The sequence below is a fragment of the Haliotis cracherodii genome, unplaced genomic scaffold (genome assembly GCF_022045235.1).
Source record: "Haliotis cracherodii isolate W230 unplaced genomic scaffold, xgHalCrac1.p SCAF_12, whole genome shotgun sequence".
Lineage (NCBI taxonomy): Eukaryota > Metazoa > Mollusca > Gastropoda > Lepetellida > Haliotidae > Haliotis > Haliotis cracherodii.
The window spans coordinates 18,956,298-19,017,245 of NW_027266267.1; the positions used below are offsets into that span (position 1 = coordinate 18,956,298).

General features: G+C 40.8%; 4 protein-coding genes across 5 annotated transcripts; 2 read left to right on the plus strand and 2 right to left on the minus strand.

Annotated features, from left to right (window-relative positions):
• The first annotated feature begins 4,103 nt into the window (after positions 1 to 4,103).
• Positions 4,104 to 7,799, plus strand: LOC139457144 (uncharacterized). Its single transcript, XM_071238571.1, has 3 exons — positions 4,104 to 4,515; positions 5,208 to 5,350; positions 7,662 to 7,799. The coding sequence occupies exons 1-3, from the start codon at positions 4,104 to 4,106 to the stop codon at positions 7,797 to 7,799; spliced, it is 693 nt and encodes a 230-aa protein (XP_071094672.1).
• Positions 7,800 to 29,842: 22,043 nt separating this feature from the next.
• On the plus strand, positions 29,843 to 37,417 carry LOC139457615 (uncharacterized). Its single transcript, XM_071238970.1, has 6 exons — positions 29,843 to 30,011; positions 32,022 to 32,170; positions 33,959 to 34,015; positions 34,431 to 34,481; positions 35,501 to 35,560; positions 36,434 to 37,417. The coding sequence occupies exons 2-6, from the start codon at positions 32,056 to 32,058 to the stop codon at positions 36,493 to 36,495; spliced, it is 345 nt and encodes a 114-aa protein (XP_071095071.1). The 5' UTR covers positions 29,843 to 30,011; positions 32,022 to 32,055; the 3' UTR covers positions 36,496 to 37,417.
• A 3,387-nt stretch (positions 37,418 to 40,804) lies between these two features.
• On the minus strand, positions 40,805 to 48,366 carry LOC139457616 (uncharacterized). 2 transcript variants are annotated; one of them, XM_071238971.1, is made up of 5 exons: positions 48,233 to 48,366; positions 44,944 to 45,006; positions 43,739 to 43,789; positions 43,150 to 43,197; positions 40,805 to 42,521 (listed from the first exon to the last, which is right to left on the minus strand). In XM_071238971.1, exons 1-5 carry the CDS (start codon positions 48,345 to 48,347, stop codon positions 42,460 to 42,462), a joined length of 339 nt encoding a protein of 112 aa, XP_071095072.1. In that variant the 5' UTR covers positions 48,348 to 48,366; the 3' UTR covers positions 40,805 to 42,459. The 2 variants fall into 2 exon arrangements, with proteins under 2 accessions (XP_071095072.1, XP_071095073.1); XM_071238972.1 differs by lacking the exon at positions 43,739 to 43,789.
• A 2,451-nt stretch (positions 48,367 to 50,817) lies between these two features.
• Positions 50,818 to 53,978, minus strand: LOC139457618 (uncharacterized). Its single transcript, XM_071238973.1, has 6 exons — positions 53,682 to 53,978; positions 53,309 to 53,411; positions 52,673 to 53,079; positions 51,949 to 52,154; positions 51,356 to 51,515; positions 50,818 to 51,105 (listed from the first exon to the last, which is right to left on the minus strand). Exons 1-6 carry the CDS (start codon positions 53,872 to 53,874, stop codon positions 50,927 to 50,929), a joined length of 1,248 nt encoding a protein of 415 aa, XP_071095074.1. The 5' UTR covers positions 53,875 to 53,978; the 3' UTR covers positions 50,818 to 50,926.
• Between the last annotated feature and the right edge of the window lie 6,970 nt (positions 53,979 to 60,948).

The following is a 60,948-nucleotide window of genomic DNA, read 5'->3' on the forward strand; positions in this document are numbered from 1 at the left end:
CAAACCTACCAGTCCTTCTTTTGGACCCTTAATGCCGAGCGGCAGGCAGGGTAACAACAAGTATTTTGTCTCCAGCTATTAAAAATGTCTCCATTTCTCCAGAAATGTTAATATCATGCTATGATGAAGCATTGCATGATATTGACTCCGCTGTAAATATACTTACTTCAGCAATTTGTATGTCAGCGGACAGTATAAAAACATGTACAACACAAAAAGTATCCCAGCCATGGTATGATGAGGAATGTGCGTTTTATAGGATGGAGAGAGATAGACTTTTGAAGACATTTAGACATATTAAGGCTCATATAGATCTACAGAACTTCATTGCAGCCCGTAATATGTACACTGGATGAAAGGAAATCGTGTATGTAGAAATGATCAAAAACAAATTGTTAGCTTATATTTACGATGCCCGATCCTTTTGGAGGACGTTGAAACACTGTACATCAACAACTCAACATAAATCGCCTATACGTATTGACACTTGGTACGAGCACTTTAAAGATTGTTGGATATTTCTGGTAAGCAACATATGGTTGATGATGATGACGAGGATAATAATGTTCATGAGGCTGTTCATGAACATGATGATATATCTATCTCTATCTTGGACTCTTCTATTTCACAAGAAGAAATATAAAAAGCAATCTCAGAACTTAAGTGTTCAAAATCTGCTGGACTGGGTAATAAAATCCCAGAGATTGTGTAGATTGTTTAATATTATTATTTTAATATTATTTTTGATACTGGTAAGTTTCCAAAGGTCTGGTTTCCAGGTATAATAATCCCTTAGTATAAAAGGGTGATGTATCATCTCCCAAAAATTATAGAGGAATAAACTCCATTAAGTTTATTTAGTAAACTTTACACAGCAGTATTAAATAATAGATTATTATATTTGGCCAGCGCCTATGACAAGATAGTTGAATGGCAAGCTAGTTTTCGCAAGGGGTACAGTACAACAGGGAATATATGCATACTACAAGTTATTTAACAGTACTTAAAAAAACCATTGCAATGTTTATGCACTATTTGTAGATTTTAACAAAGCTTTTGATCTTGTAAATAGATGTAAATTGTTTCAGCAAGGAGTCTCTCCTAAATTTTTGAAGTCTTTAAAATCTATCTATGAACGTGTCAAGGCCAGTGTCAGACAAGGTTGTGTATTAAACCCAATTTTGTTTTCTTATGTTCATCAATAAACTGGCAAGAGATATAGAATTATCATGTTCGCATGAAACACAACTACATCCCGATCTTGTTCAACTTGTTTTTGTTATTATTTGCTGATGATATCATTTTTGTTTCTGATAGTGTGTGTGGACTTCAGCAACGTATTAATACATTCAAATTGTTTTGCGATGAGTATCATTTATATGTAAATTTAGAGATAAAAACAAGGTTATTGTTTTTAAAAGAGATGGTATCTTATCAAGGCATGAGAAATGTTTTTGTTTTTTTATGGAGTCAAGCTCGAATGTGAAAACTCCTCAAAATATTTAGGCTTAACCTTTACCAGGTCTTTATCATGGGGTAAACATGCAAAGGATGCAGCGCTACAAGCAAAGATAGTATCATTTGGAGTACTTACATCTTTGGCAAATCTGAAGCCGTTATCGCTTAATATGTTGTTTAAAATATTTGATACCAGAATCACTCCTGTAATGTTATATGGGTCAGAAATATGGAGTCCTGTAACGAAATTGAGACGGTACATATGATTGCTTGTAAACGATTTTTAGGAGTTCGAAACTCAACCTCAAGTCTTTTTGTGAGAGGTGAATGTGGACGTTATCTGCTGTATATTTATGCGTATAAAAGAGCTTTTAAATACTGATGTAATATTTTTAAAATGCCAGATTCAAGATATGTAAAACAAAGTTGTAACATGCAACTTCAGGCGCTCCAAAATGGTAAAATTAATTGGGTTCAAAAATTAAAAGTATTATTCAGCAGGTTTTGGCCTTGTGTGGGAGCACCAATGTATTACGAATAACCCAATGTTTATAAATGAATCTCTGTGCAGATTAAAATCGTCATATAAACAAGTCTGACATGCAACTCTTTCAGAAAGCTCAAAATCACATAACCATTCGTTGAATCAGCAAGCGTTTGGCATGGAAATATATACATGTATTACTATGTTACCACAAGAGAAATTTAGATATGCTGTGGCGAGATTACTGATGTAGTATCCATCATCTTCGGATCGAATCTGGTAGACACAAAATGGAACCTAGAGTGGAACGAGTTTGCAAAGAATGTAAATACAACTATGTTGAAGATGAGTACCATTTTATTCTAATATGTAAATGTTACCAGATTCTGAGGGCAGAAGGTATACCAAGAAAATATTACGAATTCCCAACAAGGCAAAGGTTCAACATTCTAATGTCATCTGTCCATCGAGCAACTGTACAAAGTCTTTCTTTGTTCATGTTAAAGCCATGTATCTTAGACAATCATTGTTAAATACATAAATGTGATCCTCGAACTTCCACTGTCCATTTACCGTTCGTATCATGGGCATCTGGCCTACAATACACTTGAATAAAGAACCATCACAAGTACCATCTTTTACCGTCTTATGGAATGGCGCGGCCCGGGGAGCGAACCTCTCCGGGTGGAAGTTCTACCACAAGACCACGGAGGCGGTCTCATAACATTGATTAATTTGTGTATTGGTGTCTTTGCAAACAGGGGCGGTCGGGGAGCCTAGTGGTTAAAGCGTTCGCTCGTCACACCGAAGACCCGGGTTCGATTCCCGACATGGGTACAATGTGTGAAGCCAATTTCCGGCGTCCCTTGCCGCGATATTGCTGGAATATTGCTAAAAGCGGCGTAAAACCATACTCACTCACTCACTCATTCACTCTTTGCGAACACCTGGTGTCATCATTATTTTGTAGTGATTCATGAACACATGATATAGTCGGAATCGGAACAGATATTTCTTTTGATTATGGAAATGGTTCTGTGGCTTTTATTTAATAAGTATTTTATAAACCATTCTTGGTATAATAACTAATTGTGATGTACTTATTTCTTTTGTTGCCCCGTTCTTGTGATAATGCAAAAAATGAATACGGAGATTAAGACGACGGCACTGGGACACCCCATCAGCATACAAACAGTCTTATGACGACACCGACACCGCATTGGTGGTATTACCGCCCCTTCCTTGGAATGGCCTTGACCCCTCTATACCGTCATCGCAGATTACAATATGGACGAACTGTACGTCGGTAGAAGGCGTGATTTGTTCCGAAATGATTGCCAAGTCCGTGTTTATCGACGAAGGGGGGAGCGACTGGCACCTAACTTAATCCAAGATGCGCACCCTTATGGTGGCGGCAGCGTCATGGTATGGGGTGGTATTAGAGGTCAGCGGAGAACAAGGCTTGCCATCATCCGTGGGAATCTGACTAGCCAAAGATTCAGAGATGAAGTGTTGCGGGCTGTTGTTTTGTCATTCTTAGTGGACAACCAAGGGGTACCATTTCGCAGCAGGATCGGTTTATTAGGCAAAATAGCGGTGAAAATAATAGAAATGGACCACCAGTCCATCGCTTACTCGTCTCTTACTCGTCTCGTGGTATTGCTTTCTCGTCTCGTGTTATCGCTTTCTAGACTCGTGTTATCGCTTCCTCGTCTCGAGTTATCGTTTTATCGTTTCGTGTCTCGCTTTCGCCCGACCATTTTACCAATCCCCGTCCTTCCGGCAACTCAACAGGAACTCGGCAATGCTCTTACTGAAGAGTAGAACAATTCTTCTTATCTTGGCAACCACAAAGACACTTATTGAAAAGCCTGAGACGATGGAGCCAAGCTGTGACCACATCACGTGGGTCACAAACGCGCTCCTAAGAGTTGTGTTTTGTACAATGAAATAGTTTTCGTGATTTCGTGATTAATCTCATTTTGAGGGGGTGGGGGTGGGTCTGACTGCTTATGGGTGATCCATAGCAAACTTTGCGTAGTTAATAGTTTACTGTGCATGTAATGCACTTTCTTACACGAAACAGAAGCGGTTTGGTAATACCGTATTAACAACATTTAAATAGAAATTTATAACTTCAAATAGAAATAGTTACGGTTATATGTGGGGAGGGGGGGGGGGGGGGGGGGGGTTGGGGACTAACACACCGCCCACGACTTCCTCACCTATCCTTACCACCAGCAAGAGTCCACCAACTACAACTACCACCACCACAACTCCATCAGCTACCACTACCTCCACCACGACTAACACACCGCCCACGACTTCCTCACCTATCCTTACTACTAGCAAGAGTCCACCAACTACAACTACCACCACCACAACTCCATCAGCTACCACTACCTCCACCACGACTAACACACCGCCCACGACTTCCTCACCTATCCTTACCACCAGCAAGAGTCCACCAACTACAACTACCACCACCACAACTCTATCAGCTACCACTACCTCCACCATGACTACCACAACGTCGACTGCTACAACACCTGCCACTGTTGATCAGTCAAATGGTATGTGCTGCTGGACACGTGTTTACAACTGCCATTGTGGGGCAGTCTTTTACTGATTTTTACTTATTGCAAACTTTATATAAAGAACCTCAGGAAACTATCAGCGTATTGCCGTGTTAGATATTTCATATTTTCTGATTCGCATTTCGGAATTCAGTGTTAATAAAATAAACCTTTTCAACAATCTCAAGCATTTTGTATGCATGTGAGAAAGCTTAAATTATGCATGGACTTCAGACATGGTGTGAGAGGCGATATTAAATTATAATATTCTACGGTTAATATTAACTCACCCAATTTATCATCACATATAGCCAACCAATTTTGCCTAATACTTTCAAATAGTATGTGGGGGGCACGGGTGGCCCAGTGGTATAATCCGCCGCGATTCGCTGTGCAGAGTTGCGTCCCTTGGGCACACCAGAAACCTATGAATGAGGATTCGAATCCCGGTTCGCCCCGATTATGTTTCTAGGTTTGTCAGCACCATACCCCTGCTCGTGGGTTTCACCGAAGTGGTAAACGTCTGAGACCTGCATCACTTCGGGCTTTCCTCCCACATTAAGCTGACACGCCGCGATATAACTGGAATACTGTTAAAAGCGGCGTTAAACCCAACTCACTCACTCACTCAAATAGCATGTGTTTATATAAATCATCTACTGATCACCCCCATTGATATATTCTTACAGTTCAACACACATATGTTGGGTGTTACCGCGATGGGCGCAATCGTGTGCTTCCATACGAAATGATGGAGGACAAAAAACATCTGACAACTGAAACTTGCAAGACGCACTGCCACGGGAAAGACTACACCTACTTTGGAACCGAGGTAGACAAAGCGACAATCCGATATGTTATTTGTTCATTGCAGTCAACAGTGGACGAACAATTAATCACATTTTTAACAAAATGACATAGAAACAAACGTCATTGTTAAAATTTCGGCTAAGATAGCAATCATCCATTGCTGATTTTCAAATCTGAATGTAGCTATTTGTCCTGCCCGGGTTCTGTGCAATATTTGGAACACAATTGCCGAGGAAAAGTATCTAGCAATGTAGTGACACTGGCATGTTACAATTTGTGTGACCCGTGAAGAACCAGGGTAGAATAGGTCTTCAGCAACCCATGCTTGCCGTAAAAGGCGACTATGCTTGTCGTAAGAGGCGACTAACGGGATCGGGTGGTCAGGCTCGCTGACTTGGTTGATGCATGTCATCGATCCCAGTTGCGTGGATCGATGCTCATGATATTAATCACTGGATTGTCTGGTCCAGACTCGATTATTTAAAGACCGCCGTCATATAGCTGGAATATTGCTGAGTGCGGCGTTAAACAACAAATGAACCAATAATATGTGTATATTATTATTCAAATCTGAATTGAAAATGGAAAATCACCGAGTATTCTTATCATATATAACTGTCTACAACATGAGAAAAAGAAATGCTGTATAGATTAAACATTGCTCAACATTACTTTCTTACTCACTGGGGGGCACGAGTGGCCCAGTCGTCTAAGGCGCCGCAATTCGCTGTGCAGAGTTGCGTCCTTTGGGCACGACAGAAACCTATGATTGTGGGTTCGAATCCCGGTTCGCCCCGATTAAGTTTCTCGAGCTTTCCTCCCACATTAAGCGTGAATACTGTTTAAAGCGGCGTTAAACACAACTCACTCACTCACCCACTAACTCGAGATTTGGCTGGCAAGACAAGTAGCATGTGCAGCAGGGCAGTTGCACATGGTGCTAAGGGGTGGATGTTTAATATATTCAGTAATAATGATGCACAAACTATCGATGCACATCCTTCATGCATATGATTCTCTCTACCGTCTTATAGCCGGAATATCGCTGAGTGCGGCGTTAAACAACAAACAGGCAAAACACACAAATCATCACTATCCGCGAGGATATTTGGTTAGAACAGGTCCCTATCGCGTGGCGGATGAGGAGACATCGTAGATGTCATACCATTGTAACATCACATCTGACAAAAACATGGGACAAATACATAAGACTAGTACAATATAGCAGTACAGGGGACCAATACATCAGGCCAGTACAATATACTAGTACATGAGACCAATATATCAGACTAGCACATTAAAGCAGTACATGAGATCAAATCATGAGACCAATACATGATACTAGTACAATAGAGTAGTACAGAAGACCAAAACATGGGACCAATACATCAGACTAGCACATTAAAGCAGTACATGAGACCAATACATCAGACTAGCACATTATAGCAGTACATGAGACCAATACATCAGACTAGCACATTATAGCAGTACATGAGACCAATACATCAGACTAGCACATTATAGCATACATGAGACCAATAAATCAGACTAGCACATTAGAGCAGTACATGAGACCAATAAATGAGACGAGCACATTATAGCAGTACATGAGACAAATACACCAGACTAGCACATTATAGCAGTACATGAGACAAATACATCAGACTAGCACATTATAGCATACATGAGACCAATACATCAGACTCGTACAATCTTGCAGTACGTGAGACCAATACATCAGACAAGTACAATCGTGCAGCACGTGAGACCAATACATCAGACTAGTACAATCTTGTAGTTCATGAGACCAATACAAGATACTAGTACATGATAGCAGTATATCTGTCTAGAACTTCAGATCAATATCTAATTCAATGACATAAAAGCGATAAAAAATCCTTTCTATATCTATCAGACCAGCACACCAGGCCAAAACGTGTTCGATAATATTCCATGAGATACTGAGCGTTCGGGTAGCCTAGTGGTTAAAGCTTTCGCTCGTCACGCTGAAGACCCGGTTTCGATTCCCGATATGGATACAATGAGTGAAGCCCATTTCTGGTGTCCCCCGCCGTGATATTGCTGGAATATTGCTAAAAGCGGCGTAAAACCAAACTCACTCACTCACTCCATGAGGTACTCAAACGTCTGTTGCTGGCGACGTGCTCAATTGCAATATGGTGTTTATCAGACTGAGACGAGCGCCGGCATTTCCAGGTTGTTTATTCCCTTCCTCAAAGTGACAGGTTCAGACATTGTCATCGTTGCCGAAGGTGTAGTGCAGATAAGCAAAAACTAAGATATAGTGATGCACGCGCTACTTCTGATTGCAGGCAGGAAAATCGTGCCACTGTGGTAATGTCAAACCTGGGGACATCAAACTTGCCACTGGATGCAACGACCAATGTCCCGGTGACAGAAGCACGATATGTGGAGGACACTGGAGGATTTCCATCTACAAGATTGTCTAGTGTACGCCAGCCGCTTTATCTGGTCACTTGTTCCATGTTTTGCAGAATCCAGACACTCAACACTAAACTTGAGTATTTGCAAATTTGTTCTGGCACTACAAAAGGAGATGGAAGTATACCTCACTGACCTACAACGTACTTTTTGTCGCCGCAAATTTCTGAGACCCCCCTGCTTTCATTTGTATTCTATTCTATTACCACTTCAGATTTCGGAATAAAAATTGGGACCTCGATTTTTTTGTTTCACTGAAACTATATTTTACGTAAGTAATAAGCAGACTGGTTATCATTACATTCATATATATGTCAAAATTATGTTTGTTTTGTGAACGAGGGCACGGGTGGCCCAGTCGTCTAAGGCACCGCGATTCGCTGTGCTGAGTTGCGTCCCTTGGGCACGCCAGAAACCTAAGATTGTGGGTTCGAATCCCGGTTCGCCCCGATTATGTTTCTAGGTTTGTCAGCACCATACCCGTGCTCGTGGGTTTCACCAAAGTGGTAAACGTCTGAGACCTGCATCACTTCGGGCTTTCCTCCCACATTAAGCTGACACACCGTGATATAACTGGAATAATGTTAAAAAGCGGGGTTAAACCCAACTCACTCACTCACTGTTTTGTGAGCATTTGTCTGGTCAAAACTTGATTGATTACACACTGCTGTAACATAGATGGACTATTGCTGTCTGCAACGTAAAAAACCAACAACTCTCCGACAAATCAAATCGCCAATTGCGACAAGCAGTAGAGCGTTAGGTGCTAGTCTTCCCATTGTAGAACGTGCTTGTGAGTATGTCCCCAGAAGAGAGTGAAAGGAGTCATGAAGCACAAGTGTGTCCTTCCCGACGGGACCATGTTTAGATTGTCACCAAAGGCAGTCTGGAAGAACCTTTCTGTTTTCGCACACTTAACCTACGAGGCGACGTAACGAATTGTGTGGTCAGACTTGGTGATTTTGTTGATTGGTCGTCATCAGTACCTCGCCTAGCTGCCCATAATATTGACCATTGGTTTTCTGGTCGGAGAGATCGTTGCCATGATGGCTTGGATATTGCTGAGATTGGGGTTAAAGTACAAGCAAACAGGTTTACACATGTAACAACGAGCCACATAATGATGACAATGATATTTAATGTTAGTGAATTCATTAAGCTCTCATACAACTGCAGCTGTGCAGTGTTAAATATAACAAAACCAACGCTCAAGACGATGTGGCCGTCTCGTGGTTCTCCCTGCTCTTCAAAAAGGCCAGCTAAAGTACTGTTTTGGCTTATGTCGTATTTTGTGGGAACACACCAGAGATATAGAGGCAGAACAAAGGATTCGACTCCTCGACCAACGCATGGTGGCCCGATTATTGAACTCACATGTAAATGAGTAAAGTGACACTCAAATGGATGGTGAGTGGCAAAGTCGTCTAAGGCGCCTCAATTCGCTGTGCTTTTGCGTCCCATAGGCACGCCTGAAACCTAGGATTGTGGGTTCGAATCACGGTTCACCCTGATAATGATTCTGGGTTGTCCGCACCATACCCAGTGATCGTGGGGTTCACCGAAGTGGTAAACGTCTGAGAAGTGCATCACTTCGGTATTTCCTCCCACATTATGCTGTCATGCCGTGATATAACACTGTTACCAACGACGTTTAACCCACCTCGCTCGCTCACTCACTCACTCACTCACTCACTCACTCACTCACTCACTCACTCACCCACCCACCCACCCGCCCACCCACCCACCCACTCACTCACTCACCCACCCACCCATCGACCCACCCACCCACTCACCCACTCACCCACCCACCCACTCACTCACTCACTCACTCACTCACTCACTCACTCACAATGATGAGTACACTGAAACACATTGTGACGGTAACAATGAAACAAAACGGCGGGTTCCATGACACACAGTCTCATCGACCAAGATACGGGGCGGTCGGGTAGCCTAGTGGTTAAAGCGTTCGCTCGTCACGCCGAAGACCCGGGTTCATCTATAGAACTTGTCTTTCTTCAACGTAGTGTTAGTGTACCACTGTGATTTGTGAGTGTAGGGTAAGTTTACAGTTCCATTCAGTTCGAGTTTATAGATTCTAAATCCGTCATTTAAATTTATTTGAGTGAGCGAGTGAGTTGGGTTTAACGCCACTTTTAACAGTATTCCAGTTATATCGCGGCGTGTCAGCTTAATGTGGAAGGAAAGCCTGATGTGATGCAGGTCTCAGACGATTACCACTTCGGTGAAACCCACAAGCACGGGTATGGTGCTGACAAACCTAGAAACATAATCGGGGCGAACCGGGATTCGAACCCACAATCATAGGTTTGTGGCGTGAACCAAGGGACGCAACTCTGCACAGCGAATCGCGGCACCTTAGACGACTGGGCCACCCGTGCCCCAAATTTATGTGTCCCGTAAATCTGATATTTACATGATCTCATGGACGTAGCAAAGCGAGAGAGAAATGTTTTCTGAAAAATGTCAAAAACTGAACATGGATGTTTTTGTAGTACTACAATCTCTGAACATGAGGAGGAGAAGACGCACAAGAGATCCCTTTCAGCCAATGCGTATTAGTTTAATTTTCTTTTAGGATCAGTGGTCAGGCTTTGTGATTTGCCTGCCATGTTGCGTCAGTAGCTGTTCATATTATTAATCACTGATGTGCTGACAATATCGTTCAATAGATTGTCTGATCCAGATTCGATTACCATAGCTGGGATGTTGCCAAGTGCAGCGTTAAGAACAAACAAACTACTATAACGCCAAGATGAGAATTGGAACCATATCCTACTGTGGGGATTGACCTCCTCGGTGGTTTTGTGGTAGAGCGTCCGCCCGGAGGTTCGGGGTTCGATCCCCGGCCGCGTCATACCAAAAGACGTTAAAAGATGGTACTTGTTGTTACCCTGCCTGGCGCTTGGCATAAAAGGGCTTAAACAAGGACTCGTTGGCTTGGAGTCAGTATACAGTGTCTCAGTTTGGTATTCATGTTAAACCGCGGCATGGTATCTCAGTGAGCTAGCACTATAAATCAGTCCAGACTAGCACAAGCGAGCCACACACACACACACACACGTACATGCACGTCTCTATATAAGTGCAATAATCTTGGACGCGACGTTAAACCCCATTTCACCTCACCACCTCACTTGTTTAAAAATCGGATTGGTATACATATTAACAGTTGAGCAGAGAAAGTTTATTTTGAATGTATAGGACCATTCTAGTTTCGTGTAATTAGGAGATAAACATACTGTGTTTTTAAATGTAGAGCAAGGTTACCTGTAGATTAAGCCGTGCTAAATTGAATTTTGAACCGAACGCGCAACATCATAATCCTATATAGGAAAGCGCCAAATTCCAAGCTCCCTATTGTCCCCAAAACTTAAAATACATTCTCTTTGTAGATTTCTATCGTGTTTTCTGCACGAAATGCATTGCCACACATCCTTTGAACATTGCAGTAGCTGCAACTTTGCATTTTGCAAACTATTATTGAAGAAGTAATATTTATATACGCCTACCGACAATGACTGAAAAAAGTACTATTCTGTGAATATTAGCTTCCGCGGTGATGCGGCCGTCAAACCAACTCTTTCAATCAGAAGGGGTGTATTGTGATTTAATAGCCTCTGATTGACCAATCAGAAACGAGTAATTTCCAAATTTCTAATACACGCCGAATCAAGGGCTCTCGCGAAATTAATAGACGGCGTAGCGTCGAATAAAGGAAATAGGGTAGTTTGATATGGATTGTTTTGGGCGTTCTAGGCCGCAACCCTGACTGCTTCGATGATGACATTAAAAGATTTAACGAAGACATATATTTGGCATACAAATGAAATGTTTATGAACTTGTTACGGAAATGTTCTATGGTGCCCAGAATCGTAACAAATTCATGGTAGAAAACGTTGATTTCTACTTGAGAATATCCGCAATGTACGGACAAGTGCGATGACGTCTCTGGAAGGAGTGATGTCTACACATGAAATTGAACCGAGTCTGTGGCGTGCAATCTTTCTAAAAAATAAAGCTATTGATGTCAGAAATTTGTTGTTTGAGGCCAAAAACATACAGGACAACATAACAAGAGCTCATCAGCCAGGACCTATTCATATGGTTTATTTAGTTAAACGGTTTCACGCAAAGTGAGGCGTGACAATGCGCCACTGTGCTTTGATTTGTAAACATATTCCATATGAAAAACTTATTTCGTCAACGTGGATGTACAGTGAGCGAAGAATAGTATTTTTCATGTTTGCAGCAAAAGAAATTATTTGTTGTGACAACGATAGTCTGAAGGTTCTTTGGTGTACGTTGCAACGTTTCAAGCCCTATACAAATGTCACAATATTGATTTTCAACTGTAAATGTTCACAAACACAACAACAACAAAAAATATTTGTTCATTACTCGACTGCTTTTCTGAACAGATCATTTTAAACTGCAACATGAATTAATCACTTCCAGTCAATTACGCTATACTTCCCACAAATGGCATGATCGATAAAGTTTGCCATGCTTGTTACTCTGAATATAAAAGTTGACAGTTGATACGGTGCATGGTTCCAGTAAGTTCAGGACATGGTCGCTATGTGATGTTGGTTCAGGTACATGTATAACACTGTAACGACATGTCACATCTGACATTCAGTCGACTATTTCTCAAATCCATTAATGAAAAATTTACTCTCAATTTAAAAAAAATACATTAAGGTTTTTCTCTTAATGTAAAACAATTCATTCAGTGTAATAACCCGCATACCTCAATGTGAAAAGTATTTCTTTTTAAATCAAGAGTTATTCTAAAATGACGTTGATGAATGTTACGGAAACCCCTTTCAAATATATTAAGCCTATGCACAAAAAAACGCGCGTATGAATACATAGATAGCCTACAGATCGTTTCATACAAAGTGGCTGCCGATCAAACACCCGTATCTATATTTCCTCTAATACACATTGGGTCTCTAATACCAGCCAGGTCTCTAATACACGCCGAGTCAAGGGCTCTCGCGAAATTAATAGACGGCGTAGCGTCAAATAAAGGAAATATGGTAGTTTGATATCGGATGTTTTGGGCGTTCTAGGCCGCAACCCTGACTGTTTCGATGATGACATTAAAATATTTAACAAAGAAATATCTTTTGCATACAAATGAAATGTTTGTAAACCTGTTTAAGAAATGTTCTATGGTGCCCAGAATCGGAACAATTTAAGCGAACCGACAATGAAAGTAAAATATAACATTATAAAAATTGTTTGAAAAAACTTTATTCATGACAACATGTTGTTTACAAACCTTTTTGTGATCGATATTTGTTGCCATCTCCGTCAATCACCATCATAAGGCTTTGCAGAAGAGGACTTGAAAGTCCATCACTCAGAAAACACGAAAAGCCACAAAAACCATGTCCCGACATAATTGAAGTCAAACTTGATTAAATTCATTTCAGAACACGCACAATAAAGAAAATCATACACAACCCACTATTTCTGGGCCACGAATGTCTCATTTCATTCACACGCTTGGAATCCATGAAATATTGAAATTGACAGGTCACACCTTGCAGATAGGCTCAACCTCGTGTCAAAATGTCTCTGCAGGCTTAAAAGCGGCTGTTCAGTCACACTCAATTCCATTGGTAATCATATTGTACCAGCAGGCTCGATCATTCCCAGTAAGTCAACAGGTTAATATTGAACCACATCATAGATCGGGTTGTCATCTTGCTTAATTTAACAAGTTACGGAGAATGTAAACACAAGATTGTCAGCCATTGGCAGCTGTGAGTCGTGAGTAACCGTGATGTAGGTCAAGTTCTGCCACATCCACGTTCGGGGTTAAAAAGGCATTATTGCATTGATGTTATCATTATTTACTAGGGGTAATTGCTAACTAACTAATACCACTTACAGATGTTAAATGTATAATAGAATGTTAATTCATAAAGTTTGTTGTAGAAATGTATTCGTTTAGCATTGTAAGACCTTTTTGTTCAACCTGTCACCCCATGATGGAAATTGCATGTTCGATTTCCGAGAAATGACCTCACTCGCATAATTCCAAGAGAAGACATCGTCAGTCAAAACAGTGGAGAACGGTATGGTATAAATTAAAACATCTGTCTTTGGACTAAGTTTGGAGTGTTTTTGTCAACTACTACTTTGGAAGCAGATAAGCAGCAAATCCTGACTCAAGTGGAACATCGTCAGCTGTGGATCAGGAGCGGGTGCTGCCGTCAAGGTCGAAGGTTAACTCAACCTCAGGGTAATGACGGGGTGGCCAGTGCTGTTATAGCGAGTCAACAGACAAAAGCACATCTTACATTGCAAGGAATATAGCAGATTTAACCAACAAAATGTCAGATATTGGCTTTGTTATCCCCCGCTCAACAAAGTTGGCGGGGGATATAGAAACGGGCTCCGTCCGTCCGTCCGTCGGTACGCCCGTCCGTCACGTTTCGTTTCCGGATCATAACTCAGAAACCGTTCAACATGTTTTCATGAAATTTTGCAGGTCTGTCAAGTACATGCTGAACTGGTGCCTTTTGCTATTTAGAAATTTTAGAAATTTTTATTTTTTACGTTTCCATGGCAACAAGATGGACTTAGGTTCTGTGAGGGTTGGGTTCGTTTCCGGATCATAACTCATAAACAGTTCAATATTTTTTCATGAAACTTTGCAGGTTTGTCAGGTACATGTTGAACTGGTGCCTTTTGCTTTTTAGAAATTTTAGAAATTTTCATATTTTTACGTTTCCATGGTAGCAAGATAGACTTAGGTTCCAAACTCTTCTTTTTTTTAAATTTCCATGACAAGTTCCACCTCGGTTAAAAAAGGTTAGGGTTTGTTTAGATTTGATTATGTCATAAATTCTGCAACAGGGCCGGGGGATATAGCCACGTTAGTGGCAAACTCGTTTCTTTTGTATTTGAACATGACATTGTTGCTTAATATGAAACATAGTCAATAGAAAATTATATAAGTGACATTTTTTCCAGAATATAAACTTTTTCGTTTACCAGCCAGAAAAGCTGAAGGTCCCAGTTCGGGACGTATACGGGTGGAATATTGGTTTTGATAAGATATTCACTGGTAAGATATGTTGTTGATGTTCGATACGGAAAATATACTGTTATTATTCTGTATGATAAAGTATGTTTGGTTTCAGTAGAGATACGTTTTATGTATGTTACAGTGGTATAACATCTATGTAATGACGACGAATACTTGTTTTGGGGTTCATTGGATTTATTCCGTCTGTTCAGATCGGGGATATGGAGATCCCACCTCAATATGGATATGGAGGATAATTCCCTAAAACATTATATAACAAGGTTAAACTGCTAATATACAATTACAGGAATCTATAATATGTATAATTAAACAAACACATTACGTTTACTTTTTACCATGTGCATGAATTTAAGCATATATTATCAGAACAACCATCAGTATATTATTACAGCTACAAATCCCATTAATATGATACAATACACATCAGTGAGTGAGTATGGTTTTAGCAATATTCTGGCAATATCACGGCGGGGGACACCAGAAATGGGCTTCACACATTGTACCCATGTCGGGAATCGAACCCGGATCTTCGGCGTGACGAGCGAATGCTCTAACCACTAGGCTACCCCACTGCCCCAATGGTAAATCTATAAGTAACTAAACGTGATTACATGTTATTATGTGAAGCAAAAATGAATAAACTTCAAATTAAAGAAACTTAATATCTAACACTAATGCTAAATCTAACAGTTACTGTATGCTTATCTGTTGGTTACTCCTACGGGAGTCTTAACACTGTCTAACGCTGTTTAATGCTGTCTTACACTGTTTAACGCTGTTTAACACTGTCTTACGCTGTTTAACGCTGTTTAACACTGTCTTACGCTGTTTAACGCTGTTTAACACTGTCTTACGCTGTTTAACGCTGTTTAACACTGTCTTACACTGTTTAACGCTGTCTTACGCTGTTTAACGCTGTTTAACACTGTCTAACGCTGTTTAATGCTGTCTTACACTGTTTAACGCTGTTTAACACTGTCTTACGCTGTTTAACGCTGTTTAACACTGTCTTACGCTGTTTAACGCTGTTTAACACTGTCTTACACTGTTTAACGCTGTCTTACGCTGTTTAACGCTGTTTAACGCTGTCTTACGCTGTTTAACGCTGTTAAACACTGTCTTACACTGTTTAACGCTGTCTTACGCTGTTTAACGCTGTTTAACGCTGTCTTACGCTGTTTAACGCTGTTTAACACTGTCTTACGCTGTTTAACGCTGTTTAACACTGTCTTACACTGTTTAACGCTGTTTAACACTGTCTTACACTGTTTAACGCTGTCTTACGCTGTTTAACGCTGTCTTACGCTGTTTAACGCTGTTTAACACTGTCTTACGCTGTTTAACGCTGTTTAACACTGTCTTACACTGTTTAACGCTGTCTTACGCTGTTTAACGCTGTCTTACGCTGTTTAACGCTGTTTAACGCTGTCTTACGCTGTTTAACGCTGTTTAACACTGTCTTACACTGTTTAACGCTGTCTTACGCTGTTTAACGCTGTTTAACGCTGTTTAACACTGTCTTACACTGTTTAACGCTGTCTTACGCTGTTTAACGCTGTTTAACATTGTCTTATTACACTGTTTAACGCTGTCGCACGCTGTTTAACGCTGTTTAACACTGTCTTACGCTGTTTAACGCTGTTTAACACTGTTTTACGCTGTTCAACGCTGTTGAACACTGTCTTACGCTGTTTAACGCTGTTTAACACTGTCTTACGCTGTTTAACGTTGTTTAACGCTGTCTTACGCTGTTTAACGCTGTTTAACGCTGTCTTACCGCTGTTTAACGCTGTTTAACGCTGTCTAACCATCTGTCTCACCATCTGTCTAACCATCTCTCTAACCATCTCCCACCCATCTCTCACCAACTAACTGATTGATGCGCTACTGCCTTATATTTGTTTACAACCCTCGTCTTTCACATGCAGTCACAGCTTGGTGTGTTCATGTTCAAGTTGGTGTGTTCATGCGATGCGATCTTTATGCATCGGTTGCGTTTTGGAGAACAGATTCTTTATCTAAAACTAACATGAATGCACCTGAAGCGCGATCTACAGGCTCCGGGTGCGTTTTGGAGCACATTTATAATGAACAAACGTGTCTTCAGAACAAGAATGGTTGATAGTATGAACATGTGTAGCTGTAATAGCATCGTTGTCTATACCGTCATCATGTCGCTACTCACGGTGAGTCATACTCAAATCTGGTAGTGCCAGAATGCCCCGTTGCTGTGAAATCTCAAAATACCTGGCGTGGTCCAGTGAGACATGTACATGTTTGTGGGAACACATCTGTAAGACGTGCGCTGCACGACAATCGCAAATGAGAATACTTCCAAAGGACGAGATAGATGAAATGCCTGTTTTTGCCCAGTGAAAATATCAAAGGAGGAGGTAAGAAAAGCGCCGTACTTGATACTCTAAACTGTCATATTTCATGGTTGCCAAAACATTTGCAACATTGGGACGAAAAATATCTGCATGTTGAAATAGCCGAGAACTAGCTTATTTTCTTTCTGATTCTTGCAATATGTGGATTTTAGACATAATTAAATCCATAGGTATGCCTACAGGAATAAACCGGCTAGAGGCATCACCAGTGATGTAGTGTTTCACATTGCACTTTAACATTGTGATTATGTATGAAGGAGTTACCTCCCTTGGATCAGAAAATAAAGAGCATGGCCGAAGTTTTGCCTCTCTCTTTATGGTGGCCGAGAGGGGACATCGCTTTCTCGCTTTCTCGCTCTATCGCTTTCTCGCTTTCTCGCTTTAACGCTCTATCGCTTTCTCGCGGTTAAGCAATATCCCCTCTTGACCACTATAGGGGCCGCATGTGATATCTGCTGCATTTGGGAGGTAATGTTGAACTTTCCTCACTATTTACTTAAAACATAATTTAACTGTAGAGACGTAGGTGATTTTAAAACAATCCACCGATTTTTGCGTAAAATGTAATTGATTAATCTATGGCCCTGTTCAGTTGTATGTGACCATCTCGCCGAAAGCGCGTGGCAGATCATGGCAATACGCACTAAATAAATCAGGTTAAAATCTTAATATATACTATATATAAAAGTTAAGAAGACTTTGGTTAATTAGTCATGGCTGACTGTTTTGCAAAAATACAATCTTATAATTTTGGATGTTCTATAACTAGTTTTCGGTAGTATATGATGTTACAGTGTGTCATAAGGTTGTCCGTAAATATTCTTTTTGACATTTGATGTATATTTAACTTGAATTGTGTGTCTTGTCTTGTGCAAATCTACAAATATATGTACTTGCATAAAGTCATTTGATAAACACCGCTGTGAGTGAGTGGTAATGGTTTCACGTCGCTTTTAACAATAATCCAGTAATATCATGGGGAACACCAGAAATGGGCTTCACACATTGTACCCATGTGGGGAATCGAACTGGGTCTTCGGGTTGACGATCGAACCCTTTAACCACTAGGCTACCCCACTGCCCCCACAGTTGATATGTGTACTTGTGTAAACTACACATATGGAGAGACATAATTAGTGTGGCCACATAGTTAAGGTTGATAAAATATGAAATGCATTACTATGATTATCTATAACATATATTAAATCAGCTATCATTATGATATGCTATGTATATCTTAAGTATAGTTTTGTCAAAATTATGTGTGTGTGTGTGTGTGTGTGTGTGTGTGTGTGTGTGTGTGTGTGTGTGTGTGTCCGGCTCATTGTCTGTGTAAAAAGGTAGTAGATAACTACATAACTCACATCAGAACGCACAATTGTTAACCATACAGTTTAAATGGATAGAGAATTGCTACATTAATATGTATATTCCTGTCTGTGCCTATACTATAATTGGATATCTAGTCTCTCCTGGCGGGAAAGTTAAACTATATTTTACAAGCACTTTAGCATTAAATTTAATTCCCGAAGACAGTTTGATCGAAAGTCATTATAAGAAACGAGTTGTTTTTAACAAATATTTACGACACATTTCATTTCTGTTGTCCAAGGAATGGGGTTACGGGTTAATGACGCTCTCGAAAGTCGTATATGTGACTTAAGGTAGAGACATATATCTAAATCATCTGTATTTTGTAAGGGAACCATAACTGTGTTTGCATAATGTGCATGCAACTTAATGAACATAATTGTGATCCCGAAATCGTACGAGCACATATTCGTCTTCAATTCCAAATCTAATGACCGAAAAAAGTAATTCTGTGGACGTTGTAAACAATACAAACTGGCCAATAAAACTGACAATTATTTGTCAATATATGATCTCCTTTTTATCAGTTTTAAGATTGATGGAGGAATGAGGGGAGGATACTATGAACAAAATGAAAATATGAACAGTGACTATCTGTATTCTGTGAATCTTGCTTATCTATTACACTACAAGAAAATATACAAGCTAAACGAGAAATAATCGTATTTTGTAACATATTTATCTACTACAAGATGTTTAAAAAATCTATCATAAGAGGCAAAATAGCGGTGAGAATTACAGGAATGGATCACTAAATGTCAGCAAAAACCGTTTTAATGTACGGCATTATGGGAAATATCGCTTTCTTGCTCTATCGCTTTCTCGCTCTATCGCTTTATCGCTCTATCGCTTTATCGCTCTATCGCTTTATCGCTTTATCGCTTTCTCGCTTTATCGTTTTATCGCTCTATCGCTTTCTCGCTCTATCGCTTTCTCGCTCTATCGCTTTCTCGCTCTATCGCTTCCTCTAATGACTAACCATAGTCATATAAAGAAATCGGGTGTTCTTTAACTTCTTTTGAATAGTATGTACTGTAAATCTGGAAATTAACGTTAGAGTTAATAATAAATACAAACAAATTAGCGTAGACGTAATTACCGCATTCGACTCAATAAGCGCCCAGGGCGCTCTCAAAATTAGAATATTATTTCAGTGTAAAAAAAGTTGAGTTGAAAGATGAATTTTGTGGTTTATGCTGACAGCCTGAAATGTTTATTTACGACAGATATATTTTCCCCGAATTTAATTGCCCATAATTAAGTGTACATATAACGAGTGCTTATTATACGCGAATAAATAAGTCTTGTGTACATTAATCAATTGGAAGGGGTGCTGGGATTGTTCACTAGCCGTGGGCGTTTATTAGAGCGGGGTGCTTATTACGTCGAATACGGCAATTATACTTTGCATTTATGTCTCAGAAATGACTGTTGATAAGACGGTCTCACTGAACACTTTGAATAACGGAAATACCAACTTGAATATAAAAACAATCAACAATCTATTTCCACATTACAGTTACTGAGAACAATATGTCATCCAAAAACTAGAAATTACATAATGAACATCTACTCCGCAAACAGAATAAGCATTGATAATAGCTTTGTTTTTAGGAAAACACTATTGCCTTTTAGGAAGTACGTACTACTCAGCGCTATTGAGTATCGGTGTTATCTGCTATTTGTTTCGATAACTTGGCCTGGGGGCGGGGGATCCAATAGCTAAATAGGGTCGTAAATCAATCAAATTCTTTTTTACGAAGAAATACGTGGATTGTTAGAAAAGCACATATGTCTGTACTGTTAAATCATATTTAAGTAGATAGTGAGAAAATTCTCCGTCCATATGTATAATTTGAAATGCGACTTGGAGAAAGCAAATCTGATGGTAAGTTAGTCCGTTGGAATAAGTGGAAATCGCTGCTTGAGAACAATGTATTTGTCGGTTACAACATAACTGATGATCTCATTCTGAGGGTAGGCGAGACACATTTCGGGAAGCTAGTGACTGCCATCACGAATCACTTCAACCTGCAAGTAAATATCGAGTTCCAAAAGTACTCTTTTCATCAAATGCCCAAAAAAGTCAGATTCGATTGATTATTTTGATCACGAAGTGCGTCAACAAGCCCAAGCGTGCGGTTTTGATGAAAGAATCGATGAGGACATAAGATCTTAGCTCATATCAGGTTGTAGATCTAACAACGTTAGAGAGAAAGGGTTGACTAATCCGAACATGTCATTGAAGGAACTGTTGATATACAACAGAACAGTTGAATTAACACATGAACATACAAGACAAATTTCAGGAAATTCAAGTAGTGCTAGTGTATCAAACACACATCTACTGTCAAAGAAACCTCAACAACCAAAGCCCGCTGCATCACAAAAGAAACCTCAAAAACAGAACACATTTTTTAATTGTGGTAGAAAATGCTGGTGGTCAAAGGAGCTGTCCAGCTTTTGTTAAAACATGTGAAAAATGTGGCAAAACCAAACATTTCACAAATATGAATTAAATTAGGAGTGAAAATAGTGCCACCTATTGTGGAATCTCAAAGTCTGTGAGCATGGTTAATAACGAATCTGAAGATGATGACTTTGTTTTTTATTGCAAGATGAAAACAAATGTCCAAAATTCGAGATGAAAGTAAACGGACAATCAGTCGTCATGTTTGATGACTCAGGCGCGCCAACAAAATATCAGAAACAAAATATCAGAAACTGTGTACAATAGGCTGATTCCAAAACCTAAGTTAGTTTCATGCAGAACAAAAGTGTTTCCATTTGGAAAAGAAGAACCTGTGACTGTATGAGGCAGATTTCGAGCTACCATAGAATCTAAAACTGCATCAGCTGAAGCGAACATTTGTGTTGTTCCAGATGTAAAAGAATGTCTGTTGAGTTGGGAGATGACTCAACAACTGGATCTGTTACAATTACATGAATCTGTCTTGTCATGTAATACAACAAGTATGGTGGAGGAATATGAAGATTTTTTGTTCACAGTACTTGGTAAGCTCAAAGATGTACAAGTCAAGTTACACACAGACAGAGACATTCCGTCTGTAGCTCAACAATACAGACGTGTTCCATTTCATGTCAGAAAAGACACAGATTCAAGCAGACCTGGACAGAGACGTTATTGAAAAGGCGAGAGGTCCGACACCCTGGGTATCTCCTCTAGTAGTCGTACCAAAACCTTCACGTCCAGGTAAAGTCAGAGTTATTATGGATATGAGATGTTCCAATGTTGTTATTAAACGTGAGAGACATAATTCACCAACTCTTGAAGAACTGACAACTATCCTGTCAGGAGTGCAAGTGTTCTCCAAGCTGGACATTAATCAAGGATATAATCAACTTGAACTTTCCGAGGATTCGCAATACATAACCACAATCGCCACATATCTTGGATTGTATAGATATAAACGCCTGAAATTTGACATAAACAGTGCTGCTGAAGTTTTTCAGGAATCCATTCGACAGGCCGCCAATGGATTACCAGAAGTCGTGAATATCAGTGACGATATTGTTGTATAAACGTCGGACTAATTGTAATAAAGAAGTTGTTCATCCATAGAACTCGTCTTACTTCATCACACCAACTTCTAAATGCCACTGAAAGAAGTGGTATTCTTGTGTATGGAAAAGATTAACAGTCGCATGATGAAAATCTTCATGCATTGTTTAGAAGGCTCTGTGAAAAAGGACTAATTTTAAACCGTGAGAAACGCATTTTCAATAAGAATTTCATTGAATTCTTTGGGCATGTATTCAGTGGGATTGGCATGAAACCATCACAGGCAAAACTGTCTGCAATCACATGCCATGCCACTACCTACAAATGTGTCAGAGGTAAGAAGTTTGTTGGGGATGATGAACTTTTGTGGTTCTCTATATAATGAAGACTATATAATGTGACTTTAACAAACATTAACTGTGTTCACTGTGAAGTTGAGTGAAAATTCCAAATATTGGCCAAAATATGTGCTTTATAAACTTTAAATATTAATTTGTGAGTGAAATGGGTCTATATTTCAGCAAAGAAACCCTATAAACAAACTGTTATCACATATGTGCCAAAGACTAGATAAACAACAGCAAATACTTTGTGTCATCTGAAATATTTTAATTTCATTAATAATACTTTAATGTTTTCTTTCGGGGCGGTCGGGTACCCTAGTGATTAAAGCGTTCGCTCGTCACGCCGAAGACCCGGGTTTGATTCCCGACATGGGTACAATGTGTGAAGCCCATTTCTGGTGTCCCCCCCGCCCTGATATTGCTGGAATATTGCTAACAGCGGCGTCAAACCATACTCACTCACTAGTGTTTTGTTTCAGCAAAGAGACTTGACTTTGAACAATTACAATGTTGTATTTCAGCAAAACGGACATCCAGTTTGCAATAACTGCATTATGACAGTTTCTTACAAAAAACTTGATGGACTTTTATCAGTCATTTTAAGGTTAAAATATAACAAATGCATTTTCATGTATATAATGCTTGCTAATATAAAGTCAATATGTTGCACATTAAAAGGCCTAAATTATTATGTGCTATAATTATTGTTAACTCCAATACCTATCGGCTCACTTAACATCACATTTAATCTCGATAGGACATTTTCCTTGATTTAATAATCAATCAATCAGTTTATTATCATCACGTTTATGACTTTGGAAAACAACTTATCGCTTCCTGTTGCACATACGGTATGCACTTTTTAGATAGGCGTTTTAACCAGTGAATGCACAGGGATCATTCACGTGTTTTGCAAACACTGGAGCCAGCGTTGTCGACAATTTTCCTGCTTCAACTGATTTATTTTATTTATTATCGGACTTTACTGTTCAGACACGCACTGAATCAGACCAGTTCCCAGTTACTTGTAGTCTTAGGTGTAGACCTAATATGATAAAACCTATAGATCTAATAGAAAAAAAGTGTTTCAATACCGAAATATATATGGCGTTCTCAGAACATTGAACTGTTTTATTAACCTTTGAAAGACAGATTACTTGAGATGCCAGTTGGAGATATATTTCAGTGTACTACCTCTTCTCAAAAAGCAGAAGATTTGACATTCATAATTCAAGAGTGTACTGAGGACAATGGTATGGCTGTACGCCGGGGTGCTTCTCCACCGTGGTTTGATGCAGAATGTGAAAACATGAAACGCTGTAATTACAAACTGTTAGACATGTTTATAATTAGTGGAGTGATAGACACTTTAAAGAACTTTCATGTAGTCCGCAATAGATTTAGAGAAACATGCCGGGCAAAAAAGGATGTATTTGAAGAATCTGCTATTGTAAAGATTCTCAACTCCTGTAATGACAAGATAAATTCAAAAACATTTTGGTCCGAACTGAAATTTCACCTACGGAAGCTACCCGTAACAGCACCCAGTATTGGTGTTTCTGAGAGGATTGATTACTTTAAAACTGTTTTGAATATTACCGATAATGTAACTGATGTGGATTTTGTTGCGTTCTGCACAGCTGTTATTAGAGAGCATCCAGTAAATATCATGAATTGTTATGTGTGTAACAATGAGGGTGTTGAGAGTTTGCTAAATCAAGATATAACGGCTAGAGAGGTTTCATAGATTCTCTCAAATGTGGTAAAGCAGGTGGTCCTGATGGTATTTTACCAGAGATGATAAAGGATGGCAGTGATGTTTCAATTCCACATCTTCTAGTTCTTTTCAACAGCATTCTATGCAGAGGTAGTTTTCCAGATCAGTGGTCTAAAATTATATCTTCCCTCTCCATAAGAAAGGTAATGTTTGTGTTGTTGTATTCTGAAGCGTCTGGATACTCGAAATTACAACTTCATTCATTATTTAATACATCATTATCACTTGAATGTGTTATCAAAAGAAAAGCGACGTATGCTTACCCTTTTACGTATTGGAGAACTGGGAACTATGCAAAATACAGGAAGGAGGGATGGCATCGATAAGACACTCCGAATTTGTCAATTGTGCAAGTTAAGGGCAGATGAAAGTGAAATTCATTTCATTCTTGTTTGCCCTATTTATGAAGATATTCACTTAAAATATTTCCCATATTTAGGCTTTATTACTGGTAATAATCGTCAAGATATACTCGTTAAAATGTTAAAGTCTTCTGATGTAAACTGTCTTGGGAACTTAGCTAATTATGTTAAAGATGCTATCTGTCTTCGTTCTTCTTACCTGTAAATATAATTTCATGCAGCACTTGATGTGAAGCTAAATTGTATGTATCTTTACGTGGACCTGAGACCTTATCACCGAATAAACTGATTGAATAATGATATACCAATGAAGGAAATGTATTAACTTTTAAACCACTTTAACGGTTTTCCCTTTTTTGTCTGATCAGCTTTTCCTATGGAATGAGTTCTTACTTTTCAAAACGAAATATTAACTGGATCATGGAGCAGACTGGTTACTTATCTCATTTCCATAACTCACATTGATCTTGTTGAAAGTCATTTGATGTGTTGGTTGCAAATAGACCTTGAATGGTCAAAACCTCCCTATAACCTACATTCTATACCATATCGTTCCGACTCCTCAGATGGAGCACGGGTGGCCCAGTCGTCTAAGGCGCCGCAATTCGCTGTGCAGAGTTGCGTCTCTTGAGCACGCCAGAAACCTATGAATTGGGGTTCAAGTCCCGGTTCGCCCCGATTATGTTTCTAGGTTTGTCAGCACCATACCCGTGCTCGTGGGTTTCACCGAAGTGGCTGACACGCCGTGATATAACTGGAATACTGTTAAAAGCGGCGTTAAACCCAACACACACCTTAGATGACTGGACATGCCACCGATATAGCCAGGATTTCGCTGGGATACACACTTCGGGCTTTCTCCCACATCAAGCTGATTTTCCTTGATTTAGATGAAATTCGGTTACAAACAGCGTTGAAACAACTCAGACAAACTACTGGTCACGAACAAAAGTTAAAAAGGTTCAGAACAAGTAGGCAAAGTAATGCCACCCGAAGTTTACTAAGACAGCAATGTGTGAAATGTCGGACTACCAAACTAATATCATCAATGTTAAAGTTAGGGGTAAAACCTTAGGCAAGGAGTTGGCATCCCCTGCGATCCCCTCCTTGGTGATCGGTTTCTTTAAGGATACAAATCGGAAATTCTTCTCAGATTGGCAAAGTCAAAACAATGTAATTTGACCACGAAAGTTAACATTAGCTTCATGTGTAATCGGATACCGTTAAAAAACCAGCATATTGTCAACTATCTTCTATTGACTTACCCAGGTGAAATGAAAGACGTCAGTGAGACCGCCTTATTTGTTTCAAAGTTAGATGTATGTATACATAGTGACTTAACACTCTCTGTAGGATTGTGAAACAAGAGGAATGACTTCTACTTTCAAATACTCAACTGACCATTATGTCTAGCAAAGTTCCAGTGGCCACATGACGCAATTGGGGTACAATGGAGCGTGTTCTTTCTACAAAGATTTCAAAGAGCGTCATGTGACTCTTGATCGGAAGTTGATTGATCAAGATTACATTCAAGGCCTCAGTAAAGTTTTCAAAGATTTTATGGTAGACATGTGGTGGACATTTCCAATTTTGACGCGTCAGCGTCAAAAATCATGCCTGATGCTTTTTTGAATTGCATAACACACTCTTCAAAAAAAGAAACGCAAAGCCAGATTTGCAGGGGAAGGTGTGGTGGGCGACATGATATAGAGGGGAAGGAGTGGTGGGTGACATGATATAGAGGGGAAGGTGTGGTGGGCGTCATGCCATAGAGGGGAAGGTGGGATGGGCGACATGCTGTAGAGGGGAAGGTAGGATGGGCGACATGCTGTAGAGGGGAAGGTGGGATGGGCGACATGCTGTAGAGAGGAAGGTGGGATGGGCGACATGCCATAGAGGGGAAGGTGGGATGGGCGACATGATCAGGGGGGGAAGGTGGGATGGGTGACATGCTATAGAAGGGAAGGAGTGGTGGGCGTCATGCCATAGAGGGGAAGGTAGGATGGGCGACATGCTATAGAGGGAAAGTTTGGATGGGTGACATGCAATAGATTGGAAGGTGTAGTTGGCGACATGCTATAGAGGGGAAATCGGGATGAGAGACATGTTATAGAGGGGAAGGTGTGATGGGCGATATGCCATAGAGGGGAAGGTGTGATGGGCGACATGCTGTAGAGGGGAAGGTTTGGTGGGCGACTTGCTATAGAGGGGAAGATGCGGTGGGCGACACGCTATAGAGGGGAAGGTATGGTAGGCGACATGCTATACAGGGGAAGGTGTTGTGGGTGACATGCTATACAGGGGAAGGTGAAATCGGCGACATGACATAGAGGGAAAGGTGGGGTGGGTAACTTGCTATCGATGGGAAGTGTGGTGGGCGACAGGCTACAGAGGGGAAGTTTGCATGGGTGACATGCTATAGAGGGGAAGGTGTGGTGGGCGACATGCTATAGAGGGGAAGGTGTGGTAAGTGACATGCTATAAAGGGGAAGATGTTGTGGGTGACATGCTATACAGGGGAATGCAGGATGGGCGACATGCTGTAGAGGGGAAGGTGGGATGGGTGACTTGCTATATAGGGGAAGGTGTGGTGGACAACATGCTATAGAGGGGAAGGTATGGTAGGCGACATGCTATACAGGGGGAGGTGTGGTGGGTGACATGCTATACAGGGGGAGGTGTGGTGGGCGACATGCTGTAGAGGGGAAGGTGGGATGGGTGACCTGCTATAGAGGGGAAGGTGGGATGGGCGACATGCTTTTGAGGGGAAGGCTGGATGGGTGACTTGCTATAGAGGGGAAGGTGTGGTGGGCGACATGCTATAGAGGGGAAGGTGTGGTAGGCGACATGCTATACAGGGGAAGGTTGGATGGGTGACATGCTATAGACGGGAAGGTGTTGTGGGTGACATGCTATAGTTTGGAAGGTGTTTATCACAATAAATTGCAATTCATCCTGGATCAAAAGTACAATTCACTTTCCATTTCCATCTCCATTCGCATTCTCATCTCATCATCAATTATCAATAAATACCCTCTTTTGAATTTGAAGATTGACTGCAAAGGAAAGTTAACAGTCATAAGTTCTTAGTTCAATATGTCAACAAAACAATAACAATGTATGACAATTACAAAAAAAACAAAAGTTGACAAAAGACATTAAATTGTGACAAAATAATTGCAAGAGCATTTGCACAGAAAGAATGTATACATTAGTGATTGAAAAATACATTACACATTCACAAAAGTTACAAATACAACATTTTGGGAAATAAAATTGCTACGGAAATATATTGACAATGGAAATGGCAGACCCATATTCTTTTCTAACTTTTATTTCTTGCTTTTTTGTTACTGACCACATGGGTCCTCATTCTCTCCTTCCAGAAACTAAAAAGCATGCATGGCATGCAGCCTAAACAGAGTAGCCTTCCTTGGCTAAACTTCTGAAGCATGCATAAAATAATAATCTTGTACATGCTAAATTTGGAGTGAAAATTTACGAAAAAATTTAAACTTTAAAAATTTGGAAAAATAAATAGAAATTATTCTAGAGATGTTATTTCGACCGTAACAGAAGGTGTGGTGGGCGACATGCTATACAGGGCGAGGTGTGGTGGGCGACATGCTATACAGGGAAAGGTGTGGTGGGCATCATGCTATAGGGGGGAAGGTGTGGTGGTCGACATGCTATACAGGGGAAGTGTGGTGGGCGACATGCTATACAGGAGAAGGTGTGGTGGGCGACATGCTATACAGGGGGGTGTGGTGTGGTGGGCGACATGCTATACAGGAGAAGGTGTGATGGGCGACATGCTATACAGGGGAGGGTGTGATGGGCGACATGCTATACAGGGGGAGGTGTGGTGGGCGACATGCTATACAGGGGAAAGTGTGGTGGGTGACATGCTATACAGGGGGAGGTGTGGTGGGCGACATGCTATACAGGGGAAGGTGTGGTGGGTGACATGCTATACAGGGGGAAGTGTTGTGAGTGACATGCTATACAGGGGGAGATGTGGTGGGCGACATGCTATACAGGGGAAGGTGTGGTGGGTGACATGCTATACAGGGGAAGGTGTGGTGGGTGACATGCTATACAGGGGAAGTGTGGTGGGCGACATGCTATACAGGGGGAGGTGTGGTGGGCGACATGCTATACAGGGGGAGGTGTGGTGGGTGACATGCTATACAGGGGAAGGTGTGGTGGGCGACATGCTATACAGGGGGAGGTGTGGTGGGTGACATGCTATACAGGGGGAGGTGTGGTGGGCGACATGCTATACAGGGGGAAGTGTGGTGGGCGACATGCTATACAGGGGGAAGTGTGGTGGGCGACATGCTATACAGGGGGAAGTGTGGTGGGCGACATGCTATACAGGGGGAGGTGTGGTGGGTGACATGCTATACAGGGGGAGGTGTGGTGGGCGACATGCTATACAGGGGGAAGTGTTGTGGGTGACATGCTATACAGGGGGAGGTGTGATGGGTGACATGCTATACAGGGGAAGGTGTTGTGGGCGACATGCTATACAGGGGAGGGTGTGATGGGCGACATGCTATACAGGGGAAGGTGTTGTGGGTGACTTGCTATACAGGGGAAGGTGTTGTGGGTGACATGCTATACAGGGGAAGGTGTGATGGGCGACATGCTATACAGGGGGAGGTGTGGTTGGCGACATGCTATACAGGGGAAGGTGTTGTGGGTGACATGCTATACAGGGGGAGATGTGGTGGGTGACATGCTATACAGAGGAACGTGTGGTGGGCGACATGCTATACAGGGGGGGTGTGGTGGGCGACATACTATACAGGAGAAGGTGTGATGGGCGACATGCTATACAGGGGAAGGTGTGATGGGCGACATGCTATACAGAGGAATGTGTGGTGGGCGACATGATATAGAGGGGAAGGTGTGGTGGGTGACATGCTATAGAGGAAAGTCAGATTGTCCACGTCCTATAGAGAGGAAAGTTAACGGGCGACATGCTATAAAGGTGTTGTAATATCGTGTACCTCACAAATACTTGCATTACATATGCTACCTATTGTGTGCGAGAAGGCCACGTCGTCTCTGATGCAGAACCGAGCGTAAATATAACTGAGAGATAGTGAGTCGACTATTTGTGTCTAACACGCTGTTAAGGGATACCCTGCGGTTGTCAAAAGGGATACAGTGCTGTTGCCAAAGTGGATGCTGCTTGCCCTGTCGGAAAAGTATACACTTTTGTTGCCAACAGTGAGCAGTGAAACACTTGTGGCTTCTTTATGGATATTCCGCTATTGTCTATGGAAATGGTCTGATGTTGTTTAAAGGAATATTCTGTTGTCTTTGACAGGATATAGAGGAAAACACACGGCAGGTAAGTGTTTGATGTGCCGCAGGTTGAATAGGATAGGATAACGAGTTTATGTTCAGGAAGCAGTGATATGTTATAGACGACACATTCAAAGATGTGACTTGGGCGGGACGAGCGACAAGCTATAGTTGGGAAGGTGTGATGGGAGACATGCTATAGTGGGAAAGGTGCGTTTATGAGGCGGGACAGGATGACTCCCTCATGCAAAACAGAACACGCCGTCATTTAAATCGACCCAGTTTCATCTTTGTGGAGTGAAGACATTGATACGCATACATTGGGTGGCCTAGTGTAAAATACACCGGTTGTGTACACATGACTACAACCAGCGTGTAGTGTTTTCCAAGTGACCCGCACGACTCTATTGATCAACCCCGCTGTGAGACGATCTAATGTCTCCATTTTACTTCCTTGTTCGGGTAGAGCTCGTATTGCATAGTCCTGTTTATCATCCTTCTTAAGGGCCGCGGAACTACAGAACCGGGCCCTTGATGAGTGTTGGTAAAATTCCAAAAACATTACGTGCACATATGTCATGCTTCACTTGCCGTAAGTGTCTTGATAAGAGGGAACTCCTTAATATGGGTACAGTTTACAAACAGGTGGACATAATGATAGTTTTGCATGTTTAATTTGCTAAACAAAGGTTGCTGACGTCTGTGATATTGGTCAGTTGGGGATATAGGACTTGTGTTTCGTATTTAAACTGTTCAACTGTTTCAGTAATGAACTTATCAAAAGAAACTAAGACTCACACCAGTTCAAGATTGAGGACCGTCCAATTTATCTCCTATCCGAAAGAACACTCTAATCCGCTAATTTAACTAAATCTGGTGAAAAATAAAATGTGTCGCCAGATGAGAACATTCCTAACATAAAGGTGATTAAGTGAGTGAATGTTGTTCAGCGCCGTAGTCAGTGATACTCTAACCATATCTGACCTGAACAGAAACAACAGTGATTGAAAACAAGAGGAGTGATCCGCACCATCCGTAGTCAAAACATGAAGGAAACACACCACCTAAACCCCTATTTAATAAGCCATGCATTCTGTTACAACCGCACAAGTGGCACATGTCGTCACAAAATTTGGATGATGCAATTCTGAAATGTCAACATTGAAAGTCGTAATGCCTTCCTCTCATGAAGAGCTGTTAATGTTAATATCCAATCTGCATTGTACTATGGGCTTTGGTGCCTAAATGGCAGAAGAAACTCTCTGTCTGTTTCAGAAGGCGTATCCCCAGGTTTTTGTTAAATCGCAAGCATTATCTTTGCATAAAGAGCAAAGTGAATATTATTTTATGGAGTGCATCCTAGAATTCAACTGAATCATTTTTAAATTTGCCCCCCGATGAAGCACGTTCCATTTTGTTTATCAGGGTTAACGCCCGAGGCCTCAGCAGACAAAACGTGCATCATACGAAGCCGATGAAATGTTCCTTTAGGCAGGAACCGTTCACTTTACAACCCCCTCTGTAATCACCACTGCAGCCATCTGCTCTTGTACAGAACAGTTGGTGAGGTGTTTGCAGTAACAGAGTATTTTTATCAATGGAAAGCCAAGAAGGAGTGTGTGTAAACCTTGTATGTAATGAGTGAGCAATGATTTCTATTTTAAGGATGCGTTGTAAAGTTGTTTAGTTTAATGTACCAACCGTGTCGTTGTGCCCTTCCAATTCTGCTGGATGAAGCTCAATAGATCCTCAATACAGCCTCAATACACCCTCAACACATGCATTCATTCACAATGTAAAGGTGTGTCTCTACCCACAAAGGAACTAGCTGCAGCTACTCCCGGGTAGGTACACAATGTGCAATTTTTGATAACCCCTTGCACACCATACACCGGTGCATCCCACGCAACATTCAATACGCGGGAACGTTCTTCTGTCGGGTAAGTGTCATTGCGTAATAGAAGGGCTTGTCTGTGAGAGCGTACAGTTTGGAGGTCGAATTTGCGTAAATGCTTAACTGATTAATAACATGCAGACAAATTCTTTGTATTTTTAGCAGAAGTTGATTCCTGCAGTGTACCAACGGAACCATGGATAGAAAATATGTCATAGCAATTGCTGTATGTGTGACTGTGATAGTCGTCATCATCGTCATCGTCGTTGTCGTCGTGGCTCTGTTAATCAGACGTCGGAGGAGGGTTGTTCGTAAGTACTGACTATAGTTGCTGGTTGTAGAACGTATATTGTATACCCACAGCACGACCTCACAAAACTAAACCTTAAAAGAAAACCTACTGTGCCTTGACCTTGTTGTAGTCACCCTAGAATCAATATTTATAATTTGGCACCGAACACTTTAGCACAAGGTTTCAATTTAAAATACGAAGGTATCGATTCTACAGCGAGACGACCTCAAATTTTAACCACAGGAAGTTAATCGCCATTATACAATGACTTAGAATGCTCTATAACGTTTTTTGACACGTGTCATTACACATAGGTACATCGTTCTGCTATCCTACTGTGGCAATTATTACAGAGGTCCAAATTAACATACACATATTCTTAACTACTTCATAATAACGGGACGCAACTCGGCAAAGTGTGAGAGCCCCTTTAATGCTTAATCCCTATGGTCATAATGCGCGTATATCTTGGACAGCAAATTTAAAATGTACTCTGTCCGTATCCATGGTACTGTGTGTGGTTACGTCGAGAAATTGATAATGTAAATATAGCTATTAAATTATTCAATCAAAGATTGGTACAATCATTGCAGTCTTCCAGAAGTGATTCATTGACGTGCGGCTTCTGTTAGAAAGATTGTAAGGCACTCTAAAATGTAGAAAATTATTTCTGTTCTGACATCGCCAGACACGCTATAGAAGTTCTCTCAGGATTTAGCGGGTATGTTGAAATAGCTGTTGAAACTGGTCTTTATGACCAGGTGGAGTATAACCAACGCCGATGTATACATTGTAACTCTATGTTTAACACTGCCTTATATTTACATCAAGTAAACTACTTGGTGACAAATAGCAACCATTAAGGTAAAATGTGCCTATTTGTACTGAATGTATTAAGTGCGGGAGGTTTTATATTGAATAAAACGTATGTTTGTCTGTCATAATGACTAAATGTGAGTCAGTTTATTGTGACTGGACGCTGAGATTCCAAAACTAAACGTCAAAATGTTTTAGATACGGCGTTAAAGAAAATGGAATTAATTCTTAGTGTCACGTATTGCTTACGTCAAAGCCGAATAGATCCGCAAAATAATCTAAATAACGAGAAAATAATCGAAGTTACCAAAAAAAATTGAAATTACGAACATATGACTGAAGTGACAAGAAAAAACTCGAAATTACGAAAAACAAATAATTTGAAATAGAGAGAAATTTCTATTTCAAAAACATATGCTACCAAAGGGGCACCATTAGGCTTGGTAAACTTGGTCGTTGGATGCCATGGAACTGTATTCATCATCAGTGGAATGAATATACAGTAAATATGATGATTTCTTGCGGATGAACGTGTGTTTTCTTTATCCTACAAAGTTAAATACTATCTTGGGAGATCGGATAGGCTAGTGGTTAAAGCGTTGGCTCGAAGACCCGAGTTCGATTCCCCACATGGGTACAATGTGTGAAGCCCATTTCTGGTGTCCTCCGCCGCGATATTGCTGGAATATTGCTAAAAGCGGCGTAAAATCAAACTCACTCACTCACTAAATACTACATGTATGGAAAACACATGTCTCCATAGTTAAGTGTGAACGGTGGTTGTAAAGTTCGTCTAGCGCAACAGAAAGCACATTAACCCCCTTCACTTTTCAAGTGGAAAGTTACATCTAATCATATATATTTTATAATTCTATTCCGAATAGAGACCAGAGGACATCATCAAAGAAAGATTCCTACTTTATATATGTATCAGACAATGATAGAATTAACAATTGACCGACGTCATATAACAAGCCAATTCTTTCTCTAGGTAGACAACGACCACGACCACAGAGCTCAGTTTCTGTTGAGGGCACCGTTCAAGTTAGTAAGTATGAATTAATATGTATTTTGTTTTTTTGTGATTAACAACTATTTTTATTTGCAAACATAATGGAAAGTCTCATTGAGTGAAGCTTTGCCCGTCATGTCAGAACTACCTCCAGTGCCTTCACTGTGCCGAGTGAGTGAGTGAGTGAGTGAGTTTGATTTTACGCCGCTTTTTAGGAATATTCCAGCAATATCACGGCGGGGGACACCAGAAATCTGCTTCACACATTGTACCCATGTCGGGAATCGAACCCGGGTCTTCGGCGTGACGAGCGAACGCTTCAACCATTGGGCTACCCCACCGCCCTTGAGAAATAGTAAGAAAACAACGTGATAATATTGATTGCTATTATGTGAAGCTCTGCTGATTGGAATAAGCTGTACATTGTGCGAATGCTCTGTTTTTTGTCCAGGGGCAGCAAAGAATTATCGAATCAGCCGCGATGACATCGTGGAAAGATCAGGTATGTGGTTATATCACAGTTTAGATGTCATCTGATGCACTTCACATAGTCTTGATCTCGCCTGAAGATGTTTACAAAGCTGATATCTCATCTGAAATATTCATGCCGCTGAGATCTCATCCAAAGTTGTTGACACAGCTGTATTTTCACCTAAATAATTCATACTGCTGAGATCTCATCTAAAGTTGTTAAGACAGCTGATATCTCACCTAGTAATATTCATACGCCTGAGATCTCGTCTAAAATTGAGATCACAGTTGAGATCACACCTCAAGTCGTTCACAAAGTTGAGGTCACAACTGAATCTGCTCACACGGATTTTACATTCAAACAATATCTAGTACACAGGGAATACGCGAAATCTTAACGTGATCAGACAGGTAGGTCTCTTCTACTGCCGTTAGGTACCCGATTAGATTGTGTGCGCACTGTGCACGACCCTGACTCGATCATATAAAGACCCAGTGTAATAGGCTTAAACGACTCACCTTAAATTTGACTCTTGAGTCATATGGGCCTAGGCTCAAATGACTCCCCTAGCCAGGCTCAAAACACTCCCTCTAGGCTCATCTAACTCCCCTACTACAACCAAATGACCCCCTTTGTATTGCATTAAAATGATTACAGAAAAAATCAAACATATCTTGTATTATAAAGGTTTTCAACCCCTCTTCCTCATTTTCTATTCTGAAAATGTCAGGGTAAGAACAATCCCCAATAGTGTGTGTCAGATGTTTTAGTACCAGTTATTTTATTACAGTTTTATATTTAACTTTATTTGGAAAAACTCCAGGTTCCTCTCTTAAATCACTATACTTTTCTTAACCTATAATTTATTTTCAGAATACTCCAGGCTTTAAAGCTTTGACGTTAAAACGGCAACCTTCATTGCAGCCGTAGGTTTCTTGATAGCTTGCATAGTGGAGCATAATTATTAACACAAGGGCTACGACACTCTTTACAGGCCATTAGTCATTACGATGAACACCGTATAATAACACACCACCTTTCTGTTACAGGGAAAGACGACTTGGAGCTGAAAGGCGTGACCAACAGCCCGACAGGGGAGGCAATCACAGGTAATATGATTTATCATACCTCCATGTCAGAATGGTGAGATCTGATTGATCCACGTGATCTTGTTAAAATGTGTATCCCGCCTTGGAGGGAAATTAATTTCTCAGCTGGAGAATAAATGCCTTATACCCCGCCACGAGCACAAAAGGCTGCACGTGGATTGCTGAGAGGCAAAACAAATCCCTCATAGCCTGCTTAGAAGCAAAAAGTCGCATGCTTTTTTCGCGTCAATGTCAATATAGCACAAGTTAATATCAGCTGTTTTCTATCAATTATGAATTTGTTTTAATTCGGTTAGAATAACATGTAAAACATGTCGGTAAGGTATATTCGTTGCAGCAGGATCAAGAAGGGTCCTATGTGTTTTTTGCGTCCTGTGTCAGGTTTTATGACATTGTGACATAATATTGACATTGCCCCCGGCTCGTGGTATACAATCTAACGCGGATTTGTATAAATAATAAAGAATGTTGGCAAAGTACATAAAAATGTTAAACCCTCTTAATGCAGACAAGAAAGCACCTTAACCCTATACGGTTGACATGACGGGGTATACCTGATCCCCAGTAACCAATTCTTGTCGGATAGGCTTCTGTCAAGTTCATTTTTTAGGCGCTGTGCAGGGTTGAATTCCTTGGGCACGCCAGAAACCTATGATTATGGGTTCGAATCCCGGTTTGCCCCTATTATGTTTCTAGGTTTGTCCGCTACATACCCGTGCTCGTGGGTTTCACCGAAGTGGTAGACGTCTGAGACCTGCATCACTTCGGGCGATATAACTGGACTACTGTTAAAAGCGGTGTTAAACCCAACTCACTCACTCATTAATTAAACCTGCTGCCTTTAAAGGACTGATTGTCCTTCTCTGTTGTCAGCTATGTGTCCCCCGACACCTCCGGTTGGTGGAGCCGCTCCCCCGCGTCTCGATCCCATATAACGCCAGGACAATCTCACAACCAGCATCTACTGCACAGCACCTGCATCATCAACTACATCAGGAAGTGCAGAAATTACTACGTCAGAAATTGGGAATCGACACGCTACAATGCCTTAAGATTTGACGTCAACAATGTATATCGTGTATATGACTATGTGCAGGTCTTCCTTTTAGGTTGACATAACTGATGTATACATACGTAGTGCCCATATAGAATAAACCGATAATGTAGATGATAATGGGTTAGAAGAGGAAAAGATACAATACACTAAAGAATGTTGTCGAGTTACAATAGGGGATGTGCCAAGGTGGTTTTGTAGTATCTAATTGGTGTATCCCACACAGGTCTGTACAAATGCAACTTATACAATTTCAAAAATGAGTGCTTTTTTGTGTATACATAATCAGCAATTTTCCTTCTGTTTCACCATGGCCGGTTATTACATTAAGTCAAGGCAAACTAGTGATTGATATCATGAACAACGTCCAACGCCGTCGGGTATCATCACACGCAATCGACCAGTCCAGTCCATCCGGCCCACATTTAGTCGACTCAACCCCAAAAAACAATAAAGTGCTGGGGACCAATAGAAACTGTGTGACAAAATCGATTCTTTTTTTCAAATTAGAACAAACGCACAGATACAGTTTTATGAGGATCATATCACAAATTTTCAGTAAAAGCTGTGCATTGCACATATGAATACAACGTGTGCTGTTTCCATTTGTTTCTCCAGTGAGAAAAATATACAGTTCATATACTCTGCAAAAAAAGAAACGCAAATATAAAAAGAAATCGTAAAATTCTGTCACAGTGTTGCCGACATCTATCCATACAAAATTATATCAAACATGAATGTGTACATTTCTGCATGGATTGGGATTGATTTGTGTGGAAATTTGTGTGGAATGAGGTACTGCAGACATTTGGTGACAAGATGGAAAAACGCAACCACTGGAGAGCCTGTTGCCGAAACACACCAATATGATATGCACGTTCAACGTACAGTCCGTTTGACTCCAAATGAGAACGATGAATTGCAAAATAACTCGAAATCCAAAAAAGTGTATGAAAGATCAATACGGTACTTGACCATAAATACCCTGTACCCAACAAAATCTGAATTTTGTTTATTTTAAGACCCATGACGGATGAAGTTCTTTAAGAAACTATCATGTAATTTTGTATAGAAATGTGAATATGACACGTAGGGGGGACAAACCGTGGAAGGAACAGCGCAAGCACGGTCTGCACGTGCTACACAGTGACTGTGTTCATTAAATGACAAGATGCGCTACTCAGCAGATGTTAAACAGTTGATGTTGAATGTGTATGATTTCTTTAGAAGTGAAGCAGAAATAGCAAAGCCTTTTTATGCAATTAATACATTCTTGAAACGAGCTTCAAAAGCTCTTGGTATGTCCCTTCAGAAGCTTCAAAATGTTGTTAGTCGACGAGTTACAAATAGTCAGGTCAGGGAGGTAGGGAACATGTAAAAAACAAGCAAGGTTGATCAATTAGACAGTTTTCAGAGGTATCAAGTCAGACGTTACAATTGTTAAACTGCACTCAGAAAATAAGTACCTGTCCCTAACAATTTTGAAGAAACACCTTGAAACTGACCATGATTTACGTGTTACAAAGTACAAACTATGGCAGCTGTTGCATACATTTGGTTACAAATACCAAAAGATTACTGGAGAAAATAGGGCTGTGTTGTGTGAACGGTCTGACATTGTTCGTCTCCGAAATCATTACCTTCGTACGATCAACTTACCTTCGTACCATCAACTTACCTTCGTACCATCAAGAAATGTGAAGAAGGATATGAGCCCGTCTTCTTAGATGAGATATGGGTAAATGCTTCACACACAGCCAGCAGTCAGTGGGTACCCAGTGGTGACTGTAAGCAGTCTGGTAGAAAGTTACCAATGGGAAAGGGTGATAGACTCATAGTTCTCCACGCTGGTTCTGCTAGTCAGGGTTTTCTCCCAGACTGTGACCTCGTCTTTAGAGCCAAGGCCAAAGACAACAGGGACTACCACACAGAAATGAACGGCAATGTATTTCTGGAGTGGGTGAAAGATAAATTAGTCCCTGCTTTGCCTACCAAGTTTCTCATTGTCATGGACAATGCACCGTATCATAGTGTGCAGGATCCAGAAAGCAAGACTCCAACCTCTAATAACCGTAAAGGAGACATGGTTACTTGGCTGCAACGGAGGAACATTACCTTTCCCTCTCGAGCGACGAAAACGCAGCTCTATGAAATCATCAAAACTATGAAACCTGACCCCGTGTATAAAGTTGACAGTTACATCAAGGGTCCGTGTCACGCTGTCTTACGACTGCCACCTTATCACTGCGACCTGAATCCAATCGAGTTGGTATGGGGCATCGTCAAGGGTGACGTTGGACGATCGAACACAACGTTCAAATTACGAGACGTTGAACAACTCGTAATGGAATCCCTTGGTCGGGTAACAGTAGAAACATGGAGGCGTTTTATGGCCACAGTCGTTGCCGAGATAGAGCCACGTTATTGGTCACTAGATGGACTACGGCCAGCAACAGTCCAACCGATAATCGAGGCAGTCGGTTCAGGCACCAGCAGTTCTGACGACGAGATCTATGGCATGAGCGAGTCAGATTGCGACTGAAATTATCATGAGACGGCCCCTCTTACGCTCTGTCATTTACCCTACCACAGAACATGCAGTGCATGCGTGCTTGCGCTGTGCCTTCCACGGTTTGTCCCCCCTACGTGTCATGTACACATTTCTATATAAAATTACATGATAGTTACTTAAAGAACTTCATCCGTCATGGGTCTTAAAATAAACAAAATTCAGATTTTGTTGGGTACAGGGTATTCATGGTCAAGTACCGTATTGATCTTTCATACACTTTTTTGGATTTCGAGTTATTTTGCAATTCATCGTTCTCATTTGGAGTCAAACGGACTGTAACTCGTTTGGTAATAAAATCGTTGGGATTCGTAAGATATCAGCCCAGACCGAGGAACTGTTTACGCGCTGAAGGTATTCGCGCTAGATGACCAGTTCGGGTGTCATTTTGACGGAGCTGCATCGTCGACTGCGACGTCAAGGTTCGATGTGGTGGTGGAATTGTGCCGATGTGGGCCATCATTTCCTGCACTAATAGAATCGACTTGGTGCAAGTTCCTCGGAACTTAACGGCACAGCGTTACAGTCAACAAGACTGACAACAGCCTTCCATAGGAATACCAACATCCAGATCCTGTCAAGGCCCTCCAGGTCTCCAGTCGGACATTTATGAGATGCACTGGACCAACGACTGGGAGCACGTCAGCATCACCCACAGACCATCCAACAGTTGGCACAAGCAGGTAGAATGGGTGAACAGTTCCCAAGGGGAAGAATTCGGTAACTGATTTCTTCCATGGGACGACGATGCCAGTCAGTTTGGACTCATGGAGGCCATACACGATATGTAGAACAGATGACCTTGAACATCTACTGTTCCATTCCTGCTATATGGAACATGGGTCAATGACAATGATATATGCCAATTTTGAACAATCGATTACAATCTGTTGATTTTTATATGATGCATAAAATATACAACTTTTGCGGGTTTTTTGCAGAGTATATATACACAATGGAGGCAGTCCTGAAAACAATTGTAATGAAACTATATGTAAATACCCCCAAACATCTCAGAGCACGGATACTTTCGAGTGAAATCATTCAATCAGTCAGCTATACTCAGATATATGACGACGATCTGTAAATAATCGTGTCTGGACCAAATAATCAAGTGATTGATATTACGTGGTGCGGTCAACACCGTCGGAGAATGACACGCCATCAACCCATACCACCCGATCTGTTAAGTCTCCTCTTAAGATCCGCACAGGGTGCTGGAGACCAAGTGTATCCCGGCATCTCGGCGGGACAACGTGTGCATGTGAACAGGAATGCAGCAGTATCTGCCTGCCATACGTTTCAGACAGTCCATACTACTCATAGTCCACCCGACAACCAATAGTTAACCCGACCCTTCCATTTAGAAAAAACCCAAAACAGTTGACGTCAACGCAAACTGCCATAAAGCAAATATGAACAATTGAACTATTAGACATCATAATGAACTTTCAGATACATAATATATATACAGGCACCAGAACTGAACAGGCGACTTCTCGTCTTTGGTTACTAGAAGTTCTCTGCATAGTGTCTTTTGCTGTAGGCGGCGCTAAACAACAAACAAACAAAGAAACAAGTACATATTTATATATATATTTTTTATAATATCATATCATATATACACAAACACACACACACACTCATACACGCACAAACACACTCACACACACGCATTATACATCGATAATAACCTTTCTTGTAACTGGACACACAAACAGTACATCGATAACATCCTTTTGCTAAACTCGACACACGTACGGTACTTTGAAAACATCCTTTGTTGTAACTCCCAACACACATAGTACTTCGAAAACATCCTTTGTTGTAACTCCCAACACATAGTACTTCGAAAACATCCTTTGTTGTTACTCGTCACTCATACAGTACATCGACAACATCCTTTCTCGAAACTTGACACGTGTACAGCACTTCGCTAACATCCTTTCTCGAAACTCAACACACATAGTACTTCGAAAACATCCTTTGTTGTAACTCGACACACATACAGTACATCGACAACATCCTTTCTCGAAACACGACACACGGACATTACTTCGATAACATCCTTTCTCAAAACTCAACACACATACAGTACTTTGATAACATACATACAGTACATCGATGACATCCTTTCTCGAAACTGGACACACATACAGTACATCGACAACATCTTTTCTCGAAACTCGACACACGTACAGAACTTCCATGACATCCTTTTTCAAAACTTGACACAGGAACAGTATTTCGATAACATCCTTTCTCAAAACTCGACACACATACAGTACATCGATAACATCCCTTCTCAAATTTGACACACACACAGTACATCGACAATATGCTTTCTCGAAACTGGACACACGTGCAGTACTTCGATCACATTCTTTGTTGCAACTTTGCACACACACGGTACATCGATAACATTCTTTGTGGTCGCTCGACACGCAAACTGTACATCGATAACAAACTTAGTTGCAACCCGACACATATACAACACATCGATAGCATCCTTTGTGGTAGCTGAACACACACAGTAGTACATCGGCAATACTCTTTGTTGTAACTCTACACAGGTTCAATACATCAGTAACATCCTCTGTTGTGTGAACGCCTTTCCTTGTACATTCAATTATCATTTTCAACTCAACATAAACATAGCACAACGATTTAAACTGTATGGCCGCCGCGAATGTGTGCATATATGTACCTTAAAAACCTCGACGAATAATCGTATAATCGAATAATCTGTAAAGTTGCCGTCAAATCATATAACATCCAACTCTGCTGTCTTGGAGGTCCTGGTGGCTGCACATCAGGTAACCAACTCCATTGGAGAGGGTCCTGGAGAGAGTTAATGACTTCTGCCTTTGTTGTCGCTATACACAAACAACGTGTCGATTTCCCAAGCCAGTGCCCTGGACCGGTGGTCGTCAAATCATATCACGTCCGAGGTCTCTGAGCTTCGGGTGCCTCCATGCTGTCCCATCACACGTTCATTTGTCAAAGGTCATGACGAGTTTGCTGACGCCTGACACTGTTGTCACTTCACGACACTTATCCATCATCACACGCACCTATTCAAAACATGATCTGTTGTAATATGCACACATACAATGTGAAATGTCACGTCCAAGCAGTTATCACGTGTCACCACACACGTGTCATGGGTGCAGTTCTTGGTATACTGGGGACAATGTCTGACGTCTAACCAGTTCATGATATAGTTGTCGATGCAGGTGCTGTGCAGTAGATGTTGGTGATGAGCTTGGCCCGTAGTTATATGGGATCGAGACGCGGGGGAGCGACTCCACCAGCTGGCGCCGTCGGGGGGCACATAGCTGACAATAGAGAGAAGTGATCAGTCATTTCAATGTAGCAGGTTCAGTTAATAGACCCAACATAGTGAGGAATTATCATTGAGAGCCCTACAACATTGGTGAATTATCATTGAGAGCCCTACAACATTGGTGAACTACCATTCAGAGCCCTACAACATTGGTGAACTACCATTCAGAGCCCTACAACATTGGTGATCTATTATTGAGAGCCCCACAACATTGGTGAACTCTCATTGAGAGCCCTACAACATTGGTGAACTACCATTGAGAGCCCTACAACATTGGTGAACTATTATTGAGAGCCCCACAACATTGGTGAACTACCATTGAGAGCCCTACAACATTGGTGAACTATTATTGAGAGCCCCACAACATTGGTGAACTCTCATTGAGAGCCCTACAACATTGGTGAACTACCATTGAGAGCCCTACAACATTGGTGAACTATTATTGAGAGCCCCACAACATTGATGAACTACCATTCAGAGCCCTACAACATTGATGAACTACCATTGAGAGCCCTACAACATTGGGGAACTATCATTGAGAGCCCTACAAAAGTGAGGAACTATCATGGAGAGCCCATGATCAGGTTTACCTGTGACTGAGAACCCGACATCATATTTACCTTTATCTTTTTCACCTTGAATGCCTTTCAGCTCCAAGTCGTCTTTTCCTGCAAGATATTAGTAATGTCTTAGTATTGTTAGCTCAGATTTCTCACTGAATGCCGTAAATATTGTTTAACTGTTGTTTCAAGAAACATATCTTGGCAGCAACGGAAGTGACCTTTTGTATGGAGACTGGACCATGCACAATCTGGACACGTTCTAATCCAAGATGTTGCGTATTCACTGTGTAATCTCCATCGTTTGAATGTAAACTCCATGTGGGGAGCGCAGCTGTTTGCACAATTTTAACTGTGGGAACAACTTGGCGGTCTCAAATTATTGGATAACTCTAGACGAGACCCGAACTGAGTGAATAGACTTAACTCTGAGATTAGCTTCTGGCGAGATCCGAACTGAGTGAATAGATTTAACTCTGAGATTAGCTTCTGGCGAGACCCGAACTGAGTGAATAGACATAACTCTGAGATTAGCTTCTGGCGAGATCCCAACTGAGTGAATAGATTTAACTCTGAGATTAGCTTCTGGCCAGATCTAAACTGGGTGAAAGGATCAGATGAGATCTTACCGTGTGATATAACGGCTTACCTGATCTCTCCACGATGTCATCGCGGCTGATTCGGTAATTATATGCAGCCCCTGGAGAAACAGAGCATTCGCAAGATGTGTACGCTGTGGTTTTACAAAGCTACATGTGTATTTTTCTCACAATTAATCAGGGTATTTGATTCAATCTATCACGTTATCTTCTACCTGGTTATTGTCTGAAACAGAATCTCGTCACTTGGAGACAAGGAACGCAGATCTGACAGCATTTATTTTTCACCCAATGACTTATGACTGCAGATGAAAAAAAATCATTAATCAATAGCATCACATTAAAAAGTTTTTTATGTATACTGCCTCTTTGTGTCAAAGTTCAATCATCTTCACTACTTTTGATACCACGGCGCAAGGCGCCATATTTTGTCGTACAGATGGGCATCCCTTTGGTGTGGCACAAACCATTTATCGAGTGTTCGAATCCCGTTTCGCGCTGATGATGTTTCTGGGTTTCTCAGGACTATGTCAATACTGATGGGTTTCACCAAAGCGGTGAACGTCTGATATTTGAATCACTTCCGGCTTTCCACTCATACACTCACTCACTCACTCACAAAATGGCGGCACTGAGTCATAGTCATTTGGCCAGGGTTGAAAAAATAGATTTTAGTTCCCACACTTTCCTGTATACCTTAAACCTTTTTCTATTGCAGAAAGGAGGTATCTGTACACAATTTTCATTGGGTAGTAAGCTTGCAATGGTGTGCGGGAATTTTCAGGGGGTCGGAATTGCATAAATTGAAGGAAAAAATGCATAATTTGACAATAATGGCTGTAACATTTTTATTAAGTCATTAAACTATCCAAATTATGTCTTTGATTACAGGTAATGTGTTCGGTTATCTGAATTTGGAAAACATTTAGTTTCATATAACTGTTATTTTAATTCTCAGTGGAAACATTTGTAAAAATCATGTTTTTTTTCTTCGATACCCACGCTTTGCATTACCGTACTCTGCACGTTGAAATCCACTTGTTAACAAACCGGATGTCTAGTTCGTTTTGCGATTTTGATTGGACTATGCATAGACTCGCTGATCCAGCCAAAATGTAACTCCAGAATTCCAGCCTAGTTTCCGAGGGTGGAAACTGGACTTTATGGTCAATTAACGCCCTTTCCTCGGGAAGATGGGAAGATTTCAGAAATTCCATTTACTTCTGATCCTGGAGAATAATTAGGTCATACTTACTAACTTGCAGCGTGTCCTCAACAGAAACTGAGCTTTGTGGTCGTGGTTGTGGCTGTCGTCTACCTGGAGTAAGAATTGGTGATTTGAAATACATAAAATGTTGTCAGTGGTTTGTTAATCATATCATTGTCTGATAAATATTGAAAGCAGGATTATTTTAAGGATTTCGGCTTGTCCGTGAACGTTTTCTAAGAAAGCGAACTTTCTAAATGAAAGGGAGGGAGGCTAGCGTACATTCTTTGGCGTTAGATTAACTTCAAAACCACCGTTCACACTACAAATAGGCTTATAGGGCAATCACTCACGTGTTAACAATTTTTACATAAAAGCCGTGGTTAACTTTTTAAAACATACTAACCACATATGGATAAACAGTTCATCTATGAGAAATCATCATTCTGTTTTATAAGGTTATTTTCAGGAAGTTGGTAATAGCGTGTGTAGCGACATTCCATGATGACACACAGTGCCATGACGTCACCCGACTAAATGTTAATGCAGTGACGTCATAGCTGGCCTGTTCTAGCCTAGGAATACGTGAAGAGGAAATTGATTACCATTTTGTCTGACGCTGAAGATTTAACAATTAGACTTTTAGTCCTAGATTCGCGTCGTCCACGCAATATATCGGCGATAGACGTACTTACATTATGTCGTTCTGATAGACACACATACGTTTTTTTCAGTATAATGCCCTGGTAGAAAATATTTCAGTGCAAATGGGTTATACTGCGCAGTTCCTAGTTTCAACAGTTTACTTAATAAGTAAGGATAAGATTTATGGATGAACAACTTCTTTTTTACAGTTAAGAGTGACGTTTTGTGGAGGTTCTAACACCGTTATCACTTGTTTGATACAACAAAAAGTTTACTTGATGTAAATTTAAGGCAGCGTTAAAAATAACATCCATCATGTTGTTTTGTAAGATGTTTATTTGCATGTGAAAAGTGTACGGCTTACAAATATATTTTTCCTAATGTCAGCATAAAACAAAGATAGAGAGAGAGAGAGAGAGAGAGAGAGAGAGAGAGAGAGAGAGAGAGAGAGAGAGAGATGATCTCTGAGTGGCCTAAGTGTAGACTATTGTGCCATGTTTATCTGTTCTAAATCTTGCTCCCACCAGGGTGGTTGAATGTTTAGCACAAATACCACATTAACCCTTATCTGTGCGTTCAACTGCTTCCTGGTATATGTTGGTCAGGTGATATATTGCACTGACAGCGTTACTATGGATTACATTGTATGTGTATGTGCATGAGAGAACATACATTGACGGAAGTTTCATTCTGGAGACATTATTTGCAACGAGCTCAGTGTCTTTGTTAAATGTGCAGTTTGTGAAGTGACATGAATTGCCAACTGTACAAACCCCACATTTTGTAATGTATGGATATACAGAGGTTATCACGCGAGTGTGTTTGGGGATGGTAAATATCCTGCATTAGGAATAAACATTGTATTTAGCGAGCCTTGGTGAGCTAAAAACATAATGTTTATTCCTAATACAGGATATTTACCATCCCCAAACACACAAGCATGATAACCTCTTTATCATATAATGTCATTCTTTAATTCTGTGCTTCAAAATCGCTTTCCCTCTCACAAACATTACCTAAACATTGCGAGTTTTCCTGGAATGCGCGCATTAATATTTATTACGTCACACGGTAAGTGATGTGTCAGTCGGACAGTGACAGTGGCCAATATAGTTCCAACTGAAATCTGTTTCTTATACAGTGGCGAAGCAACATATACGCAAAACAACAATTGTTTGAAATTGCCTTTCACGGCAATCCATCGGTCTGTCTGCTAGAGTAACTTCCCTTTTGTCAAAGGGAAGCTACTCTAACCCTAGTCTATGAGACGCCATGGCCACGGTCAGACGTTGATGACAGTCGGTCCGTCCTGTCATAACGTTAAGAAGTGTAGTCAGATGTACACACAGCGACAAAACGAAACAAGGTAACAATTCAAACATATTTCGGCCAAATCCAACTATTTTAATTTGTGGAGAAGGTTCAAAGCCGCAGATTTCTACAAGCACAGATATGGCGACTTATCCCGCTTGGCTAGGCCTCGTGCCCTCGCAAAATTGTGTCGAAATTTATATCTCCAAAGTTGCCGAAACTTACAAAATGCCTTAGCTGCGTCACAGTTAGACTCTGATTTTCAGTATATTAGACTGTTCTTTTGATAATGACAGCAATTATCACCGTAGTTTATCCAGTGAAAGTAGTTCCTACTTAACCTTTGATATTTGCATCTCTATCCGCATATGACCCCAACGGACATCGTTTTTATCCGTTGGCTTTATCCTACCGAGAAACCTACCCATTATATGATAAAATTATGAACACGCTAGTAGATAATCAACCACACACACGCCATTATGAGTACCGTATTCGACGTAATAAGCGCCCGGGGCGCTCTCAAAATTAGAAATAGGGTGCTCTTATTAGAATATTATTTTGGTGAAAAAAACATTGTTGAAAGATAAATTTCGTTGTTTATGCTGTCAGCCTGAAATGTTTTTTCCAGAATTTAATTGCCCATAAATAAAAATAAAAATACACATATTCTGAGTCATGATCAGTCATATAATCTGAAGAATTCCTTCTTACTGGCTTGGAGAAATACCGTCAACTTCAGACTAGTTACAAATAGGAGGGTTGTTTGGTGATTAATATTGAAATATTAGAATATTGTCAAAATCCCAAGCAAGAGATGATGTACGAAAAAGCTTTTGTCGAAATGATTGTACATGCATGTAAATATATCCCCCACGAACAGTTCATCTGTTGTTAGAGACCCGTGAAGATCCGGGGTAGAATTGCGTCCCTTGGGCGCGCCAGAAACCCATGATTGTGGGTTCGGATCCCGGTTCGGCCCGATTATGTTTCTAGGTTTGTCAGCACCATACCCGTGCTCGTGGGTTTCACCAAAGTGGTAAACGTCCGAGACCTGCATCACTTAGGTCTTTCCTACCACATTAAGCTGACAGGCTGTGATATGACTAGAATACTGTTAAAAGCGGCGTTAACCCCAACTCACTCACTCACTCACTCACTCACTCACTCACCCAGGGTAGAATCGGTCTTCAGCAACCCATGCAAATCAATCACTCGATTGTCTGGTCCAGACTTGCTTATTCACAGAAAGTCGTCATACAGCGGGAATATTGCTGAGTGCGATGTTAAACAGTAAACAAACAAACAACAACAATTAGAACTGTCGCGGTGTGGGTATACAACAGAAGTTCTACAACCAGTACATATAGTCAGTACTTACGAACAACCCTCCTCCGACGTCTGATTAACAGAGCCACGACGACAACGACGATGGCGATGATGACGACTACCACAGTCACACACACAGCAATTGCAATGACATATTTTCTATCCATGTTTCCGTTTTGTTCCAGTGAGAGAGTCACCGTCTGCAAATGTTACAAAACATTTAACATATGCATTATGTACCGTTACGCAATGGTCCACATACACAATGATACCCCGCTGGTGTCGTCCACCAGATAAACACAAACTACCTGCCTAACAACCGCCCACGTGTCACCCATAGTGTTGATACGTGGGACGGCAGGTTCCCCAGTGCAGTATTACAAATCTACGGTGGCCCATATCCGCCACTGGTGAGATCATTTTTCACTGTATGCCTCTACATTTTATCTAGCGGCCGCCAAATACCTTTCTTGCGGCCGCCAGATACTTCCACTGGTGAGATCATTTTCCCCTGTAAACCTCTATATTTGATCTCACCAGTGGAAGTATTTGGCGGCCGCCAGATAAAACATAGAGGCATGCAGTGAAAAATGATCTCACCAGTGGCGGGTATGGGCCACCGTACAAATCGCACCTTGGTGTTTCTACCCGGAAGAAGTTGCCGGTAATTTCCTCGTGGCTTGGCAGCATACCTTCACAATCAGGTCAAGTTGGTTGGTTTCTTGTATAACGCCGCACTCAGCAATATTCTAGCTATATGATGGCGGTCTGTAAATAATCGAGTCTGGACCAGATTAGTATCATGAGCTTCGATCCACGCAATTGGGATCGATGACATGCATCAACCAAGTCAGCAAGCCTGACCACCCGATCCCCTTAGTCGCCTTTTAAAACAAGCATAGTCCCCTTTTACGGTAAGCCTGGGTTGCTGAAGACCTATTCTGTCCCGGATCTTCACAGGTCTCAGGTTAAGTGGTCGGCCCATTATTATTTTAAGTGGTCGGCCCATTATTTTGATGAGTGAATGAATGTATTATGGATGTACTGTTGATGTATTAAACATTATCCCGCATCATTGCAGGGACACAAAGGCACGGTTAGCACACTCAACTGATAAAACTGTGCATGGCATCGTGAAAACTCAAATCGTTGTTTTTTTACTTATATAAATATACATTTTCTTCTTGGCTTCCCATTGATATGGAATTAGTGATATGTGTTAAGATAGAGATGGTCTCTTCTGAAACGAGTTGTAGAAGAGATTGTGACGTCAGTTTTGAAACTAACTGTAGAAGAGATTGTGACGTCACTTCTGAAACTAACTGTAGAAGAGATTGTGACGTCACTTTTGAAACTAGCTGTAGAAGAGATTGTGACGTCACTTTTGAAACTAGCTGTAGAAGAGATTGTGACGTCACTTTTGAAACTAGCTGTAGAAGAGAATGTGACGTGTGTGGCGGCGAATAGGTCCAGGGTGATATCATACTAGAATGGAGATATAAACCCTGGACAATCGAGGATGCAAAAGACGGAAACGGTTCGATGAATATCATCGACACATGTCAAATGGTAAAACGCCATTAAGTCGATATTGATCATATTGTTATTCATTACTCTCGGGGCTGTTGGGTGGCCTAGTGGTTGAAGCGTTCGCTCGTCACGCCGAAGACCCGGGTTCGATTCCCCACAAGGGTGTGAAGCGTAAACCAATACTCACTCACTCGTCACACTCACTTTTGCATAGCACATGGTCAGCAGGACCTGTTGTTGTGTGTCGACCAACGTGCATAGAAATACAAGGGTCAAAACCAGGTCCATAGTCACAGGAAACTCTGGTAAAAAGTACTCGTGCAACGGGTTGATTAAGGCGTAGTTCCCGGGCTGTATATCGATTTAATCATGTATAGCAAATATGTTGGGAATAGGTAACAAATAATTAATAATATGCTATCATTCCACAGTAGGAGTGAGTTATTTATGTCGTTTTTTAGTGAGAGATAACTCTTGCTACTAAACAAACACCTGGGCTGCTCATATATATTTTCATGGGAGGAGTGGGTGAGCGATTGTTTTGAACAAAATTCCAGTAATATCACGGCGTAATGTTACTTGTTTGTTTGTTTGTTTGTTTGTTTGTTTAACGCCGTACTCAGCAATTGTATGACGGCGGTTTGTAAATAATCGAGTCCCCAGGCAGCATTACACAATTGGGCCAACAGTGGGCCAATGCCGCACTGAACATTGGGCCAATGTCGTTTGCCGGCAATGGGCCAATGCTGTTTATCAACGATGGGGCAGCATTGGGCCAACATTGGTTGTCATTTGTGAGCCATCATTGGCCCAATGTTGGGCCAATGTTGACCCACTGTTGATCCAATGTTGGTGCAATGTTGGCAAGTTTAAAAATACCTTTCCTGTAATTTCAGATTATGGTCAGTAGTTCAAGGTTATGCAAGCGACAGTGAAGACTTAACGATGATTTTCAAAGAAACTCATTAGCAGTGTCACCACAGCGTTTAAAATAAAGAAATTCTTGGTCAGTCTAACACAAAACTGTTTAATGCAAATCCAATTCATCAAGTCCTGCATAGTCGGAAAAATGTAACAAACAACCAGGGGATCCATCTCCTTGTTTATTTACATATAAATAGCTAATATTCGAATAAATATGCCTCCCAGAACATTAATGCTGTGAATTTGAACACACTTATAAAAGTAATATGTGTTCTTAGTCTGGTTCAGCAAACTACTCTCCATTGGGAGTAGCTGGTGCAGCTGCGGTAGCTGCTGCCTTCTTTTGTAAGGCCTTAAGGATCCTCTCCTTTCTTCCTCCGTCCCTGTCAGGGGCATAGCGAAACCACAATTTTATATGATCTTCTATCTCATTATTTGTTTTCTGGACCAGTGGGTTCTTTCGGGTGGCTTCTGCAACATAGTTGACATGATACAAGCTACTGAACTCTATAACACTGATTCGTGACATAAATGTGTTAATTACTTCACACAAACCGTTTCATGCACATTTGTGCAGGTAAATGTACAAGGATTGCGACGTTTTACACTGAAAGACTAAAAATGAGTGTGACGTTGTTTCAAGTTGTTTTCAAGACAGTTTCATGTCTTAGCAATTATCAAGGAATATGTTGAGGCGAATTAAGATTGAAGCTGTACTTACTAATGATAACATCCTTTAGTGGCATATCTTTAAAGGCCCTCTTCCCGGATGTCCCTTTCCAATTTATTTGTTTTGCCAGCTTGTTTGTTATGGCCGCCGACAGGATGCGTCTCACCGTGTCTGCAGCGCTCATACCCCCGATGACACCAAGTTGTGAGACCTATAATATGTAATACATGCATGGTATAGTTACAATTACATATTCGTATTATGGAGACAGCTTTTATAGGTTTTTTTTATAAAATAACATAACACGAACGAACGAACATTTATATTTGAATGAAGTATAGTTACGGATTACGAATGAAGTCAAATTAACATTGTATGAAAGCCTAACTGGGTTGGGATGGTTAGCGTTTCCTTTAAAAAACACGCTTGTAGAAACGTTGAAAGTAGTTATGTTTTATTCTATTTTATATAAATTATGACAATACGGAAATTAGCTAAAAACTTCAGCTGCCGTGATACAGAAATGAACACGTATTTTTAATCATGCCTTTGTTGTAGGATGTAATATATAAAATTAAGACCATTGAAATCGTATTATTACAATTAACGTTTGGCAATTTATAACAATGGGCTGGAATACTTACCACACTCCTGAATAGAGTAGCATCTGACAAAGAAGTGTTTGCCTCCTCCAGGTCTTGAATATTGTCAAGAGGCAGGTCTAAGGACGGTTGCTCAGATGTTGATTGTGCTGGAGCTGACATCAATAACAACAACTGGTTAAGCAGTCTGTTGTTTTCCATCGTGGTCGCTGTGTTGGTTTCGATGGCTCTGATTATTTGGACAACCTCTGTTATAAAAAGAAAAATAGCAAAAAAATTATATCTCAAAATTATTCCTGATATATTGTTCCATTATATTTCCACAATACTGCAACATTAACATGCTTTAGTTTATTTGAGGTTAGTGATCAGCCCAACTAAATTGGAATTGTATTTTAGCATCATACATGTCAGTTACTTCTTTCCATATACGGGGGCAGGGGTGGCCAAATCGCCTGCAGGCGCCACAATTCGCAGTGCAGAGTTGCGTCCCTTGGGCACGCCAGAAATCTATGCGTGTGGGGTCTGATTCGCTCCGATTATGTTTCTTGGTTTGTCGGCATTATACCCGTGCTCGTGGGTTTCACAAAAGTGGTAACGTCTGAGACCTGCATCACTTTGGGCTTTCCTCCCACATCAAGCTGACACGCCGTGATATAATTGGAATATTGTTAAAAGTGGGTTATACACTACTCACTAACTCACTCACTCATTCTTGTCATATACCGTCATTGATTTTTGGCAATACCATTGATAAATTTCTTACCTCTGCTGGTACCAACAGATGTCAATGAACCTGTTGTTCTTGATTGAAAACTAGTTTGCGGTCGGGCTGGTGTACTAGGGAAATCTGGCATTGGGCTGTATGAAGAGTTTGAAGGTGTCACCAGTCTCGCCCTGGTTGCTGATGGCCAAGGAGATGACAAACTTCTGTCTGTTGTGGACGCTGTTAGGCTTGAGTTCGAAGTAACATGCTCCCTTTGATGCGCCGATTTCCTTGGAGATCGTCGCAGAACCAGGGGTTCAATATCAACCTCAGTCGGTACACGAGGTGGTGTAGGCAGCCTACTAACCATGCCACTCCTTTCCATAATTTTGGTCTTTTTGGTGTGGGTATAGGGTTGCCTTTCCTCTTCGTCCTCACTGTCACTTGACAGGTATTTAGTAGGTGGCCTACACAAGCAATTACCAAATTGAAACCATTTTTCTATAAGAAGCTTTGGCACAAACTGCTGAATGGACAAAACATGTACATTCAATCATGTAAAACATTATGATAAAACCAATCACAAAGACATACATTTCAGAAACAGAGAATTATTTATTATTATATTTTCAGTTTTATTTAATCTCTGTAAAATTACTGTCAAAGAAGATAAATATGTATCTGACATTATAATACCTTCTTTTCCTTGTATCTATCTGTCCCTCTTCCTCCATCTCTGTATCCAGGTTGGATGTCTCTTCAGCTAGTGGCAACTTCCTCCTAGCCTTGTCATATGATGCTAAAATATAAGATATTGACAGGTTTGGTCGTCAGATAAAATGTTATTGTCATCATGTATAATAGATTATTATACAAACTGTATAGGTTCATCATTACTGAAGAAACCTTTAAACTCATGTGATCTATTTTGGAATTGCTTGATATTCTGTACTGACACCAAATACACCATGTAAAAAAATGTTACCTTTGTTACCTACTAGTATATCAGTTATGATGGCAATGAAAAACTTAGCTTCTATTTTCCTAGTATATATATAAAGTAACTTACCATTTTTGTACATGATGGATATTTCATAAATCTTCCAGGTATCCTTATCTGGTTCGACTGAAGATTTTACAGCTCTGTCCATTTGATTGGAGTTCTTGTATTTCGGCCAGTAGCAGAACCTATCCCCTTCCAACCACGTATCAGGAATAAGGCCGATTTCATCACTTTTCAAGAACTTCACAATGTAATGCATTTTCCTGTGATAACATTTGTCATATAAATCTACCAATATACATAGTGTAAACAGGTACAGTCTCAGATAGTTACTTATAACTATACCTCAAGTTGTTTCTTCATGTCAACTCTGTAATTTATTTCTCACTGTGCATAACGGGTATTGCTATGAATGAATCATGTTTTGGTAAAAGAACATATTTGCATTTGATGAGTGTCAATTTTCCGACAAAAAGGTGTCTCGTTAATCGTGAAACTTTGTGGATTCCAATGATAGATGAAGAAATAGGATATGTAAAAAAATCACTCTTGTCCATGAATTTCTCATAAATTATACTAATGTCCTGATTGGAATGTAACAAAATATTCTTGATGATCACCACATCATTGTCCAATTTTACACAGTTATTTCCTCTGGAACATGATATCAGAAAATCATCCATTTGTATCTCCTTATATTGTTTAACAGAATCTAAATCACGAAGCAGTGGCCCATGTGTGTGTTCATATTTAGGTTCTCTTGTTTTGATGATGGAGTCATTATTCCGCTTAATAAACTGCCGCTCATATATTCTCCTTATTACTTGTTGAAGGGGTCTGTTTGGTGTACGTAGCAATCTTTTCAACTTTCCTAAGTAGCTCTCAAATACAAAAGCTGAGTAATTATCTAATGGACCAAATTTCTTGACGTCTTCAGACAAATGTACTAACCCGTGTACATTGTATACGAGCATGTCGTTCCCATATATCTGGGCAAAATTTTGCACAAAAATACAAAGAATTTCGTTCGCGTAACTACAGAAATTGTTTACGAGCTGAGGACTTGCCAAACATGTAATTCCAACAAAGAGAAGTAGGAAATTCGCGTAAACATGAGGAGATAAAATTTCACTTAACGCTACAGGACCAGTGTATAAACAAAACAATCTATATTCTGTTGCCTTCCACCTATCAATTTCATGTAATGATCTCCCCTTTCTACAAAATTCCCGCGGAATGTAGCTGCTATATTCAATTAGTCTCTCAGACAGCATGTTTACTGCAGTTGATCCTATCCTGCAACCAAGAGATACCGGGCCTTTCATCCATAACATAAGTAACTTCTTCATGACACCAAGGCACACTAAATGCATGTAATCGATTGGAAATTGTGAAACCATTCCAATAGATAATCGACTGAATGGTGACCTGCCATGTGCATGGTGTTCTTCATCCCTCATTTCATCAAACTTGATATCTGTTCTTAAAGCCGCATTTATTTCAGGAAATGTCATTTTGTTTATATAGATCCCGCTTTGCGTACATTTGTCACATCCATAATAACCACTGTGTCCTTTAACTGCCTTCACAAAGGCCCGAGCTGGTGTATCACAAATGACACACGACAACACAACTTCTATAGTTGTCCCTAAATAATCAAACCCATCGCGCTCCAGTAATTTCATTTCTTCCACAAAATCTTCAAGATATTCATCAAGTTTAGCTGGTTTGGAACAGCCATAGAAAAGACCAATGATGAAGGGCTCTCCAACAACAGGGCTAACTATTCTTCCAAGTATTGGCCAGAATTGCATGGAAGTACTTTTAAAAACAGGTAGTCCATCAATATTTAGTTGAAATGTGACTGAAGATGATGCATGTACATCTGACAAACAACTACAAGAAAGTTGATGTGAAATGCCATTTGCGATCCCAAAGTGAAAATATTTGCCCCCGGATATGTCTTTTACATCATAATGTTTTGGAGTATGTAGTAATGATCTTGGGTCCTTTGGTAGAGTTGGATAATCAGTGCGAAGTATCTCTAATAATGCTGCCAGGGATTTCTGAGTTATCTGATATGATACAGCCCATTCACCAAGTTTACTCCGTATATTGTTATCCTTTGAGCTTTCACAGTCAGATTCAGTGCTCTCGTTTTCACTACTGTCTGTAATAATACCTTCAGGGTGTATACTTGCATGAGCTTGTTGGAAACTATGATCAGTCATCAATGGCATGTCATTATATGTCGTTTCTAAGTCATCTGTATTGGTAACAGATCTGTTCAAGGAATCATCAAATTGATCCGAGTCATCTACTGCGTAGACAAACGTATCACTGGTAACTTCTTGTTCTGTATCTCCCTGATAATCCTCCTGATAATCCTCATTGTGTGGTGCTGATGTAATGGCTTGTATATGTTCGGCTACCCTGTCCCTTACTTTACGACGTTTTGTCCAGTACGAATCATTCATAGTTATGAGAAACTAGCTATTGTTTCGTGGGAATGTACTACAGTCTGGTTTGATTTTAAATTAATCTGCTGTAAATGCTTCAGTGCATGTGTTGTAATTAGGGAACAATTTGGTCTATATATTTGTTTCTTAATTATCACTTTAAACTTTGCAGAACTTTGTAAGAAATCAGAAAACCAAACTAAAAATGCTCAAATTAATACTGGTTATCGGTAATATATTTGTTTTCATGAAAATAACATTGGTTCGCAGTATAGTCCAGCTATTTAATTGAGTTCAAATCATATCTTGAGGCATAGAAATATGAAACTATAACATGAGAAACAATTACATTTAAACTGAATTCACAGATGTTAACATGAACAAAAGTAGACCAATGTACAGACCACACTTTTTTACTATGGCGCCAGTATATCAGATTTCATGAAATTAATTATCTCATCAATATATAGCTCTTTCTTCCTCAAGAACATTAAGGATATTATACTTATTTTACGCCAAAGTGGTTATCTGTTAGGAGGATTCTGTAGATTGATGAAAATCATACTTACTGTTGTTGAAATGGGCAAATTTAGAGACAAAGATATCAACAGGAAGAATGACCCACTTGTAGAATGGAATGTAACCGTTAGCTTGATCCGCGGTAAAGTGATACATAAACAGTTTTTATTCCTTATTATAATTATTTGATTTCTCTAAATAATTACCAGAGGCATATATTCCTTATTTTAGTACTCATGACCAAACAATTTATATATATATAATTTTTTTTCATCCTATCAAAGATGGTATTTAATATCAACTTTGAGTGTTCAGGGCAGATTACTGATAAGAGCGTGGCACTGTATGGGGCTACTGTCGCCTGGCGAGGGTGTGAGCGGAACCCAGCTGAGTTGTTATCTGGCATTGGCTGGCACACGTTGGCCCGCTGATGGGCCAGTGATGCGAGAGCGATGCCGGCACTGGCGATGCTGGCGACGCTCAGCCAGCATTGGCCCAATTGTGTAATGCTGCCTGGGTCTGGACCAGACAATCCTGTGATTGTTATGATGAGCATCGATCCACACAATTGGGATCGATGACATGCATCAACCAAGTCAGTGAGCCTGACCACCCGATCCCGTCAGTCGCCTTTTGCGACAAGTAAGTCACGGGTGTCTGTCATGTGTACACGACAATGTGTATTCCCTCTTCTTTAGTGATGAAGTATTCTCAATCTTACACAAGGTTAATACAAAACAAAACAATCATTATTATTACCTGTCTGTACACTATACCTACAAGGAGTTACCCTTGTCAGTCAACAAGACGGTCGTACACGTCGTGTGGGACATCGGGTATGTGTGTACAGGTCTTTTTTATATTTTATAACGCTCAACAAGGGCCCAGTTCTGTAGTTGCGCGGCCCTTAAGAAGAATGATCAACATCGAAATGCGACAGGAACTCTACCGGCAACAAGGAAGTAAAAGGGGAATATCAGACAGTGGCGTCATTGAATCAGTCGCCAGTTCATTGTGTGTGCGACCAAAACTGGTTGAACTCTATAGGGTGGGATAATCATGTGCACGGCGCCACGTCTCACTTTTCCCGCTATAGCACGTCAACATGTCTCACTTTCCCCGCTATAACACCTCGCCCAGTCTCACTTTCCCAACTGAAGCACGTCGCCACGTCTCACTTTCCCCACTATAGCACGTCGCCATGGCTCACTTTCCCCACTATAACACCTACCCCAATCTCACTTTCCCCAAACTCCTTGTCACTCATTTTCCCCACTATACACCTCGCCCAGTCTCACTTTCCTCACTATAACACCTAGCCCAGTCTCAATTTCCCCACTTTAGCAAGTCGGCACGTCTCACTTTCCCCACTAAAGCACGTCGCAACGTCTCACCTTCCCCACTAAAGCACGTCGGCATGTCTCACTTTCCCCAAATATTGCACGTCGCCACGTCTCACTTTCCCTACGAAAGCACATCCCAAAACCTCACTTTCCCCAGTATAGCACGTTGCCGCGTCTCACCTTCCCCACTATAGCACGTCGCTACGTCTCACATTCCCAAATTTGGGCACCTCGCTCAGTTTCACATTCCTCAGTAATGTATTCCAATAGCAATGTATTCCTTTAGAAAACAGCAGTGTACGTACCTTTAGACAACAGCAGTGTATTCCTTACGGACAACAGCAGTGTATTACTTTAGACAACAGCAGTGTGTTCCTTTAGACAACAGCAGTGTATTCCGTTAAACAACAACAGTACTAGTGTATGTCTTTAGACAACAGTACTAATGTATGACTTTAGACAATAGCAATGTATTCCTTTAGAAAACAGCAGTTTGTTACTTTAGAAAAAAGCAGTGTACGTACCTTTAGACAACAGCAGTGTATTACTTTAGACAACAGCAGTGTGTTCCTTTAGACAACAGCAGTGTGTTTCGTCAGAAAACAGCAGTGTGCTCCTTTGCACATCCAAAGTGTATGCCTTTAGGCAACCAAGCGACGTTTGGTTCTGCTTTAGGGATGATGCGACTGTCTCGCACACAATGACTAGCGTGTGATATATAAGTTTCTGTGGAATAAGTTGAAATTACACACACTTGGAAATCTGTCCGACATATAATTGTCTTTGAAATCCATTTCATTGACTAACTTTATTTATTGGAACTCGTATTAGTGGCCAAGCGGCGTACTTCTAAAACCCTGAATCTGCATATTGACTGCCACGTTGCGCGAAGGATGATTCATTTAAACTTGTTGCTGTGTAAGTCCGGATTTTTTGATGAAAAGAACCGTCATGTATACTTTACAGCTGGCAAGTACACAATGCATGACGTTGTGTACCAAGTTCTTGTTTCCACGAGACCACGCCCCGGTGCTTCATCGCCACTGGGAGAAAACGCACGACTCAGATTCTATTAACAGAAAGCTATTTAATCTAAAATTGTACACAAAAGATAACAAATATCGAAACACTGAAATACACTAGTAGTACGGCCCTCATAAAGGTACACGTGTTAACATCAAAAAGCTTCATTTTAATGTGGCTGGAGTGTGGTGTTACACAAGAATACAAACAAACAAACAAACAAAACAGCATTACTCTTTCCCCCATGTTTGAGGAAAATTATTTGAAATTTGCATAATATGTTTACCCCAGCCACTACAAGAATGCTTTGCATAATGCTTTTCCTGTTGTTGCTGACGTTGTTGCCTGGTACACATATCCTCCTTCAAACTCACGTGATCTTCCTCTTCCTGGGTGGTGCTCATGTCAAGAGTTGCACTTATGTCTGACACTGTGACAGTTTAGTTGCACTACTGACTGACACTGTCACAGTCTCGTTGTTTTTCTGCTTGGCACTGTCACAGTCTCGTTGTATTACTGCTTGACACTGTCACAGTCTCGTGGTATTACTGCTTGACACTGTCACAGACTAGTTGTGTTACTGCTTGACACTGTCACTGTTTAGTTGTAGTACTGTCTGGCACTGCCGCAGTTAAGTTGTACTACTGCCTGACAAGGTCACAGTCTAGTTGTACTACTGCCTGACACTGTCACAGTCTAGTTGTCTTACTGCCTGACACTGTCACAGTCTAGTTGTATTACTGCTTGACACTGTCACAGTCTAGTTGTACTACTGCCTGACGCTGTCAGAGTCTAGTTGTAGTACTGCCTGACACTGTCACAGTCCAGTTGTACTAGTGCTTGACACTGACACAGTCCATTTGTACTACCTCTTGACACTGACACAGTCTAGTTGTACCACTGCCTGACACTGTCACAGTCTAGTTGTAACACTGCCTGACACTGTCACAGTCTAGTTGTATTACTGCCTGACACTGTCACAGTCTAGTTGTATTACTGCCTGACACTGACACAGTCTAGTTGTACCACTGCCTGACACTGTCACAGTCTAGTTGTATTACTGCCTGACACTGTCACAGTCCAGTTGTATTACTGCCTGACACTGTCACTGCCTGACACTTAGTCCAGTTGTTCTACTTCCTGACACTGTCACAGTCTAATCCTGCCGGGGTCCATGCAGGAAGCAAAGGTACTGTAAGTCCCCATGGTCCCTGGTGTGGTGATCTCCCTTTAGTTACTGACGATCTCTAGCCCATTTTTATATTGTGTTGTTCCTTAATACTTAATGCTTTTAAATGTTCCGCAACTAGTTTTAAATCTTTTCTGTGATATTCTAGTTCTCATACTGTCCTTCGATGACAGATTTTTATAAAGTTTAAATATATGTATATTTCATGTCTAATTTCTCGTCACGATATGGCTGAAATATTGCCGATGTGACGTAAAGCATTACCTCACTCACTCACTCACTCACTGTCACAGTCTAGTTGTATTACTGCCTGACACTGTCACAGTCTAATTGTATTACTGCCAGCCGCTGTCACAGTCTAGTTGTATTACTGCCTGACACTGTCACAGTCTAGTTGTATTACTGCTTTACACTCTCACTGTCTAATTGTACTACTGCCTGACGCTTTCAGAGTCTAGTTGTAGTACCGCCTGACAGTGTCAGTCCAGTTGTACTAGTGCTTGACACTGACACAGTCTATTTGTACTACCTCTTGACACTGACACAGTCTAGTTGTACTACTGCCTGACACTGTCACAGTCTAGTTGTATTATTGCCTGACGCTGTCACAGTCTAGTTGTATTACTGCTTGACACTGTCACAGTCCAGTTGTACTACTGCCTGACACTGTCACAGTCCAGTTGTAACACTGCCTGACACTGTCACTGCCTGACACTCAATCCAGTTGTTCTACTTCCTGACACTGTCACAGTCCAGTTGTTCTACTGCTTGGCACTGTCACAGTCTAGTTGTATTGCGGC

What these genes read in the sequence shown, in the direction of transcription:
- LOC139457615 (XM_071238970.1), top strand. Translation starts at nt 32,056, where the DNA reads ATGGATAGAAAATATGTCATAGCAATTGCTGTATGTGTGACTGTGATA. An exon ending in TGACATCGTGGAAAGATCAG is followed by an intron (nt 34,482 to 35,500) that starts GTATGTGGTTAT and finishes TTTCTGTTACAG; the next exon opens with GGAAAGACGACTTGGAGCTG. An exon ending in GACAGGGGAGGCAATCACAG is followed by an intron (nt 35,561 to 36,433) that starts GTAATATGATTT and finishes CTCTGTTGTCAG; the next exon opens with CTATGTGTCCCCCGACACCT.
- LOC139457144 (XM_071238571.1), top strand. Translation starts at nt 4,104, where the DNA reads ATGTGGGGAGGGGGGGGGGGGGGGGGGGGGTTGGGGACTAACACACCG. An exon ending in CACTGTTGATCAGTCAAATG is followed by an intron (nt 4,516 to 5,207) that starts GTATGTGCTGCT and finishes ATATTCTTACAG; the next exon opens with TTCAACACACATATGTTGGG. An exon ending in ACACCTACTTTGGAACCGAG is followed by an intron (nt 5,351 to 7,661) that starts GTAGACAAAGCG and finishes TTCTGATTGCAG; the next exon opens with GCAGGAAAATCGTGCCACTG.
- LOC139457616 (XM_071238971.1), bottom strand. Translation starts at nt 48,347, where the DNA reads ATGGATAGAAAATATGTCATTGCAATTGCTGTGTGTGTGACTGTGGTA. An exon ending in TGACATCGTGGAGAGATCAG is followed by an intron (nt 43,198 to 43,738) that starts GTAAGCCGTTAT and finishes AATATCTTGCAG; the next exon opens with GAAAAGACGACTTGGAGCTG. An exon ending in TCAAGGTGAAAAAGATAAAG is followed by an intron (nt 42,522 to 43,149) that starts GTAAATATGATG and finishes CTCTATTGTCAG; the next exon opens with CTATGTGCCCCCCGACGGCG.
- LOC139457618 (XM_071238973.1), bottom strand. Translation starts at nt 53,874, where the DNA reads ATGCATTACATTGTGAAGTTCTTGAAAAGTGATGAAATCGGCCTTATT. An exon ending in ATCCATCATGTACAAAAATG is followed by an intron (nt 53,412 to 53,681) that starts GTAAGTTACTTT and finishes CTTATATTTTAG; the next exon opens with CATCATATGACAAGGCTAGG. An exon ending in CTACTCTATTCAGGAGTGTG is followed by an intron (nt 51,516 to 51,948) that starts GTAAGTATTCCA and finishes TACATATTATAG; the next exon opens with GTCTCACAACTTGGTGTCAT.